We start from the raw sequence: 72,089 nt of genomic DNA, 5'->3' as shown, positions 1-72,089 counted from the left end.
GCTAATGCATAAAATAAATAATCAAAGATAATATACGTAAGGACAAGAATGTATACACTCAAATGTTCATAAAACCTCATACGACATCTCTACTACATCTGCTAAACTACCATGTCCATGAAGTAAACATCTAACTTATTAATATCACGTCATATATCCTCGAAGCTGTACGCGTGGTAAGCCTTATGCACGCCTCAAACACGTCGCCGTCATACCTACTAAAAACCCTAATGATTGACATAAATTTTGAATATGACATCCGAAACGTAACGATAATCGATAGGACAATTGTGACCGACATCTCATCGCAATTAATAATTATCTGCCTTACCAACTTACCCTACACTTACATATCAACATTACGATCCCAGCATTCAATCATATAAGAGTATAACCTTAACATCATCTTATACCAAGGCATTACAATTTCAGCATTAGCTTATATACGAGTGTTACACCTCCTTTTGCTTTATCTAACTTCACACTGGCATAACGCAATTAAACAATACGTTCTATGTAGCGACATCAAGATAAATCTTCATTGTCACCTCCCATCTTATTAAATAATCCACACAGCACAGCACTTTTCATTATTTCAACCACTAAATTTTATGTAAGCTAACCCACACATCAGTGGCATATCGCGATATCATCCCCTTGTTTTATTATTCATCATCATAATAACTATTACCACCACAAGCACTTAATACACTTGAATTATTCATCAACACAATGACCACCATCATCGCAGGTACTTAATATATTTGACACTCACACCATCATCATTGTCATTATTATTATTATCTCACGTTGATTCACACTAGTGTAATTACTCACAACATTACTACATTTGTGTCACTTACCTGCATTACCAAGGTTAGCTTCGCGATAAATATGCTGATTCTATGTTAATGTTGTTACATATGTATACATAGGCTCGTGTCTTCCAGTAATCACGGCACTGCAACATAATATAAGCGATGTCGAAGTCATCCACTAACATAACCGTTCATTCACTCGCATGGTATCGTATCATTTCGAATGCCGAGTCGCCAAACGCATATGACAATTCCTATATACCAAATAACATAATATCACGCCGCTCGAGGTGTAATTACTATTACGTTTTGGCGAACTACTTCAGAACATGTACTACATATACATTACTACCTACATTAAAGAAACTAGTAACTAAAATAAAATACAGATGCATGTTGCATCAAATAAAGTGCACACAGTAAAAAGACATCATTATAATGGAAAGCAGTTACTGACTTGAATGGCCAGGGTTATATGAATCACTGGCTTAGGTTATCCATCCCGGTAACCACTCCATCATCTCAGCTGGACCTACTCGTACATGATTTAGCACTCCATATTCTCCTGTGAATTAGTACTTCTTGAATACATTTCTGACATCATTTTAGACTCATGCAGATTACACCTGAAAAAGGTTAATATTAGTTCTATGACAACACACAGCCACTAGTAAATCAATTACGCATACACTTCTGACTATATGAAGTTATTTACGATGCGGACAATCTCTATTATATATCGTATTGCTCCTTCTGTAATGGCTTGGCCTTTATACAATCATAAGCATATCACCGTTATTTTAGGCCAGGTGCATTCGCTTAACTGCATATACATATCCCCTATTAACTTCCTTTTGCATACAATTTCTAATTTTTACGTATCATTTCCATACTACCGTCACATTGACATTAACAATGAACAAGAATACTTTTAACGTTTTACACAAGTGATAGAATAACAAAATTAGATACTAGATGTGGAACTCTATCTTAGGTGTTTACTTACATCAAGTGACACCTAGATGTCGCTACCGTTCTTATTAACAAATATCGATATTTTATACTCCGTAACATTACCCTATGTGTTCAATCTTTGGTGTCGTCTTGTTTTCATACATTCTACATTTTACATTTGATTTAATTCTAACAATACTTTTTTTACACATATATACACGTTTTCTCCGCTTAGAGATGAAAGTAAAGTCCTTTCTTCACAATCATTTCATTGCGTATTTGACATTTATAAACCAGTCCTCGTCTAAACTGCTCCGGCGCCATGTTTCCGGACCTCGTGCTAGTTGGTTTTTGTTTGCGCTGTAGCATGTCACACATGAATACGGCACACTATAAGCCATAAGCTAATGATCTTCCCAGCATGGACTTATTTTAAACCCAAAACATCCCAAACCATAGCAGTTGCCCACTCAAGACTTATTTCCACTAATTACTGCATGCCCACTCCTCAGGTATGACTTCAAAAGCAAGCTTTACTCTAAAAAGTCTTGGAGTGGTCATTGAACAGGACTTCTCGTGGACGGATCAGAGAATATCTGTGAGTAGACGATTTTTCGCGATGCTGCGCCTATTGAACAATTTCAAATTTACTTTCCCCATTCAGTTTAAGGAAGAAACTAGTTGAAACCCTCGTTCTTCCAATATTCGATTATTGTGACGTAGTTTACAAAGGCATGAAAACCGAGCTTCGGGATAAACTACGATGTGCACAGAATGCCTGTGTAAGATTTATATTTAATCTGAAATTTTCAGATCATTTTACCCAGTCTTATGTCGACCTCGGATGGCTACGCCTTGAAGACATACGCAAGCTGCATACCCTAACTTCACTGCATCAAATCCTTAGGTTACAATCCCCATCTTACTTGCATGAACAATTTCAAAACCTTTCTGAACACCATGATAAAGATACCAGAGCGCTGAGCTCGACATTGCTCGCTATTCCTAAGCAAAAATCATTTACCTACAATAATTCCTTCACTGTTGTGGCCAGCCGTGAATGGAAATTCCTTCTGCAGGAGGTCAGAGGGATATCAAACCGAGGAAGATTTAAAAGTATGTGCTAAAAATATCTCTATGAAACGAGCTTGTAGAGCGACATATTTCTTCTTAATCACCTTCTTCTCCTATCCTGGCCTTTCCTCCTCCTCTTCTTCTTCTTCTCCTTATATCATTCATCAGTAGTGTTAGAGAATACTCAGCTGTGGCTCCCTGCATAGTTAACCTTATCCCGATCCCCATCTTGTAATGTTTTTCGCCAACAATAAAAACACGAAAACTGTAACGTTTGTTTGTGGGTTGGATTCTCCAAATTATTATTATTATTATTATTATTATTATTATTATTATTATTATTATTATTATTATTATTATTATCATCATCATCATTATTAGTGTGTGGTTTTTATGGTACTTAATAATTGAATAGCCGAGCTGAGTAGCTCAAACGGTTAAGGCGCTAGCCTTCTAACCCCAACTTGGCAGGTTTTATTCTAGCTCAGCCCAGTGGTATTTGAAAGTGTTCAAATACGTCCGCCTTGTTTCGTTAGATTTACTGGCACATGAAGGAAAGCTTGCAGGACTAAATTCTGGCACATTGGCATCTTGAAAAATTGTTTAAAGCGGGGATTGAAATTTCTGCACATAGCAAATTCATTGCGGAGCTGAGTAGCTCAAGAGTTTAAAGTTTCTTATTGTGCGTGAACGTTGACTATTCAGCATGAAAGCAGTTTTGAGCTTCAAAAGTATTATTGCAAACTTTTCAAACTTTCGAGTGTAGTTAGTAAGACGTAAAGAGAATATTATTATTGTCCCCCCCCCCCCGTGAAAGGAACTCGAATTTGATGTGTTTCAATTAAACAAACAAGCTTTTAATGTACAGTCCTTTAGTTAGCATTCTTGTTTCTTGCCAATGTAAAGAAGCCACTGGTTCGATTCCTAGTTTGGTCGGTGATTTTTAATTTATTTTAGCTCGATGGTTGTGTGTATTGAATCCTTTAGCTATTATGATAGTCAACAGTCCAAGGGAAAGTGTGCTGAATTTGATTACCAGGTGGCCTGGGGATTTTTTAATTGCTCCCTGCTCTAATGTAAGGTGCCATGTGATGTAAACATTTCAGCAGGAAATTACACATCTCCAGGTTTCAAATCTGCAGCCCACAGTTCGATGCGCGAACAATAAACTTTGTGTTCCCTGTCTTAGCAATTAAGTTACCTCCAAGTCTGGTCAACTTGCTCGTACCGCCAATGTTCTTTTTCTAAGATGTGCATACTAGGCTAATTGCAAAAACAATGAACTTTGTATTTCATGTCACAGCAAATATTTCCAAGTCTAATCAGTATATTCCTACAATCAATTTCATTTTTGCTGAGACGTACATGTGTCACGACCTTACTTGATAAAAAATTTGTTGCATTCTCTTTCCACATTCAGTTAACATAGTTTGTGCCAATCGTTCACACTTAGTCTTCAGTGAAAGAAAAGCTTGTCATCCACTCCGGGTCAGGTTGAGGTCTTTCAACATTTTTTCTTCTTATGAACTTAAGACCTTTAGTTCTGAGTCGAAGTTAGCTCCAGGTTTGAGAACCCAAATCAGCGATTGTTTTCTTTGCTCATAATTAGAAGTTTGAATTTTTGGAGTTAGATATTTGAATAGCACTTCAGCTTTGGGTCCAAGCGTGCTCCATGTTCAAATCCTAGTATTGCTAGTGATTTTTCCTTTGAATCTTGTAACGCTAAACTAGGTGTTTCAGTGAGACACATAAGCTGTTAATGTACAGTCATTTAGTTAGCATGGTTGTTTATTTCCCAAGTAAATGAGTCCCGGTTCAGATCGTAGTCGGGTCGGCAAAATTTTCATTTCTTGTAGCTCAAAAGTTGGGTGTTTCTGTACTTAACGCACAATAATTTAGTTACTATGGTAGACAGCAGTCCAACGGAAAGATTGCTGAGTTAGATTTCCAGTCGGTGTGGGGAATTTTTTAATTTGACGCAGCTCAAATGTTAGGTGTTTAGAATTAAATAGAAACTTTCAGCGTGCAGTCATTTACTTAGCATGATACTCAGCAGTCCCAGTCACATGTAGTGAACATTTTTATGATGTTCTGAACGCTTAAGTTTTAATCTCTTAAGTGATATCAACAGTATTATATTTCTAGAATTCTAGAAAATGGTTTTCCGTGGTTTCCCAGTTTCACACCAGGCAAATGCTGGGGCTGTACCTTAATGAAGGCCACGGCCGCTTCCTTCCCACTCCTAGCTCTTTCCTGTCCCATTGTCGCCATAAGACCTATCTGTGTCGGTGCGACGTAAAACAACTAGCAAAAAAAAAAAGGAATTCTAGAATAATTCTAAAATTCAAATATCTGAGCTCGAATTGTTACAATAAACATTTAGAGTTCCAAACACTAAAAACCAGCAGTACATTACGCAACAACATCTGTGACTCTGCAGCCGCTCAGCTTGAGGACCTTGAAATAGCTTTATAGAGGTATGTCCCTATGAATAGTGCACATGTGTTAAACCTTTCACCATCTCCACAGTCCCATACCATCATCTTGTTCCACATTCAGATCTGAGCCCTAGACCATACCTCATTCCCTTTTGCCCTTTAGTTTGTTGCCCTTTTGGCCTTTTGCAGTCACTCAGCTCCATGACCTGATGTCAACTTTCCGCGTTATGCCCCCATGAATAAAGCACATGTATTAAGCTTTACACCATCTCTCTTGTCTTATTAAAATAATGTGAATGGCCGCCATGCACTACGAAGCTCAGCTCCTAAAGCCCATGCACCATGTCTCATCTTGTCTAGTTACGTTAAGCCTGGGGTTGAATGTCAAACTCGAGTCTGTAACGCCCTTGTAAGGTTAAGCCGGGCAGAAAATCCGTGCTTGATAGCTTAAGCCAGCACTCTTGGACATCAAACTTGAGTCTGTAAAGCTAATGACCTTGTAAGGTTAAGCCTAGGGTTGAGTCCATGGCCTGTGATGTTAGGCCTCGAGTCGAATCCATGCATGTTAGGTTATGTTTGCATTCTTGGCTAAGCCCTACTTTTCAAATACCCCAACCCTCCAAAAGTTAGGTCATGTGAGGTTAATCATTTTAGTTAGGCATGATTATTACATTACGTGTGTTCTTCATCATTTATGGAACATTCGAGAACTTATGTCTCTCTCGCTATAAGAATTATGATCGAATAACTAGAAGAATGATCACTTTAGCACATTAAGATGATTTGTCAATCTATCTTCCCACATTATAGAAGATAGCCTAATAATGGTTTAATATTTGCATTAATTAGATACGTTTCCTTAATTAGACAAGCTTGGTGTTGTTGGGTGAGCACAGAGAGTGATTTATTACCTTAAACTGTGCTGTTCGCTTCATATGTTCAATAATATACTCTCCATAATGCAATATTGGTTGCTACTTCCTCACTGTTCATAAATATGAGCTATCATTCCATTCTGTCACTTAAGAAGGCTAGGCTATTTCCATTGAGCACTAACCGCCTTCTTAAATAGAGCATTGTATGTTATTAAAGCCTATTATTAACACTCCTTCATTTACATCCACGTTCATTACTTTTAACATAACTTACCTTTATATCATAAGTTTAGTTGCTAATGTACATAAGTGACATTTGAGTGACAATTTATACTTCATTGATGAAATTATGCAAGATGAGGTGTAATATTATGTAAAAATTCACAAAAGAATGCACCGTATCCATCCCTGTTAGTGTTTTAGGTTCTAAGTTAAACAAATTGGTCTGTGATTTTTAACACTTAATTGTTAATGCACTACGTTGTTAATGAAATTCAAATAATAGAACTATTACAATGTCAACACATTTCAACTCTTAGAAGTACACTCATCTTCATAAACAACAGAATACCTTGAAAGACTAGAGGTAGGGAGTTCATATTCACAGGACATGTTCGTTAGTATTTTCTGCAGATACGATTAGCATTTCAGTACCCCAGGTTCGGCATGTGCCCCGTTGCCTAGTAGGCGCTGAGTCCTCCAGGGGCACTGATAACTTATTCCATGTGTGATGGCATCAACACGTATAAGGCACAGATGGGGTCCTGGGTTATAGTCATCCATGCTGCATTCACCTGGCTCCACAGTTCATCTTTGGTGGTTGGCATTGGGTCAGAGCTCCATACCCGTCGTTTCACCATATCTCACACATTTTCAATTAGCGCCAAGTCCGATGATCAGGTGGGCCAGGGCAACCGTCTGACATTCTGTGACAACAAGAAAGCACGTGTTCATGCAGCGACATGTGGTCGCGCATTGACCTGCTGAAATAAGGCGTCTGGGGTGTTGTGCAGAAAGGGTGTGGCTAAGTTCGCAGGATGCCATTCACGTAGGTCAAACTGGTAACATTGACCTGGACACACACCAACTCTGATTTGTGGTTGTACCCAATAGCACCCCACACCATAACGCCTTTAGTTGGCGCTGTATGTCTTGTGTGAAAGCAGTCAGTGTGATGCCTCTCCCCCTGTCTGCGGCGACCCAAAATGCGGCCATCATTTTCAAACAAAAAGGACCTGGATTCGTCCGAAAACACTATCTGCTGCCATTCCTGTCCCCAGTGACGTCGTTTCATACACCATTGCAGTCTAGCATGTTTATGCACATTGGTCAAAGTTAGGCGGAGAAGTGGAAGACGCGCTGGTAACCCGTATCGTAATCAACGGGGACGGATTGTCACTCCTGGTAGTGAACGATGTGTTCCACTGTTGCGCCAGAGCCGAGGAAGACGCAAATCTGTTCTGCAATGCCATCCGGATGAGGTGTCGATCTTCTCTGGTTGGTGTGACCGGACCCATCTCGTTGTGATCTACGGCCTTCTATGAACGTTCTGTACACAACCACTGCACTGCCGACACACTTCGCACACAAGCTGCAGTTTACCAGATAGATGTATCACGTTCTCTCATGCCAATAATTCGCCTTCTTTCAAACTCACTAACTTGACAATACTTTTCTTGCATACGTCTGCGAGGCATCAGGCACGTCTGCTCAAGTCACGCTGATCCATTACCTTTGGTTTATAGTGACAACGAGAGCCGCAGGCACAATTTACGAGTCCGTGGTTGTGCGCACGGATATCGATGTGGACCTTGAACCTGAGGATCGGCATGTTCAAATGCTAATCGTTTCTTCAGAACATACTAATGCATATGTCCTGTGAATATGAACTTCCTATTCCTAGTCTTTCAAGGTGCTCTGGATTTTATGGACATGAGTGTATTTCAATCATTCACAAAATTTACCAACACCAATAAGTAGATGAGAAGCGGTAAGAATCTGTAACAACACAAAATAATAGAAGATATTATTTCAAGAATGAAGTCCTTCTGAAAAGGAAATTAATATTAAAAAGGTTCTCTACCTTTTATGATGGAAGTTGATTAAGTCCTGGCTGGCAACGTCTCACGAATGGTCCCTTTAGCACCCTTTAGTGTGTTGTGGGATCTCCCCTTTTAGTGGCACATTCCGGAAGTAATATCCCTTGCAAAGTGCACCATGATGAAAGTAGAGATTCCTCTTGCAAGCGGCATGATGATTCCCCTTGTTCATTGTCTTGCAGGCTTCTTGTAACAGTAGGCTTCCACTCACACACATACACACATACTGACACATACTGAAACTAAAATGGCACATTAATATGTGTTCCAACCATGCCTATTTAAATGTCAGTCGACAGGTAACTTGCGGGTTCAGATGATTTGCACACCACATGTGTTCTGGAATTAATTTTGTAGTGGTTATGTCGCGCAGAAGGCGAAATAATGTGTTCCCTTTGTAAGACATCACGGCTAATAAACGACGTTTGGCATTGAATATCTTGTCGAATTATAGTGGGAAAGCGAAGTGAAGTTGTGCTTTAAAGTAGAGCAGTATGAAAACAGTAGAGTAAAATCTGAGTAAGTTGAGCGTCGGTTTCACACTGATTTTATCAGTCCTCAGTCTAGAAGGTTTGATTAGTAGGAAACCAATCATACATTTCTTCACGTCTTCTTATAGTATCATGGTTCAAAACTGTTCTTGTGAAGAATTCTGAAAACTTGCCGGGCGGTGTTAGCCTTGAAAATTTTAACTGTTCATATCTGTCGCATGTTAACCTCCTGACCAATAATAAAATAGGGACGGGTCGCCACACGACCATGCAGCTATGAGCTTAAAGGCGAATTTCTCCAAGGTTATCAGATCTTGGCCTTCACCAGAGCTGTTATAAATGACCCATTGACCGAATTAAATTAAGCTTTTGCGGCAATCTCTATTTTAACTCCAATTATGCCATTTTCGGGTGCAGTGTGTTGTAGATGAAAGATTTATTTCCACAGTATATACTGCTGTATTAATTATACAGAAGTATTAAAAGTGCATTATTTTGATTTATTGATACTTTGTTGAATTAGTAAAATTGGTTTGCAGAAATCCTGTGTGTGGTGTGAAAATCGCATTTTCAGTATAGATTGTTGTGTAGAACTTTAAGGTGAAATTATCTGTAGACTTGTACAGTGCTTATGCAGTGTCATTCTACATTATTAACAGTTAACTTCTCTGAGATGGCCAGCTATCGTTTAGCTGTTAATGTTAATACTATAATTGGTTTTACAGTAAAATAATGATAATCATTACATTTACTATTTCTTAATTGATATTTCACCCATGTGTCATTGAAATGTGTTTGATCAAACCCAGTCTCCTCATTTTGGAGATAAATTGACCCGTGAGTATTTCTCTATGCCCAGATACCTTTCATGCATGATTCCCGTTTACAGCATATACCCTGCAATTACTAGTATTTTCGTACACTTCTCTGAGTATTAGCTTCCAAATATTCCATGCGATAATTCTGGACGTCGGTTTATCTTCACATAAATTTGTACCTTGTTTCTTAATATGGATAGATCTGTGTTGATGTAGGACAGTCAAAGTTCATAGAACTATTGTGATAAACCTTTTTCTTGATTGTTGTCTCTTTTCCTTTGTCCCTCAGTGAGAGACTTTGCTTGTTGTATCGTTGGAAGATGAGGCAGTTTAAAGAACTCATTATCAACTGGCTGACAAGCTTATTCAGTGCCAGAGTTGACTCTGGCTCTGTTCCCGGTCATTGGGCTGTAAACATCCTTGTGCAAAATGACGATTCAGCAGAATGTGCAAATTACCATCCAAATTGCACCCAATTGTACATGAGAAGATCTTTTAGAGTAGCCTTCATTATTGACTGGGTGAAATCGCCGGCATTATTGCTATACAATGCATCTTCAATAAGGGTGTTGGAACAACTCATGCAATTTTCACTGCCAAAATGCTAATTGAAAAGCACTGAGAGCACCAGCCGGCAGTGTACATTGTCTTCCTTGATACTGGAATTACTTTCAGCCGTGTTACTACGGCTTGTTGCTGTGTACGATGTTGAATGTTGACAGATTTAGAAAGGTATGAAGTAGCAATTACACAGCATGAGAATGTGTATACTTCATTAGTCGGTGGGAATCGCAGTCGTCATTCGTGACGCATAGGATATGTCACCAATGGTTTGGTCATGTCCTTTTGCAGTACCTGACGCAGTTGACAATTTCACTTAATCCTTTGAAATTACTTTACAATATCCACTATACGGAACATTGAATGTAATACACAAAAATTTTAAACTAGAAATGCTGCTGGGATGGGTAAAATTTCTGGGCATATACGAAAGTCAGTTCTTTGATTAGAGTATGTATGAAACAGCTATACCAGATGAATGAATACTTAGTATAGTAGCACTCTGTGTATAGAGAAAATGTGCTAAACTTAGGCTAGTAATTGCACAATAGTCGTCTTGACTTGTGTTGCATGCAAGCTCTTGGAATGCATTCTTTCTGATTATGTTATACACATTTAAGAAATTACCAACTGGCTCGATAGAAGGTAGTTCAGATTTAGGAAACATTATTCCACTGAAGCTCATCTTGTGGATTCCAGCATGATATAGCAGATATATTAGATTCAGGAAGTCAAATGTATCACGATTGACATACCAAGGATTTTCTTAGGGTAGATCTCGGGAAACTACTGACAAAAAATTAGTGCGTTCGGGATAGATAAAGATATGGCCAAATTATTAAACATTAAAAATTCGAGAATTGAACAGATAAGATGTTACCAATTTTAAAGTTGATGACATTAGTACTTTTTATGCACCCCCTTAGCTGTCATGAGCGACTTGATTAGACTGGGCATAGCCTCAAACAGTATTTTACACTGACTCTTTAAATCGTCATCATGACACCAGATCTGACCGAGCTTCTCAATCAAGCCAATTTCTGTCGTTATACTTTTTTGGACTTTTCTTTGCTATTTTCTAAGAATATTCTATGGGGTTCATGTCTGGACTGTTTCTAGGCTTTGTTCTTGCATAAAAATCTTATCTTGCATAAAAATAAATTCACTTTGGCCGAATTACTCTTGCACCTGAGCTACCAAACGGGTTCTTAATACTATACTGTTCACGTCTCATAGTTCCTTCTACAATATATGATCGTCCACAGCCATACCAAGAAAACACACTGCAGACCATCACTAAAGTTGGATGCTTCACTCAATCTGGATGGAATGCTTCTCCTTATCTTCTGACATATTGACTTGTCTCTTCTATGACAGGAAATACCGATTCGTCACTAAAGCAAACCTGAAATAAATAAAACAAATAAGCCTAGCATTAAATGCAATAAGCTGTATGGTTTAAAAGAAGAATTTCATACAATTACTGTGCCTTAGGGTTACATCACTTAGATTGGGTTATAATGGAATAATGAATGGTAGTTTAGGAATTACAGTAATTGTCATGGACTTGCCTGTTTCCATTCATCAGATGACCAATTCTGGAAGGTCGTGGCACACTGGAACCTCTTTACAGCCATAGCAGGAGTAAACTTCGCTTTGCCTTGAGGTCATCTTGCTTTCATTCCAGCATTAAACAGCTCTTGCCCCAGAGTCCTGGCTAATACAAATGACCCATACTCTTCTAATTTCTTACGTAAATCCAAACTAGTAACCTTGCGGTTGTTTACTGACAAATTAATCAGTTTTGCTTCCTCCTTGGGGTTGGTTTCTTCTTCTGCACACAGTTTCCAACACGTTGTTGACATTTTGTCTTGGGCCGATGACCTTCGATGTTAGGCCCCTTAAAACAACAAGCATCATCATCATCACATTTTGTCTTCCCGTTATCTTCACATTTTAAAATTCTACTTACAGATTGCTGTGGTATTTGCAATCTAGAATCTATTTCTTGTTGTGATTGACGTTTCTCAAGAAGTAGCCCTGTGACAATGCCTTTCTTGGCGAAAGGTCTCTTCGTCTCCCCATAACCTCAAAATTTGACAGTTCTCTAGAACCACTCTTAAGAAATATCAACTGAACTCCTGAATAGTATCAATAATACATGTAATTTACAGAATGCACAGTCTTAACAATAGGTCACATTATTTACTTCCAAACAGCAACAATATGCAGGTAATACAGATAAACAACAGAACATGCTAACTAACAAAAATGACACAAAACCATGTGAATAATGAAATTACATTGTGGTTCTCACTGTAGCCACTGTATGAAAAAAATACAATAGTGTGGACCAGGACATCCCAAGTGGAAACTTTGCCTCCAAACAAGTTCAAGGATTAGGCTATAAACGTCGATAGTTTACATAAAGGTAGAAATATAACTTTTACCATTAAAATTTGGCCTCGTCTGGTGTATTTCTACAAAATAGGACTCAGAGCATTAGAGTAGGTGAAGCTTTATTTGATCCTGTAACAATTATGAGATTGGGTCCCACAGGGCAGTATTATGAGACCTTTATTTTCAGATATATTAAACAATATGAATAATGAACTGAAAAAAGTGATGAGGCTCTGTGTAATAAATAAGTTTCAGGATTATGAGTAACTAAAAAAGACCTTGACAATATTGTAAGATGGACATCGGGCTATATTTGTAAACATGGTGAAAAGTCAGTTTCTTTGTTTCACATATAGAAAGAGTCCTCTCCGGTTTTATTATTGTATTGATGGGTGAAATTTCTTCATGGGGATCTCTGTAAGTACCTAGCTATTCATAATAAGGATATAGCTTCATTATGGAAATCATTTAAATATATTGAAAATAAAATTTACAGATCTCTTAACATGATTATGAGGTTATTTAGGGGTTGTAAAGGAGAGGGCATATAAATCTCCAGCAAAGCCACAATGACAGTGTGAGACCATCACCAGGATTACTTGAGTAGAGAACAGGAAATGATCCACAGAAATATCTCCATTTCTTGCAGGTGATTTCTAACAAAAGAGTTGTGTTACAGAGATGTTGCAAAGTTTCAGCTGGGCAGACTTGGAGAAAGGAGACAAGTTGTTTGATTAAGCAGTATATTCTGAGATGTCATTGGAGAGATGGCTTGGAATGACATTAGTTGATGAATACATTTAAGTCATGTTCTTTAACTGTAGGAAAGGTCACAACATGAAGATAAGTTTGAATTCAAGGGGACAAATTTTGGCAAATGTTCACTTATAGGAAAATGAATTAGTGATTGAAATAATATGTTTCATATATTTCCACAATCTTTTTTCTATATAAACAACCAACAGCCCTAATTGCTGTTGTTTGATTGATTCATTGATTGATTCATTCATTGATTGGGACATTAACTGATTTATGCTTTTGGTCTTAATGTGATGTACAGATGGGGGATGATGGATATTTCTATGCTTATGATTTAAGCATTGTCCACTTGTTGGGAAAGTGGTAGGAGTACTGTGGGATTATTTGATATGACAGTGAAGTGTGAGCCACACCCTCCCTCAATCAAAAATAAATACGTAGACAACAACGAGGATAAAAGAGGAAACTACACGTGAATCGCGATCAAGAAAGGGCGTATAAATCTGCCCTGAACTGGAAATGTTATTCACCTAATTAGTACCAGCATAAACTAACACTACTAAGAGTCGAAACCCGAATAAGTGATAAATGAGTGTTTATTGAAAAGCAACGTTAATTAAAGAATTAATTGAAAAGGAAAACATAAGATATAATAGGGTAATACATACGTATATGGGTTAGCACCAATGACAATTAATCATGATATCCATCTCTCATCAATACGTACATGCACAGTTGCAGAATTACGTAAGGGATCTTAGCATTTTTACTCATGAAGATTTCGCATATAACAATTGCGAAAAGAATAACTATTGAGGGTCAACACATGATTACAAATCGGGAGTACCTTATTCATTCCCCCCTACTTCTTATCCGTTATATTTTTTTTTAAACAATACTATGATCTCCTTTCATTAGGATCCCCCACACACCAAGGAGCGCACACACCCAAAAAAGGGTAGACCAGGTAAAGAATAACCCCAGCGGGCAAAGAGAAAAAGATACATAGGATGAATCAATCAGATAAACACGGGCCATCGTGCGGCCAAGGAACAAAATAAATCAACATGGCGACGCCCAGGTCGAAAAAGATCAGGGCGCGCACCAAATAAGGAGAAAAATAGAACCCGGGATAAAAGGGGCAAATAACGAAAAGTTAAACATAAATTAGATAGGCCGACACTTCTTCATCTAAATACTCGACTCATTCATTAAATCATTCATCAGCCATACGAACAAATCGCCTCGAGGGCAGATAACAGTGACAACTGGTGCGAATAGATCAATCAAGCCAACTCGTAGAGTGCAATATTACCTAACATCAATGAGGCCAAACGTCAATAGTGGTTGAATGACAACAGCACATGTCGTGGCTTCAAGGCCACGCGTAGATCTGCCACAAACATCGCTGTGTACGGCCATAATAATTCGACGGTCGACACACAGATCATAATTCCAAACGAGAGCAAAGACGTCTCATTGAGAAGTTCATTATAATGCACAGAGACTCAGATTATGAATGCACCACTATTATATCAACAACACACTCTCACACACGCCTTCCTCTCTCCGAGTATCAAGACGGGTTACGGTCGGCCAAAAAAGGGAGAAATACAAATTCTAAATGGTACATTACCCACAATATCAAGCATCAGAACACGTTAATCGTGCAGCGATCTAGCACAGTTTTAAACTTACGATACATCCATTTGAAAAGCACTAACATAGCTCCTGTGTGTGAGGGTCCCATATTATTATAAGCCACCATCCTCAGAACAGAATATAAACCAAGGAGAAGATAGTTAAAGACCTAGTCGAGAAAAGATCATTAATGTTCTCGACAGAGGGGGCTGTCCTCTATCGATTAAAACCGGAAACACATATAGTAACAGGTCGAAACCAATTCAGTGAAACATTGGTAATAAATTATGGAAACCATGCTGGAGCAGCATGTTTCATCATCACACCCATGCGTCTTTAAAATGTGTCCGATTTTGACGAAGGGTCAAAGGGACACATTTTAAAGTGAGGTGTAAAGTTTATAATAAGAATACATACATGAAGAAATTATATATATATATATATATATAGTGCGCACTATATAACTAAAATTAACTAACCTAATTACTAACCTAATTAATTAGAGTAACAACAAATAACACTGAAAATCACCAACAGCCACAAGGGAGCATAGATTGGTGGATTACACATTGCTTTAAAGTTCAGTACATTAAAAGAAGGAAAGGCGCTGAATTTAATCAGTCTTTTTCCTATCATTAATACGACACTTTCACGAATCGGTTGCAGGCAGGTAGAGGATAAAAGTAGTCATACAATTTTCGTGTCCTATCAATAGGTCTGTTGTTTATTTTATATTATCCTTGTCATTCGGTACTGAAATACCTTTGACTCTTCTTTTCTTTCCCTTTCCTTTTTCATTTTTCCCTGAAAAGAAAAAGACTTTAGAACAACGAGTCTAAGAGTGATAAATTGATCAAATCATGTTACCACCAGATACTAATAGCTACTAGATCAATTATTTTTGGCCCCGTGAATGGTAGGGCTTCAACAGACTCACGTGAGCTCTTGATACCCTTTTATTTATTTCATCCTCCAACAACACGGTAACAGGTCCCAAGAATTTCACAATACGGTTGGGACCAGACCATTTTAGGCAGAGTTTCGCTCCAATTTGGTCTGCTGCCGAGCTTGTCGGGAACCTTTTAATCATAACTAAGTCTCCAACCTTTAGGGTGACTTCTCTCCTTCCCTTGTTGAACCTTTTGGCTACACGATCTCTGGCTTTGATCAGTTGCTCGACTGCTTCCTTCCATTTTTCTTCGACGTTCTTGGTCCTTAACGGTTCGGACAAATATCCAAAATTCCATTTTAATTGTAATGGGTCAGTAACATTCCTGCCCAAGAACAACTCTGCCGGTGTGTGCCGATGCGATTCATGTTGAGCACTGTTGAAAGCTAGAACAAAGAAATGTAAGTTTTCGTCCCAACTGCGCTGGTCAGCGCTGTGGAACGCGGTTAGGCAGGCCTTAAGATTACGATGAAACCTCTCAACATGAGACGGTTTAGGGTAGTGAGGGTTGAGAAATATCTGGTTCACTCCCCACTCAAAACACAATTGACGAAAATTACTACCGCTGAAAGTGGATGCATTGTCAGTTACCAACTTTTTGGGGCGGCCATAAATTGCAAAGATGTGACGAGACAAGATGTGAACGGCGTTATTAGAATTGATTTTGCGCACTGGGAACAACCAGACGAATTTTGAGAAACCATCAATGACAGATAGGATACCAACGTTGCCTTTACGGGACTTGACGAGAGGGCCAAAATAATCTACGAATAACCTTTCTCCGGGGTACGTTGCCACATCAGCGGAATGCAACCCAACTTGAGAGGATTTGGCAGGTTTAGACCGTTGACACACGTCGCAGCTTTTCACGTAGTCAAGCACTTCTTTTTTCATATTTGGCCAGTAGAAGTCGCGAGAAACGCGATGTAATGTCTTGTACTGACCCAAATGCGCCCCTAAATAAGAGTCATGGTAATAATGTAATACCATGCGCCTTTTGCTATCTGGAATGCAAATCTTGTCCTTTCCCTTATTACCACAACGACGAACTAACAATCCACGCTTAATACAAAATGATTTATCATGAAGTGACCCATCGGTGACACCTTTCATCAGTTTTTGACACTCGTCATCAGTATTCTGGTGCTCTGAAATATCAGAAAATGACCAAGGATATTTCTGCATAATATTAACACATCCAGCACCATCAGATCTATGGTATTTCTCCGCGTCATCGGCTTCACTCATGTTTATTCCGTCAAACATGCGTGACAGACAGTCAGCCACGACATTTTCCTTTCCGCGAACATGTACAATGGTGAACTTATACGCAGACAGTCGAAGAATCCACCTGGCTGTTCTTCCAAGTCGTTTGACGTTGGCACTCATCCACGACAGGGCCTGATTATCAGTGTGGACAAAGAAGTGACGGTGTTCGAGGTAAGTTCTAAATTTTTCTACACCCAACACAACGGCCAAACATTCCTTTTCGTAAATGGAGTAACGTAACTCGGCCCCGTGTAGTTGCTTGCTAAAATAAGCGATCGGGACTAGTTTTCCGTCCTCATCGGCTTGGTTTAGCACGGCGGAAATCGCAATTTCACTGGAATCGCATTGGAGCACGAAATCGCGGGAGAAATCGGGGCTGTGGAGAACAGGGGCTCGACAAAGGGCATCTTTCAGCTGACCGAAGGCAAGGATTTGGGCTTCACCCCAGACGAAACGACAATTCATCCTTTTTAGAAGATTCAAAGGGGCCGAAATTTGAGAAAAATTCTCGATGAACCGACTGTAAAAACCCACCATACCCAAGAACCTTCTTACGCCGCGGACGTTCTTGGGCTGAGGAAACTCTTTAATACATTTAACCCTCTCAGGGTTTACAGCTATACCGGAATCCGAGATGACATGCCCCAAGAAATTCAATCGTTTGGAACAGAGAGAGACTTTTTTTGGGGTTGATAGTGAACCCGTGTTTGCGCAGACGACTAAGTACCTCACGTAGGTGAGCCAGGTGTTCGTCAAAGCTTGCAGAGTATATGAGGAGATCATCCAGAAAATTAAATACATAGGAGAACTTTAGATCGCCAAAGATCGAATCCATGACCCGGCTAAGCGCTTGTCCCCCTATCGAGATGCCCATGGGTACTTTATTGAAATGAAAGAGGCCAAAGGGGGTGACAAAGGCTGTACAAGGGCGACTTTTTGGGTCCAAAGGAATCTGGTAATACGCCGAGTTAAAGTCGAAGACAGTGAAAAACCTAGCACCATGAAAATGCTGAAAGGCGCTTTCGATGGTGGGCAATGGGAAGCTGTCAAACACAATGTTCCTAATTACCTTGCGGTAATCCACAATGAAACGAAAACTCCCGTCTTTTTTAGGGATTAGGAAGGCGGGGCTACCATAAGGTGACTTGGATGGACTGATGACCTTCTTTTCTAAAAGTTCATCTACACATTCTCTCATGGCGGACAACTTCGGAGGCGAACATCCGAAAGGAGGGGACCTAACAGGAGTTTTATCTTTGAGCTCAATTGAATAAGAAAAGTTTTTCGCACAACCTAACTCAGGCGTCAAAACATCAGAAAATTCCTCTATTAAACTGTTTAGCATCAAATTCTGTCCGTCGGTTAGGTCACACGACGCACTTGGAGTCACAAAAGTAGAAAGAGGGCACACAATATTACGCAGAAAGGGGGTTTCGAAAGGATAATTTACGTCAGACCGGAAGCGGAAGGCGAAACTTCGAGTAATGAAATCAATGGATAGACCCGTCGCTTGCATAAAGTCAGTCCCTAAAATGATCGGGACAGACAGATCTGCAACAACATAAAATTTCCAATTCCACGAAAGATTATGAATTTTGATGTGGCATACGACGCGGCCCACCGGACACACTTGACGGCCTTCAGCAGACATAAACTTATCTATCTTCCCGCTGTCCGAGAGATACTCTAAATGTACGGAAGACACAAGGCTCAGATTCAAGAAGGAAACGCTGGAACCGGTATCCAGCAGGGCGTATAGCGTGCGGGACCCTATACAAACTTTGGCCCAGGGTGTCGACGAAGGAAGGCCCCAGATCCTTTTGTTAACACCGACATTTTGCGCCAACGAAGGGCCATTTCGCCGGCGCGCGTTCAGTTTCCCTGCCCGGAACTACATCTAGGACATACACGCGCAGTGACACCAACGAGGCCACATTTAAAACACTTCAGTCGCGATTTAGACCAACAATTATTAGAAATATGTCCCGCCTTACCGCAATTCCAGCACTTTCTTGTAGCGGAACCACGTTCAACAGGCGACTCGGAGGGTTGGATGGCGTTAATATAGCGTCGGGCCGGAGACACAACGCTGGTCCTTCGCTCGGGACTACTCGAGGGGCGCGACGCCGAAGGGGGGGCATCAAAGGATACTGACTTGAAGGACGTGTGGCAGGCGACGTCGGGGAAAGAGCATTCAGACGGAGTCGGAGGGGGACGATACTGTTTATTTTGACATACGATTGATTCAAACTCGCGACCCAAGTTAATAACATCATCGACGGTCTGAACCTCGGATCTCTTACTGAATAATTTGTATTGAGGGGACAGGTTTCGGTAAAACTGGTCGAAAATTTCACACTCAGGAACCTTCACACTTAATCGGTTATACAGGGTCAAAATACCAGTTGCATAGTCGTCAACACCTTCCCCAACACCTTGGGTTCTTCTAAAGATCTCTTGTTTCAGACGATAATCCATATCGGACAACCCGAAACGTTTTTTAATGCGATCAACGAAATCCTCCCACGACCGGACATTTGCTTTAACCAACCTAAACCACCTTAATGCCGGCCCTTCGAGCATCCCCGGAATTACAGGAACAAAAAGGTTAAGGGGTATCGAGCTGCATTCAGCGATGTCCTCGACTCTCTCAAGAAATTCAACCACATTAGAATTTTCCCCTTCCCCGGGGAAATTGAGCTTCCATTTCCTAACTATATCGAAAACGGGGTTAATATGAGGACTACGTTCACTACTGGGTCCATAACAGGGGAAAACCAAACCGACACGATTCTCATCGAGGCCACAATTTCTGTCAACAACAGCATTGTTATTTCCTAAGCACACATTACTCTCACTACCTGACAGGGCAGAAGCACTATCCCGATTAATACGTTCACGCCTTTCTCTTTCGACATCGGTGACCTCTCCAGCAAATACATCACTCTCACCACTCATGTCAACAACTTTATCACTTTCCATGTCTCAACCGAGGTTTTATCCGCAATGAAAAACCCACACATACACAATGGTCATCGAAAGAGTTAATTGATAAACGACACACAAGATCAGAATTAATATAACAAGTTTCAAAAGGTTAAATCGAAAAGAAATAATGGTTTTCCTTAACGTATCCGAAACAGAATACCATTCCCAGTTCTATCTCACCCGTGCTTTTTCCAGATGAGATATCTTGATCGAGCACGTCTCTGCTACCATTAACTGAGCCACACCCTCCCTCAATCAAAAATAAATACGTAGACAACAACGAGGATAAAAGAGGAAACTGCACGTGAATCGCGATCAAGAAAGGGCGTATAAATCTGCCCTGAACTGGAAATGTTATTCACCTAATTAGTACCAGCATAAACTAACACTACTAAGAGTCGAAACCCGAATAAGTGATAAATGAGTGTTTATTGAAAAGCAACGTTAATTAAAGAATTAATTGAAAAGGAAAACATAAGATATAATAGGGTAATACATACGTATATGGGTTAGCACCAATGACAATTAATCATGATATCCATATCTCATCAATACGTACATGCACAGTTGCAGAATTACGTAAGGGATCTTAGCATTTTTACTCATGAAGATTTCGCATATAACAATTGCGAAAAGAATAACTATTGAGGGTCAACACATGATTACAAATCGGGAGTACCTTATTCATTCCCCCCTACTTCTTATCCGTTATATTTTTTTTTAAACAATACTATGATCTCCTTTCATTAGGATCCCCCACACACCAAGGAGCGCACACACCCAAAAAAGGGTAGACCAGGTAAAGAATAACCCCAGCGGGCAAAGAGAAAAAGATACATAGGATGAATCAATCAGATAAACACGGGCCATCGTGCGGCCAAGGAACAAAATAAATCAACATGGCGACGCCCAGGTCGAAAAAGATCAGGGCGCGCACCAAATAAGGAGAAAAATAGAACCCGGGATAAAAGGGGCAAATAACGAAAAGTTAAACATAAATTAGATAGGCCGACACTTCTTCATCTAAATACTCGACTCATTCATTAATTGATTCATTCAGCCATACGAACAAATCGCCTCGAGGGCAGATAACAGTGACAACTGGTGCGAATAGATCAATCAAGCCAACTCGTAGAGTGCAATATTACCTAACATCAATGAGGCCAAACGTCAATAGTGGTTGAATGACAACAGCACATGTCGTGGCTTCAGGGCCACGCGTAGATCTGCCACAAACATCGCTGTGTACGGCCATAATAATTCGACGGTCGACACACAGATCATAATTCCAAACGAGAGCAAAGACGTCTCATTGAGAAGTTCATTATAATGCACAGAGACTCAGATTATGAATGCACCACTATTATATCAACAACACACTCTCACACACGCCTTCCTCTCTCCGAGTATCAAGACGGGTTACGGTCGGCCAAAAAAGGGAGAAATACAAATTCTAAATGGTACATTACCCACAATATCAAGCATCAGAACACGTTAATCGTGCAGCGATCTAGCACGGTTTTAAACTTACGATACATCCATTTGAAAAGCACTAACATAGCTCCTGTGTGTGAGGGTCCCATATTATTATAAGCCACCATCCTCAGAACAGAATATAAACCAAGGAGAAGATAGTTAAAGACCTAGTCGAGAAAAGATCATTAATGTTCTCGACAGAGGGGGCTGTCCTCTATCGATTAAAACCGGAAACACATATAGTAACAGGTCGAAACCAATTCAGTGAAACATTGGTAATAAATTATGGAAACCATGCTGGAGCAGGATGTTTCAAGTGTTTTTGGAAAGAAGGTATATAGTGCACCCGCCCCCCTACCTAACTGGCACCGGCACGGAATCTACAGGGTCGCAGACGGGTCAAGAAGTATGAAATAAATAGGGGCTGAACTAAAGTCAACTTAAAGGCGTACAAGGCAGGAGAAGCGCGGCATATATCTAAAATGAGAACACATTCGAATTAAAATATTTAACTCACAAACCGGTTTATTGAACCTTAATGATAATGGGAAATGACGCATGAAATAACCCTAATGAATTGCATTAAAATTTACAAATGTTTGTTATAGTTTGTTTGGTGGACGTCTGTCCGTTATACGTGATAGAAACGAGTACGTTTATCGCGAAGCGATGTATCGTGACATATAGCGAATGGTAATTTTATCATAACACTGAGGCTATATTATCGCTAACACATAAAACTAACATGCGTCCGACAACACATCTGAGCAATTCCTATTCTAATAAAGTCCTAGATTTCCCAATGAAATGACGTAAAATAAAATACACACATATGATACAACACCTGGGTTCGAACCCGACCCTCGCTATCCTGGACATTGCCAAGCTGATGGACAGAACCACCACTGACCTTATGTACAACCACACATGACATAAAGAAAAACACATAAAGGGTACATGGTATGCAAGAAAAATACACAAAAGGCACTTGATCTTTCTTCTGACGCTGTAGGCCTCCAATGCCTACGTTGAGCATCGAACTTACAACCTCTTGCGATGAAGGCAGGGTCCTGTAATCCCTGTCTAATTATACTCGCACAATTAACAACGATTCATTGGCAAACATTACCATTTTCGGCGGGTCGCTTGTTAATCATTACACTGCTCTGCTGTGTAGGTAAATCACATTATTTTTGCCGTTGAAAGAAACCAACTTCCTTTTCACAGCCAAGTCCCTCCTTCCTCCGCTTACGGGACATTAAAAAAAAAAAAGAAACACACTGGGCCAAGGCCAGACGGCGGTTGACCACCCTCAAGGGGTCAACACCCACACAACATTCCCTTTCCAAAGGGAACCGTAACATTTCACTCGGAACTACATCTCCAATATTCTTCGGCCTTAACAGACTCGCGCAAATCACTTTGAATTAAACACATGTCTACCCAGCAGTATCATATCATTTTTACAACGCGACTCCCGTATCATAATGGTAATCTTTGCCCGATTGTTGTTATTATTATTATTATTATTGTTATTATTCTTGTTATTATTATTCTTGTTATTATTATTATTATTATTATTATTGCCGTCCTACATAGCTTACCCGCTACCTTACTTATACATGGTCATCGCGCGGAATCTGTACAGCAATTACAACACAATTAAGCACTCGCGCGGCAATTAACATCTGATTACTGACTGCTAATTAATCGATGGTCGGCACATGGCTACTTTATCGTCACACGGCAATACATGCATTAATTAATATTCACACGAATCGATGTTTGACACACTTATTATGATCACTTGCTGGTAAATTTAATCCCATAATCAATTTAATCTTATCACTCCCTATCTAAGTATTTCAAAGGGTGGAGTTCTTGTTGTGGCTTGTCAGTTCGGCCGTCGGATCTCGTGGCTGCGGGCCTTACGTACTATAGTACTTACCGTTTTACATACCATACACTTATCAAATTAATGAATACTCTAATAACTACTCTCACTGCACTCCCATAAACTAATTATTCCTGGTCTTCTGACGCAAATAAACAAACAGAATTTCCCAAGAAAGAAATAATCGAATGAATCTCTATCCCATGCAAAGCTAGAGTATTATATCCCTAAATTATTTACACGCAATTACTCAGACCTGTTGTCGGTTTCCTAAACTAAGGATTAATAACTACGCGCCCATTCCGGCGCTCTATTTCAACAGGACTACATCTTTAATCTCTTATAGCGTCAGTTTACAACAAATATTCCCATCCCTTCTATGCATGCCAGATATTAGAATTTTGTACTCATCTCTATCACATGATGATGACACCTTCGCCAACTCAGGAGGTCCACCCTGAGCTTACTCCTCCTCCATGGGCACCACGGTGATCACATCATTTTCCATGCCATCTTGGAGTTGAAGTTCCATTGTTCGATGCTGGTGGAGTCCTTGGCAGCTAATCCTGTATACACACAACGTCACTGTTTAATTCACACTTCGGGTAACGGCGTTCACTGTGAACGTCCGATCACGATCTCGTAAGCTATTACGTAGCCCGCGGTTCAGTACCGAATCTCGTCTATCTCTCGGTTTTCCTATTCAGTCTGCTGCTACGTCAGATTATTATACTATCGTAATGATAATAATATTACTTTACACATCACGGTTTTCTAAAAAGTTAACACAGCCGTCACAGAGATCAAACTATACACTGTTTATGCGAACTGTATTATTTCACTAAAAATAGGAGTTAACTTCACTTGAACAAAGAACTAACGAGGGCTTAACCGAGCGTAGCTTCGCCGCCGATAAGAGTAGTATAATAAGCGGGTTCTGCGGCACCTCCTCCTCCTCCCGCCTCCTCCTCCTCCTCCCGCGGGAAATTTGAATTTTGGCGGGAAATTTGAATTTTGGCGGGAGATTTGAATTTGTAAACAAAGCCACGTGCTTTTTGACAGCTGTCATCGACAACAACGCATCGCTAACCTCACTGCTGCCATCTTGACGGGCCTAAACCTCACTAGTGCCAACTTAACCTAACTAGCATGAGGTAAACAAAGCCACGTGTTTTTTGACAGCCACGTGCTTTTTGACAGACAACAACGCATCGCAAACCTCAGTACTGTCATCTTGACGGGCCTAAACCTCAGTAGTGCCAACTTAACCTAACTAGCATGAGGTAAACAAAGCCACGTGCTTTTTGACAGCCACGTGCTTTTTGACAGATTTGTAAACAAAGCCACGTGCTTTTTGACAGACAACAACGCATCGCTAATCTCAGTACTGCCATCTTGACAGGCCTAAACCTTAGTGGTACCAACTTAACGTCACTAGCGCGAGGTAAACAAAGCCACGTGCTTTTTGACAGCCACATGCTTTTTGACAGCTGTCATCCACCATCTTTAAACCACAAAGCACTGTGCTGCCCTCTTTATCGCAGTAGCTGCAAAATTCGTCACTTGTCATCCGCAGTGCTGCCATCTTGACGGGTCTAAACCTTAATGCTACCAATTTAACCTAACTAGCGTGAGGTAAACAAAGCCATGTGTTTTGTGACAGCTGTCATCCGCCATCTTTAATCTATAGAGCACAGTGCTGCCCTCTTTAGCTACTTACCTTTGAAATGTGGTGGCGGATAATTTGAAAAATGCTTTTTGACAGCAGCCATCTTTGTACACCGTGCTGCCCTCTTTAGCTAGATACCTGTGGTGGCAGACAATTTCACGTGACAGCAGCCATCTTTAATCAAGAGAGCACCGTGCTGCCCTCTATGTGGTGGCGGCAATTTGAAAAATTCTACATTCTCTTGTTTGGAAACAAACCCATGCGCTTTTTTTGACAGCTGTCATCCGCCATCTTTAATCCAGAGAGCACCGTGCTGCCCTCTTTAGCTACTTACCTTTGAAATGTGGTGGCGGCAAAATCCACGTGCTCTTGTTTGGAAACAAAGCCATGTGCTTTCTTGACAGCTGACATCCGCCATCTTTAATCTATAGAGCACAGTGCTGCCCTCTTTATCGTAGTAGATGTAAATTCGTCACAGCTGTCATCCGCAGTGCTGCCATCTTAACGGGCCTAAACCTTAGTGCTACCAACTTAACCTCACTAGCGTGAGATAAACAAATCCACGTGCTTTTTTGACAGCTGTCATCCACCATCTTTAATCTATAGAGCACAGTGCTGCCCTCTTTAGCTACTTACCTTTGAAATGTGGTGGCGGATAATTTGAAAAATGCTTTTTGATAGCAGCCATCTTTGAGCACCGTGCTGCCCTCTTTAGCTAGATACCTGTGGTGGCAGGCAATTCCACGTGACAGCAGTCATCTTTAATCATGCGAGCACCGTGCTGCCCTCTACGTGGTGGCAGCAATTTGAAAAATTCTACATGCTCTTGTTTGGAAACAAACTCACGTGCTTTTTTCTGACAGCTGTCATCCGCCATCTTGCATCACAAAACTCTGTGCTGCGCTATTTAGCTAGATACCTTTGAAATGTGGTGGCGGCAATTTGAAAAAATCTATGTGCTCTTGTTTAGTAAACAAAGCCACATGCTTTTTTTGACAGCTGTCATCCACCATCTTTAATCAATAGAGCACTGTGCTGCTATCATGCGGGTAATTTCATCACCTGTCATCCGTCATCTTTAATCCACAGAGCACCGTGCTGCTCTCTGTAGTAGCGGGCAATTTGAAAAGTTCTGTTAGCTGTCATCCGCCATCTTTAATCAAGAGAGCACCGTGCTGCCATCTATGTGGTGGCGGCAAATTCCACATGCTCTTGTTTAGTAAACAAACTCACGCGCTTTTTTGTCAGCTGTCATCCGCCATCTTACATCGCAAACCTCAGTGCTACACTCTTTAGTTGAAATATGGTGGCGGATAATTTAAAAAGAAAAATTCTACAGCAGCCATCTCTCGGCGCTAATTGCACAAGATGGTGGCTATACATGACTCCTTAAAGGTGCTTATGCAAGATGGTCGCTATGCATAGACTCCCTTGGGATGCTTGCGCAAGATGGCGGTTATACATGGCTCCTTTTGAAATATGGTGGCGGATAATTTAAAAAGAAAAATTCTACATCAGCTATCTCTCGACGCTAATTGCACAAGATGGTGGCTATACATGACTCCTTAAAGGTGCTTATGCAAGATAACCGCTATACATAGACTCCCTTGGGATGCTTGCGCAAGATGGCGGTTATACATGGCTCCTTATGAGACGCCCTAGAGATGCTTGCGCAAGATGGCGGTTGCTCTTATGAGGTGGCTTAAGGGTCCTTGCACAAGATGACTGGAGACGCCCTAAGGATGCTTGCGCAAGATGGCGGACACAAGATGGCGGCTATACACAACTCCTTATGAGACGCTTTAAGGGTGCTTGCGCAAGATGGCTGTTGCTCTTAGCTTAGAGGCTAACGTGTCGTGCTAGTTCGATTCATTAAATTTGGGGCTTAAATGCAAAATGTTAAATATCTCGAAAGCAGTGCATCGTAGAGCAAAACGGACAAAATTTTTCTGACCAATGATTTTACAGCTGCTGTTATGCATGCGGTGGAGGGCAATTTGAAATTCTATGTGCTTAATCAACAGAGCACTCTGCTGCCCTCTTTAGCTGAAATGTGGTGGTGGATAATTTGAAAAATTCTTTTGACAGCTATCATCCTTAAACAATGGCGACTATACATAGGCTGTTAAGGCCTTATCATGCTCCTCCTCCTCCTCCTCCTCCTCCTCCTCCTCCTCCTCCTCCTCCTCCTCCTCCTCTACCTCCTCCTCCGCCGCTTATGTCAAGGCATAGCTTTATATCGAACAAGTTTAAACCTGCATCGCGAAGGCAAGCGTGTGCAGCGATAACATTATTGTGCATGTTTAGACTTTCGAAACATAAGAAGAGTAGAATCAAACGCTGTACTCGATACATGTGATCAGAACATTGATTGATGCGTTCAGAAAACAAAATAAGTGATCAAGACTAGAATCGAACACTGTACTCAATACATCATGTGTTTAGAATATGTCATGGGATACCCTTGTTCTAAGAAGATCAGATTGAAACATAACAAGACTAGAATAGAACACTGTAATCGATGTTGTTAACTTCAACATGTGATCAGAACATTGATTGATGTGTTCAGAACACAAAATAAGTGATCATGACTAGAATCGAACACTGTACTCGATACAACATGTGATCAGAACATTGATTGATGTGTTCAGAACACAAAATAAGTGATCAAGACTAGAATCGAACACTGTACTCAATACAACATGTGTTTAGAACATGTTAGGGGGTACCACAACCTCATCGATCGCTATCAGCAAGAACGCTTGTACTTTGTTAAGTGTAGAAAATTAATCTTTATTGGTAAATGGTTTTATGTTCAGAACAAGGAATGGAACCTAGGGGTTACGTCTTACCTAATAAAATCCCTGAGGTGCGATGAGTTACGTTTTTCGAACTAGTGTTTGGAACACTGAACTTTTCAAGATGGCAAGAGTGAGGTTAGCAATGTTCTGTTGTTGGATTTTAAATTCTACGCTATAACATGCATAAGGTGGCAGCCTTGAGGTTTACCGCCGTAAAGATGGTAAGAGTGAGGTTAGCAATGTTCCGTTGTTGGATTTTAAATTCCTCCGCTCTAACATGCATAAGGTGGCAGCCTTGAGGTTTACCGCCGTAAAGATGGCAGCAGTGAGGTTAGCGACGCTCTATTGTCCTCCAAAGTGAGGTTAGGGTTCGTCAAGAAGACAGCTGTCAGAAAAAAGCACGTGGCTATGTTTACCAAACAAGAGCACGTGGCCGTGACGTCACGGTCACGTAGTATGTTGCCTCAGCATGCAAAGTTCAATGTCTACACCTACGTAGTAAACATTCTGCTATGTTCACAAGATTTTTTACACATAACTATTCTTTATTCTTTAAGTTCATGCACATAGGCTATGCTAAGATAGCAGCACAAACACATGCGAACTTTGTACATTCTAATGGAATAAGTTTAGTACTGTGAGCACCATGGATACATGATGTGTGCACGCATTTAAACTTGATTATACGTAATGCTGCTGCTTTGTTTACAAGATTTTTATACATTGCTATTCTTTATGCTTTAAGTTCATGCACACACAAGCGATAGTCGTTCGCTCTGGCAGGAGAAGTTTAGTACGATAGTCGATGTATACATTATCGATAGGTGATGTGTACACGCTTTAGAACTTAGCTCTTCTTTGTGCATTAAGTTCGTGCACATGGGTTAGGGGTACACAAAAGCGATTGCTACATGCTCTAGCGGAAGAAGTCTAGTACGATAGTCGATGCATGTAAAATCGATAGGTTATGCTATGATAGCAGCACACTAACACGATTTTAGCACAATCTAGTGGAAAAAGTTTAGTATGATAGTCGTTTCATGCAAAATCATTAGGTAATGTGTACACGCTTTGAAACAAGGCTATTCTTTGTACTTTAAGTTAATGCGTCTTAGTTATGCTAAGATAGCAGCACAATTTACCTGAAGAAGTTTTGTACGAGAGTCGATACATGCAAATCGATAGTTGATGCGTACACGCTTTGAAACATGACTATTCATTGTACTTTAAGTTCATGGGTATAGGTTATGCTAAGATAGCACCACAATCTAGCGGAAGAAATTTAGTACGAGAGTCAATGCATGCAAAATCGATAGGTAATGTGTACATGCTTTGAAACATGGCTATTCTTTGTACTTTTAAGTTCATGTGTATAAGTTATGCTAAGATAGCAGCACAATCTAGCGGAAGAAGTTTAGTACGATATTTGTTGCATGCAAAATCAATAGGTGATGTGTACACACTTTGAAACATGGCTATTCTTTTTACTTTAAGGTCATGCGTATAGGTTATGCTAAGATAGCAGCACAATCTAGTGGAAGGAGTTTAGTACGAGAGTCAATGCATGCAAAATCGATAGGTAATGTGTACATGCTTTGAAACATGGCTATTCTTTGTACTTTTAAGTTCATGTGTATAAGTTATGCTAAGATGCCAGCACAATCTAGCGAAGAAGTTCAGTACGATATTTGTTGCATGCAAAGTCGATAGGTAATGTGTACACGCTTTGAAACATGGCTATTCCTTGTACTTTAAGTTCATGTGTATAAGTTATGCTAAGATAGCAGCACGACCTAGCGGAAGAAGTTTAGTACGAGAGTCAATGCTTGCAAAATCGATAGGTAATGTGTACACGCTTTGAAACATGGCTATTCTTTGTACCTTAAGGTCATGCGTATAGGTTATGCTAAGATAGCAGCACAATCTAGTGGAAGAAGTTTAGTACGAGAGTCAATGCTTGCAAAATCGATAGGTAATGTGTACACGCTTTGAGACATAGCTATTCTTTGTACTTTAAGTTCATGCGTCTTAGTTATGCTAAGATAGCAGCACAATCTACCTGCAGAAGTTTAGTACGAGAGTCGATACATGCAAATTCGATAGTTGATGTGTACACGCTTTGAAACATGACTATTCATTGTACTTTAAGTTCATTGGTATAGGTTATGCTAAGATAGCAGCACAATCTAGCGGCATAAATTTAGTACGAGATTCGATGAATGCAGAATCAATAAGTAATGTGTACACGCTTTGAAACATAGCTATTCTTTGTACTTTAAGTTCATGTGTATAAGTTATGCTAAGATAGCAGCACAACCTAGCGGAAGAAGTTTAGTACGATATTTGTTGCATGCAAAGTCGATAGTTAATGTGTACACGCTTTGAAACATGGCTATTCTTTGTACCTTAAGGTCATGCGTATAGGTTATGCTAAGATAGCAGCACAATCTAGCGGAAGAAGTTTAGTACGAGAGTCGATGCATGCAAAAACGATAGGTAACGTGTACACGCTTTGAAACATGGCTATTCTTTGTACCTTAAGGTCATGCGTATAGGTTATGCTAAGATAGCAGCACAATCTAGTGGAAGAAGTTTAGTACGAGAGTCAATGCTTGCAAAATCGATAGGTAATGTGTACACGCTTTGAGACATAGCTATTCTTTGTACTTTAAGTTCATGCGTCTTAGTTATGCTAAGATAGCAGCACAATCTACCTGCAGAAGTTTAGTACGAGAGTCGATACATGCAAATTCGATAGTTGATGTGTACACGCTTTGAAACATGACTATTCATTGTACTTTAAGTTCATTGGTATAGGTTATGCTAAGATAGCAGCACAATCTAGCGGCATAAATTTTGTACGAGATTCGATGAATGCAGAATCAATAAGTAATGTGTACACGCTTTGAAACATAGCTATTCTTTGTACTTTAAGTTCATGTGTATAAGTTATGCTAAGATAGCAGCACAACCTAGCGAAGAAGTTCAGTACGATATTTGTTGCATGCAAAGTCGATAGTTAATGTGTACACGCTTTGAAACATGGCTATTCCTTGTACCTTAAGGTCATGCGTATAGGTTATGCTAAGATAGCAGCACAATCTAGCGGAAGAAGTTTAGTACAAGAGTCGATGCATGCAAAAACGATAGGTAATGTGTACACGCTTTGAAACATGGCTATTCTTTGTACCTTAAGGTCATGCGTATAGGTTATGCTAAGATAGCAGCACAATCTAGTGGAAGAAGTTTAGTACGAGAGTCAATGCTTGCAAAATCGATAGGTAATGTGTACACGCTTTGAGACATAGCTATTCTTTGTACTTTAAGTTCATGCGTCTTAGTTATGCTAAGATAGCAGCACAATCTACCTGCAGAAGTTTAGTACGAGAGTCGATACATGCAAATTCGATAGTTGATGTGTACACGCTTTGAAACATGACTATTCATTGTACTTTAAGTTCATTGGTATAGGTTATGCTAAGATAGCAGCACAATCTAGCGGCATAAATTTAGTACGAGATTCGATGAATGCAGAATCAATAAGTAATGTGTACACGCTTTGAAACATAGCTATTCTTTGTACTTTAAGTTCATGTGTATAAGTTATGCTAAGATAGCAGCACTTCCTAGCGGAAGAAGTTTAGTACGATATTTGTTGCATGCAAAGTCGATAGTTAATGTGTACACGCTTTGAAACATGACTATTCCTTGTACCTTAAGGTCATGCGTATAGGTTATGCTAAGGTAGCAGCACAATCTAGCGGAAGAAGTTTAGTACGAGAGTCGATGCATGCAAAGTCGATAGGTAATGTGTACACGCTTTGAAACATGGCTATTCTTTGTACCTTAAGGTCATGCGTATAGGTTATGCTAAGATAGCAGCACAATCTAGCGGAAGAAGTTTAGTACGAGAGTCGATGCATGCAAAAACGATAGGTAATGTGTACACGCTTTGAAACATGGCTATTCATTGTACTTTTAGGTTATGCTAAGATAGCAGCACGATCTAGCGGATGAAGTTTAGTTCGATGGTCGATGCATGTAAAATCGATAGGTGATGTGTACACGCTTTGAAACATGGCAATTCATACTGCTGCTCTGTTCCCAAGACTTTTAAGCATAGCTCATCCTTTTGCTGCTCTTAACGACGTCGAGCTAAGGATTGATTACGTGACCGTGACGTCACGGCCACGTGCTCTTCTTTGGTGAACATAGCCACGTGCTTTTTTCTGACAGCTGTCTTCTTGACGAACCCTAACCTCACTTTGGAGGACAATAGAGCGTCGCTAACCTCACTGCTGCCATCTTTACGGCGGTAAACCTCAAGGCTGCCACCTTATGCATGTTAGAGCGGAGGAATTTAAAATCCAACAACGGAACATTGCTAACCTCACTCTTACCATCTTTACGGCGGTAAACCTCAAGGCTGCCACCTTATGCATGTTATAGCGTAGAATTTAAAATCCAACAACAGAACATTGCTAACCTCACTCTTGCCATCTTGAAAAGTTCAGTGTTCCAAACACTAGTTCGAAAAACGTAACTCATCGCACCTCAGGGATTTTATTAGGTAAGACGTAACCCCTAGGTTCCATTCCTTGTTCTGAACATAAAACCATTTACCAATAAAGATTAATTTTCTACACTTAACAAAGTACAAGCGTTCTTGCTGATAGCGATCGATGAGGTTGTGGTACCCCCTAACATGTTCTAAACACATGTTGTATTGAGTACAGTGTTCGATTCTAGTCTTGATCACTTATTTTGTGTTCTGAACACATCGATCAATGTTCTGATCACATGTTGTATCGAGTACAGTGTTCGATTCTAGTCATGATCACTTATTTTGTGTTCTGAACACATCGATCAATGTTCTGATCACATGTTGTATTGAGTACAGTGTTCGATTCTAGTCTTGATCACTTATTTTGTGTTCTGAACACATCGATCAATGTTCTGATCACATGTTGTATCGAGTACAGTGTTCGATTCTAGTCTGGATCACTTATTTTGTTTTCTGAACGCATCAATCAATGTTCTGATCACATGTATCGAGTACAGCGTTTGATTCTACTCTTCTTATGTTTCGAAAGTCTAAACATGCACAATAATGTTATCGCTGCACACGCTTGCCTTCGCGATGCAGGTTTAAACTTGTTCGATATAAAGCTATGCCTTGACATAAGCGGCGGAGGAGGAGGTAGAGGAGGAGGAGGAGGAGGAGGAGGAGGAGCATGATAAGGCCTTAACAGCCTATGTATAGTCGCCATTGTTTAAGGATGATAGCTGTCAAAAGAATTTTTCAAATTATCCACCACCACATTTCAGCTAAAGAGGGCAGCAGGGTGCTCTGTTGATTAAGCACATAGAATTTCAAATTGCCCTCCACCGCATGCATAACAGCAGCTGTAAAATCATTGGTCAGAAAAATTTTGTCCGTTTTGTTCTACGATGCACTGCTTTCGAGATATTTAACATTTTGCATTTAAGCCCCAAATTTAATGAATCGAACTAGCACGACACGTTAGCCTCTAAGCTAAGAGCAACAGCCATCTTGCGCAAGCACCCTTAAAGCGTCTCATAAGGAGTTGTGTATAGCCGCCATCTTGTGTCCGCCATCTTGCGCAAGCATCCTTAGGGCGTCTCCAGTCATCTTGTGCAAGGACCCTTAAGCCACCTCATAAGAGCAACCGCCATCTTGCGCAAGCATCTCTAGGGCGTCTCATAAGGAGCCATGTATAACCGCCATCTTGCGCAAGCATCCCAAGGGAGTCTATGTATAGCGGTTATCTTGCATAAGCACCTTTAAGGAGTCATGTATAGCCACCATCTTGTGCAATTAGCGTCGAGAGATAGCTGATGTAGAATTTTTCTTTTTAAATTATCCGCCACCATATTTCAAAATGAGCCATGTATAACCGCCATCTTGCGCAAGCATCCCAAGGGAGTCTATGCATAGCGGCCATCTTGCATAAGCACCTTTAAGGAGTCATGTATAGCCACCATCTTGTGCAATTAGCGCCGAGAGATGGCTGCTGTAGAATTTTTCTTTTTAAATTATCCGCCACCATATTTCAACTAAAGAGTGTAGCACTGAGGTTTGCGATGTAAGATGGCGGATGACAGCTGACAAAAAAGCGCGTGAGTTTGTTTACTAAACAAGAGCATGTGGAATTTGCCGCCACCACATAGATGGCAGCACGGTGCTCTCTTGATTAAAGATGGCGGATGACAGCTAACAGAACTTTTCAAATTGCCCGCTACTACAGAGAGCAGCACGGTGCTCTGTGGATTAAAGATGACGGATGACAGGTGATGAAATTACCCGCATGATAGCAGCACAGTGCTCTATTGATTAAAGATGGTGGATGACAGCTGTCAAAAAAAGCATGTGGCTTTGTTTGCTAAACAAGAGCACATAGATTTTTTTCAAATTGCCGCCACCACATTTCAAAGGTATCTAGCTAAAGAGCGCAGCACAGAGGTTTGTGATGCAAGATGGCGGATGACAGCTGTCAGAAAAAAGCACGTGAGTTTGTTTCCAAACAAGAGCATGTAGTATTTTTCAAATTGCTGCCACCACGTAGAGGGCAGCACGGTGCTCGCATGATTAAAGATGACTGCTGTCACGTGGAATTGCCTGCCACCACAGGTATCTAGCTAAAGAGGGCAGCTCGGTGCTCAAAGATGGCTGCTATCAAAAAGCATTTTTCAAATTATCCGCCACCACATTTCAAAGGTAAGTAGCTAAAGAGGGCAGCACTGTGCTCTATAGATTAAAGATGGTGGATGACAGCTGTCAAAAAAGCACGTGGATTTGTTTATCTCACGCTAGTGAGGTTAAGTTGGTAGCACTAAGGTTTAGGCCCGTTAAGATGGCAGCACTGCGGATGACAGCTGTGACGAATTTACATCTACTACGATAAAGAGGGCAGCACTGTGCTCTATAGATTAAAGATGGCGGATGTCAGCTGTCAAGAAAGCACATGGCTTTGTTTCCAAACAAGAGCACGTGGATTTTGCCGCCACCACATTTCAAAGGTAAGTAGCTAAAGAGGGCAGCACGGTGCTCTCTGGATTAAAGATTACGGATGACAGCTGTCAAAAAAAGCGCATGGGTTTGTTTCCAAGCAAGAGAATGTAGAATTTTTCAAATTGCCGCCACCACATAGAGGGCAGCACGGTGCTCTCTTGATTAAAGATGGCTGCTGTCACGTGAAATTGTCTGCCACCACAGGTATCTAGGTAAAGAGGGCAGCACGGTGTACAAAGATGGCTGCTGTCAAAAAGCATTTTTCAAATTATCCGCCACCACATTTCAAAGGTAAGTAGCTAAAGAGGGCAGCACTGTGCTCTATAGATTAAAGATGGCGGATGACAGCTGTCACAAAACACGTGGCTTTGTTTACCTCACGCTAGTTAGGTTAAGTTGGTAGCATTAAGGTTTAGACCCGTCAAGATGGCAGCACTGCGGATGACAGCTGACGAATTTTGCAGCTACTGCGATAAAGAGGGCAGCACAGTGCTTTGTGGTTTAAAGATGGTGGATGACAGCTGTCAAAAGCATGTGGCTGTCAAAAAGCACGTGGCTTTGTTTACCTCGCGCTAGTGAGGTTAAGTTGGTACCACTAAGGTTTAGGCCCGTCAAGATGGCAGTACTGAGATTAGCGATGCGTTGTTGTCTGTCAAAAAGCACGTGGCTTTGTTTACAAATCTGTCAAAAAGCACGTGGCTGTCAAAAAGCACGTGGCTTTGTTTACCTCATGCTAGTTAGGTTAAGTTGGCACTACTGAGGTTTAGGCCCGTCAAGATGACAGTACTGAGGTTTGCGATGCGTTGTTGTCTGTCAAAAAGCACGTGGCTGTCAAAAAACACGTGGCTTTGTTTACCTCATGCTAGTTAGGTTAAGTTGGCACTAGTGAGGTTTAGGCCCGTCAAGATGGCAGCAGTGAGGTTAGCGATGCGTTGTTGTCGATGACAGCTGTCAAAAAGCACGTGGCTTTGTTTACAAATTCAAATCTCCCGCCAAAATTCAAATTTCCCGCCAAAATTCAAATTTCCCGCGGGAGGAGGAGGAGGTGCCGCAGAACCCGCTTATTATACTACTGATAAGCCTCTAACCCCGACTGACGCTTGTCCCTTACTGCAGTAGTTTTTACAAGGGAGCAATACCCCTTCCACTAATTTGCGTAGCGCCTATTCCCGGCGTACTCGAGGTATAATAGTACGGTTAGTCGGTGACCAATATTTAGTTGATGCGATTGAGACATAACCACTCAATTATCCTTCGGTGAATCTCTTTAAATTAATTAAAATATGTTCTGCTTCCCCCTCCATACGTGGTAAACTCCCTTTCTCGAGGAGGTGTCGTGAGAATAAACAGATGGCACAGTACTTTTCCACGCAGAAACCACACAGTATTCTTTCTTCTTCTGAAAGTTATCACGGAAGAGGACATTAAACACTCTAAATAAATGTCCCGGTGACATTTATCCCTTTTAAATCGGGAGATGAGCCCCTAATTCGAGTTTCATTAATTTTCTAGATCGTAGGTAATTAAGTTGGCCAGTCCGAGTCCAAGATGGCTCCTATATTTCGTTTCGAAAAAGTTAGTTTCCCCTCATTCTGTGAGTCTTGAGGAGGGATGTCTTCTCTCGAGTGATGTCATAGGGAATCCCCATTCATAACCCCTCCCGGGTCTAAGTTGGCTTGGCTTCATCTGCGGGGCCCCCGCTACACAAAGGATAATACTGCGCAATAAGACGCAGACAAAGAAATCTCGTAGAATAATTTTAAAAGACACAATTTATCTATCTCAATGGTATGAATATTAATTAGTTTCGGTATGACCTCTATTAATGATAAGAATATTAATCATTTTCAGCATTCTTTCCCTTTAATAGCATTGCGTGCGTAATTACGGAGATCGATATCAACCAAAGGTCCTTGGATCATGCCCCTGTCGGGTTCAATAGGAACATGGAAATGAACAAAGAGGTGACAAGTCAACTCATATGTAGGAAGATGGGAACAGGGCAGTATGAATATAAGAGGATGAAGAAAATTGCTAGTCATTGTGGAATTAGGGATCAACAGAAAGAGAAACAGAAGCAAGGAATGGTATTGGGTAATGATTCGGAGATACTGCTTACTATTATTTATTTTCCTAAAATTGTACATGTTCACATACGTGGAAGTACCTCCACCCATACATGTATGTGTACATATACTCTGCTGAATATTCACAAATATGTAGGTGATTTTAAATTTACAAATTTGCAATGTTCCTCCCTTTCTATGCTACTGTGTTTACTGCTGTCCAACAGTGTGTTCCTTTTCATGTTCTTATATCTCATCAATTGTTTGAAGAGCAGTGCCAAAGGGACTCAGGTTAAAACACAGCAGGTCATTGTGCAAGTTAGGTTCCAAAAAGGGTAAAAAATTAAATAAGTAAATGCAATGTAAATTTTAACCTAATAGAATTTGTATAGTATTGTTTGAAGTAGTTGCACAAGTGGTATGTGTGTTGATTATGTTTGTAAAACAGAAAATATTATGAGTAAGAGTTTGTAAATTCTATACATTTATTAAGGATGAGCTGTGTGCTTAATATAAAAAATAGCAAAAATTATAGAATACTGTTTTTAGGAAATTGTCTTCTTCTCTGTACTTTTAAAATTTAGTGCTTGATAATAATGTATTTTTGTGTACCATTTACCAACAAGGTAGACACCTCTCTTGCACTGAATGGGATTTTCATTTGATTGTTCCTTTCCATTATATATTTTTAAATGGGGGATAAATTAATTATACTCTTCTTGTGCCACTATAAGATTTATTTTCTCTGCTGTTTCTATTTTAGGCCTATATATTTTTATTCCTTACTTTTTTATTCTACTTGTCTTATTTCTTACTGACAGCCTTCCGAAGATACTAAGGAGGAAATATTCATAGAGGAACAAACTGATGAAAAGCTGTTGCCATACATCAAAGAGGAAACAAAGTACGTACACTACAAGTTTTATACAATATGGAATATGTTGTACCTATTCACAGTTGTGTTCAGTAGTGGTTGGTTTATCTCCAAAAGTGGCCATGTTCATCAGTTCAATCCTGTCTTTACAAGGTTATATTTCAACACTAATATCTGAAAATTCTATTGGTTAAAATTATCTAAAATATTCAGGAACTTTAAGGTCATATTTTATGTTCCATCATGTACTCGTAGTTTTATTCAATATATATCTACAAAAAGAATCTCTGGTTAAGCTAGATATTTTTGAAGTGTATTTGTTTACAATACCTTTAAGCAACCATGAAAAAATGTTCTTTCTTTCACTTCCTCTGCATCATTTGTTCATCACATTCTTATCATCTGAAATGCTATCTGAAACTATTGCTTCCAGATAATCTGAGTAATATTTTTATACGTTCATGCCAACAGTGACACACAGAAAAAGCTATACTTGTAGATTAGAAATTAAATATTCTAATTCGAAATTGTTAAGTTTTATGTACATTGTAAATAAATATTTCAAACTACCATAATCAGTTTCATTAATCAATATAATGATGGCTCAGTTCAATAATGTGATAACTCGAAGAATGTCATTTTGAAATTATTTGGTTAGATTACTTTTTTCTGATCATTTCTGTTCTCTTGTGTGTTAAGTCAGATTCCTCCATTTGTGGACGCCAAAGCAGATAATGTGTTGTAGAAATGAAACTTTGAGGTCAGTTATGCTACATCTTCGGTATCATAGTTCTCAAATAAATCTTGTGCATTGTTATAAGCATAAAAAATTGTGCTATTGATTTATGTTCATTCCAGTGATGTGGTCACACTTTCTGATTCATTTTAGTGTTCATTGTCAGTCAGGTGCTTCTAGTGTTTTGAATGAAAACATACTTACACAATTAGTATTAAGTAATAAAATGGACAGGTACAAGTGGAATTTTAAATTTGTTCAGGTTGCCTAAAAAAATTCAGAATTCTTCAAGTAAGTGAATTTATTATCTCATAAAAGTAGATAAATAGGCGGTACGTTATTACATCACGTCCGTAGGTTTACCCTCACGCGCTATTGTTTCCTCACTCTCATTTCAGCAGTCTACAAATATCATGCCGCAACTTAAATGACTTCCTTTAAAATGTCTAAAATATTTGCCATGCCAGTTGGGTATTGAATTACATAAGAAAAGATTTTAAGATTCATAAAATTTCCTAATTGCTTACTTGTGGAAATACACGTATTTCTGAGGTTACCAATTAGTGTTGAGATTACCTTCCATTTGTGGAGAGACACATCGTTCTGAGCTAACTAGTGATGAGGCTTACTTCCGTTTGTGTAGAGACACATGGTCCTGAACTAACCACTTAGTTATGTGGCTTCCTTCCAGCTTTAGAGCGTTGAGTGTCACATGGCCCTGAGCTGACCACTTTGTGGCACACCTCCATGGTCTTCATATTTATAGGCGTGATCGGAGTGAAAATAACAAACTGATTAATATAATCGTCTGCTGTCTATGACGTATGTAAGCAGAAATATGAATTGCAAAATTCTATTCAGGCTAGAATACACTGACGGACTCCCCTCTTGTAGGTAATGAGACAGTATTACGGATTTAAAACTGCTTTCCCAAGGAACGGTATTGATTTGGCCAATTAGCCGTAGAAAACAGTGTCACGTTTATATTCTCAACTTGGATTTCTCCTACTTGTAAACCATCATATTTCTTAAGTAATTAATTTATTCTCTGGGACTTGCTCTCGATACTTAACTCTCATTCTGCTGTGTGCTGCCATCTGTTATGGTGTGGTCGAAACGTGACCTCGCCTCCGACCAATCAGGGAGCTCCTCGCCATCTTTTTGAACTGCTCTCTTCCAGCGGGAGTAATCGGCCATTATGAAATGAGAAGAAGCTTGACCATGATGGAGGAAGGACATGCTACTCACTCGCTCCGGCTTTTGGCCTTAGCGCACATTATGGATCCGACATACTATATTAGTGCGATGGCTTTCAGCCATTCTAAAGGTTTAATTTTTAAATTTTGAAGACCGTCCTCCTTTCTGCAGTAAATACAATATTTTGTGATATCATTACTTGAGTATAAAGCAACTGACGCTTTGATGTCACTACAAGCCTGATTCTGCAACTGTAAGTTTCTTCTTCATTTAAATTGAACTTAGTCGCCGGAGACCGGAATGATGTTTTGGAAAACATGCCCTCTTCTAGAACTTTCGTGCGTTTAAGACCTTTGAAAAAGCCATAATGCTAGTTGTCGGTTCAAAAATTTTAAAGGCAGTAACTGTTCAAGTTTTTCGGGTTTCCTCTCTCTCTCTCTCTCTCTCTCTCTCTCTCTCTCTCTCTCTCTCTATATATATATATATATATATATATATATATATATATACATATCCTAATGATCTGGATATGTGTGGTATGAAGGTGTATTACGTTTCATCTAGTTTGGGAAATTATGAAAAGTTATGATTATTATTAATGTGGAGTTTTGGGAGATAAGGTGCATCTCCTCTATATGTACTTCAAAGGAACTCTACCTCTTGGAAAGTTTTTAGGACCATGTGAGTTTTCTCCAGGGTATCAGAAATTTAGTTTGGGTCTCTTTTAATTTTATTCCTGCTTTTACTTTTATTTTTTTCTTGTAAAATGTAAATGAATGAGTTTTGGAATTTCCGGGTTCCTTATGTTTCGACCATTGTTATGCTTATGCTTTGTGATTGGTCATTGCCAACTCTTGATGGCGAATGTTGGTTACTATAGCTACTCTGTAGTGATGGTAGTGGTTGTTTTTGGGATTCTGTCGCTTTTGTAAATATTTTATTTTGGTGTCTGTGTGACTTTAACACTTTATCCAAACTTTCTTGACTTGGTATTTTCCCGGTTTGTGTTTGTTCGGCTGTCTGAACGTCTGTTTATTCTACTTGTGTTTATGTCACTCGAGACGTAATTACCCTGATCCCCTTGCGAAAGCTCCATGATCACACTATCCGGACGAATATAATAAGTTAAATGAAAGTAAGAGTAAATGAAGAGAAAACTTGTACTTTGAAGGTCACCCTTTGTAAAGCACCCCAAAGGCACTACTCACTTAAAGTAATTATCATGTAGTCATGTACCTTTTACACTTATTTCTGGTTGGCCGACCTCAGTTTTTCAGGAGTTTTCCTCAGTTGTTAATTACCTTATATTATTGTTTGTTTTTCTCTTCTATGGACGGTTTTATTTAATTTTATTTTTATATTTAAAAAAAGGTTGTTCTACTTTGGGTATCAATATTAAATTATTTTACCTTCTTAAATGTATGTTGTGGTTCTTTCTTTCACTTTTTGGTGTTGTGATGTCCAGTACAGGGGTTAAATTAAATTATCCACGGTTTGTTGTGACACTTCTCCACTTGTTAAGGTAAGTTTTTCTTGTTCTCTTGTTGTTGGAAGGAGTGTATAGTGTCTGATTAAGCTTCCACTTATTTCTTACGAACTGGTGCAGTTGTGTAACTGCTAGTGCATACCTTGGGCTGGCCGTTATGGTTGTTGTTGTGGTGTTTGGCAATGTAACGGCACAGTACTCATAGAATTTCACCGGATATTCAAACTGTCCTTCCCATTTAACACAGATATACCCATTTTTTTATTTTGTTGAGTTATACATTTTTCTTCACAATGAATTTATAGGAGTCACTTAAACACGAAATCCAGAAGCTTTCAGCCATTCAAACACTATTTTGTGAAAATAAGTTTTTATAGATATCGGACATAGGCTTTAGGGGAGAAAATTTGAACATACAATAAACTAATTTGAATGTTAGGATGTGTAAAATATCCTTTGCACTCCATTTTTGTAACAGAATATTCATCAGTCTGCATCTGGTGGCAGGGTCCGGTGTTGTGGTTCATTGACTCCAGTTAGTTCGGTCTCGGGCCATGTCTGCATGTAGTCTTCCAACTTTCAGGCCGTTGTGCACTTTATCAGTCTATGCTGTTTGGTTCGTCCCTAGCGCCTCTTTTCACCGACTTTCTGTGTAATACTCTGACTTTCCCAATGTATCGTCCTCTACACGCAACACTTGCCCAAACCAGCACACACGCCTTTCCTCAATTTTCTTCTGGATCGCTGCAATGCCAAAACGTTTTCTAATAACATCATTTGAAATGTGATCTAGTCTAGTTATGCCAGCCTTCCACCTAAGCAACTTCGTATCCATGATGCTTATTTGGCGTTCTACCTCTAGAGCTGGGCAGCATTCGTTGGCGCAGAAAACGACAGGATGGATATCGATAGGACAGATATCAGTTCGGTAGAACTTAGTTTAGAGATGGCCCTTCGTCCAAAGTTCGGAAGGGCGCCTGTTGTCATTCTCCACTTCAGTCAGGCTTTGTATATCCTTAAGTTGACTTCATCAGTAAGTTGGCCATAATCATAGATTGTGGAGCCAATATACTTAAATATCTCTACTCGTGCTATATCTTCAACGTCAACATGCATGGTTCCAACTTCTCGACGATTTAATGCAATGTATTCTGTCTTGTTCTTGTTGAGGCGCGGGGCTTATTGCGCTAGTCGATTGTTCCAGTCTTCTGTTTGACGCTGCAGGTCTAGCTTATTCTCTTCAGCCAAATGATATCATTTGCTTAGAGAAGTGTCCATGGTATTGGACTGCGCAGGTTTGTGGTAATTATGTCCATCACAAGAATAAGCTGCAGTGGTGATAAGCCGGGGCCTTGATGGACTCCTACAGTTATGCGGAAGTCATCAGACGCTCCTGCGGCAGCTTGAACACAACTCATTTGTTCTTTGTAGAGCAATTATACCCTCTCAGCAAGGTGCTCTGGAATGCCATGTACTTGTAGGGCTGACTGATTAGGTCATGAAGTACCCGATGGAAGGCCTTCTAAGGGTCCAGAAATTTGTGATGAAGCCTCTTATTCTTTTCACAGTGTTTCTCAAGTAATAGTCCGGCAGCATGGGTTTCTCCTATTGCGCCAAAATTTTGCACAAATCCAGCTTGGCTTGTTGTATGTTTGGCTAAATCGCTAATCCTTTTGTCGAAGATTTGTTCTAAGTCTCTCGTTGCGAGGCTCAGAAGTATGTTCGGGCCGTGATTAGAAAAATCGCCAGGGCTTCCCTTATTTCTGAATTGATACTCCGTCGCCAGTCTGTTTGTTTATGACCTTTGATGATATGGCTGAAAAGCTTGCTTTAGTCACACTGGTGCATCCCCCCATTGAGAGAAGCAAAACTCTGCTGGAAGATAATCGGGGCAGATGGCTTTCCCTGATTTCATTTCCTTCAGCATAGCCTGGACTTTAGTGACGTCATTTTCCTACGTTGGACCTTCAACAGCGGAGGTGATTAGGATTGGTAGATACGGAAATTCCATGATTGAAATGTTGTCAAAATAGTTCCGCCAGTGTACTCGCGCTTTCCGCCTGTCCAGTAGCAAATCGTCTGTTTCCTCATTGATGCCGTAAAAACGTTGGACTTCTGACGTTTTGCGATGGCTCGATTGGACTAGCCGTTAAAAATTCCGCTCGAATTCGCGCATGTCATGTTTCACATATAGTCCTGCCTACCGGTTTGATTATGTTACGGCAAATACCTCCTTCATTTTACGAGTGGCAGCCTCGTAGGCATTCCAACGAGCAAGAAACTTGTGGTACAGCTGCTTCTTCAACCGTACTGCATATTTAACATCTTCATTCCTTAGCCATATGTCATGTTTAATCCTTCGTTGTCGTCGCCCTGACTTAATTGTTCCAGAATAGAGCGAACGGCGTCTTTCAGTTAAGTCCGGCTCACTTCAACTATGGTGATTTGTGACTCTGTAACTTTTGCAACGACGTTAGTCTCCTTCTTCAGGGGCAACCAGTTGATCCCAATTTGTCTATTTCCTGCGAAATATTGGGCTCTTGGTGACTTTATCCGCAGCTTAGATGACTGGTCTTTGTTGCATCGCAAGGATTTAATAAGGGAAAACTGTTATCTCTAGAACATCTTCGAGATTTCACTCTCTCACAAGGATGTAGTCAATGCGAATTGGATGGGAGCCACTGTAGTACTGAGTAGATGAATATCACTCTTTTTGAACCGTGTGTTTGCGGTGATCAGTTTCTGCATAATCGCGAATTTGTTGGGCATCGTCGTTCTTTTCACTAGTCCATGAACGGCATGGACTGTACGTTCTTCTTTCCTCTGTCCGACACGTCCATTCAGATCAGCGGCAGCGATAAGATAGTCAGCGGTCTTCTTGTCAGGCAGTGCGCAGAACGCATCTTTGGTTTCCATGAGCACGTTAGTTTGTGGAGCGTTGCTGTGATAAATTGGAATTTCCTTCTTTCCCCAGTGCGGACGAGTTACATCAAGCGATTGTCAAACTTTTGTACCTCGGAGACTGAACCGTCAAATTTAGCTGATATGACAATGTCAACACCATGAACTGTCCTTCGGTTTCTGTTGTACACCAGTTAGTAATCACACCTCTTTTCCCATGAGTTTTCTCCATTCCATCTTTTTTCCGCACCTCTCAGATGCCTACAAGCCTTCTCTCAAGTGCAGAGGCTTATTCGCTACTTCATCCAGGCATAATTCAATGATGTGATACAAAATGGGTGTACTAGCGTGGTTAGCCGTCACAGCCCGTGCGACGGTAACCCTAGCATACTTTTCATGCTGACTGGGCCCTGCCAATGCGCGTCCCTTCCAGGGGCGGCACTAACCTTGGCTCCGATACCATGAGAAATATTTCTGTAATGATATAACGGTATTATTTTACGGCTGGCTTGTCTTGAGCATTTTAGAGCTCATGATAGAAGGGAGTAACGCAGCTCTGGACATGGAGAACAGATGCCTTTTGCAGCCACTCCTCTAGAGAAGAAACGCTACCCTCTTTTCTGCATTAACTTCCAGAAATTTAGTGTACCTCTTCCGCCACCTGGTCCCTACTGAACGTCTCCATCTCCGCCAAAGTTGCCATTAAAGACTTTGTACATGTTTGGTACGCGAGAGCTTTTATATTTTGCTCAAGTTCATCGGCAGGCCAGCGGGGAACCCGTATCCGTCACCTGGGACGCGCCACGAGTTACAGCCATATAGCTGGTTCGTATAGAATATTTATCAATGCAAAATGAAACATGATTTTACAGAAAACTAATTGTGAACCTGATAAATTACTTGTCACAAGAATCACGTATTCGCGTAAAGAAGAAGAGTTACAGACGTTTGCACCTTTGCTTGGCGTGATATGCCACAGAACGCATGACATACAATCCAGTGTCGTATTTTCTGCCCCCTGTTGTCTAGCGGTGTCAACATCAATATCTTATTTGATGATCAAGAGGTTTAGTCTGTCATATCTGGAATCAATGTCCCCCTTTGATTTGTCCACTTATTTTTTCCAAAGAGTGCAGTAACAATACATGGTCGAGCCTCCCATTACTTTGCTTGTGAGCCAGTCATGCATTCGACTGGGCCATGTGAATTCATTTCATACAGCATGAATTGGAAAGTACCTGTTCATGTTACGATATATTTTAGCCTGCGTGATCGATTTTCCCATGTGGCAGTTGTAAGCGGATCTCACCTATAACCGTTCTTCCGTAGAATATGTAGAACTACTCTGTGGTGGGGAGACAGGCACAGAATTGGATGCTATCCAACTATGTTATCAATCCACTAAAAATAATCACGTTGCCCGTGATCTTTTGAAATAAATAGAATAACATTCCTTCCTTTACATAGCAGCAATATCCACTACAGTGCAATTCAACGTCTTGTCGTCTCGAATTTTGGCTCAAGCCTTGATTTTCATGCTCCTTCTATCCGTATTGTTAAAGTAATACTTGTAAGAATATTCAAGGGCATGATAGGTTGCGTTTGGATTCAAAATCAGGATATTAGAGAACATTGGAATAAAACGCTACCACCAAAGCCATATTCTGTGTTGCCTTCATAATGTCTATAACAGCAGTGTCAATGCTAGGGAGAGAGCCGTCGTATACTTGTTATATTTCAGCTTTTCCAGGATTTCATCAGTATTAGTGGTTTCCGTGTTAAATACAGCAATTAAGACGTAGAGTGATGTAGTACATGGTAGTAATTATGAACGTCCTTGTATAAACCTACCGTCCTATATATAGGTTGGCTATGTTTGATTGCACATCAAAGATACATATTTCGGAAAAACGACACAGTGACATAATAAAATGCTATAGTGATTTGATAACAATGTACAAATACAATATGTATATTTTTGTGACAAAATAACATTCATAAAAGATTAGCCATGTTTCAACAGATCTTGCTGAATGTCGGCAAGCGTTCTCAACTTTATTAATATCTACAACACAGACATTCTCTCAAACAACCTCAAGAACAAGGTCCTTTACAAAAATTATTACTTGTCTGCGACAAAGCGCAGAGTGGTTCAACAAGATCAAAACTCCAAAGCATATGCCGTTCTTTATGTAGGAGAACAGACTACGGATTTCGGTAGAATAATATGTGCTGGATTAAAGAGCTTGTATGAGTATTTACACTTTTAGGCGGGACCACTTCTCATGCTTTCTTCATATGTGGTCTATTAACTTGTACATTTCTAAACCGTGACAAGTTTCTTGCGCGTGATATCGTGATTAAGAAAGGACGCAACACATTCTCGTTACAAGTGAGATGTTTTGAATTTTAACCTCAGATAATGTTTACTCTCAGGAATGTAATGTTTATGAGTAACGAGCTCTCTGCACTGGATATCAGTGATTGGAATGTCCAGTAGCAAATCCCCTGTATGAGAGTTGTAGTGGAGTTGGCTGTTGAACTATTGGTCACATGGTTTTAATTTGTCACTGTAGATCGAGACCCGAGGTGAGCTATAGAGATCATCAATCTCCGGAAGGCGGATCAGCTAGTTTTAGGTGTAGTGTGTGCAGGGACATCCTGGCTGGGAAGTGGGACCTCTTGCGACATCTGAAGAGACACAAGGAAGATCGACCCTTCAAGTGCGATCACTGCGGAAAGGTGTTATGTAGCCGAAGCAGCTTGTCGGAAAACTTCAGGATCCACCCGCTCCAAGTGTGCGTATTTTCTGATAAATGCTTTACAAAGAGGAAAATGCTGACAGAGGACACGCGATTGCATACAGGTGCGATTATAAACGAATGCTCAGTATCTCATAAAAATTTAAGGAAAAGTCCGTTCGTAATGCGGTCTCACACAGGCGAGAAGCCAAACCGCTGCAATGTCTGTAGCAAATCATTCACACAGAAAGGCAATCTAACCAAACATATGCGGACCCATACAGGTGAGAGGTCATACAGTTGCGGTGTCTGTGGCAAATCCTTCATAAAGGAAGGCAAACTAACGGATCATTTGCGGACCCATACAGGCGAGAAGCCTTATAGTTGCAATGTCTGTAGCAAATCATTCATACAGAAAGGCAGTCTTTCCGGTCATATGCGGACCCATACATGTGAGAGGCCATACAATTGCGGTGTCTGTGGCAAATCCTTCATACTAAAAGGCAAACTAACCGAACATATGTGGACCCATACGGGCGAGAAGCCTTACAGTTGCAATGTCTGTGGCAAATCATTCATTAAGAAAGGCATTCTAATCGGTCATGTGCGGACCCATACAGGCGAGAAGCCATTCAGTTGCAATGTCTGTGGCAAATCATTCATTGTGAAAGTCAATCTAACGGGTCATATGCGGACCCATACAGGCGAGAAGCCTTACAGTTGCAATGTCTGTGGCAAATCATTCATTAAGAAAGGCATTCTAATCGGTCATGTGCGGACCCATACAGGCGAGAAGCCATTCAGTTGCAATGTCTGTGGCAAATCATTCATTGTGAAAGTCAATCTAACGGGTCATATGCGGACCCATACAGGCGAGTAGCCTTACAACTGCAATGTCTGTGGCAAATCATACATTCTGAAAGGCCATCTAACCGGTCATATGCGTACCCATACGGGCCAGAAGCCTTACAGCTGCAATGTCTGTGGCAAATCATTCATTCAGAAAGGCCATGTAACCGGTCATATGCGGACCCATACAGGCGGGAAGCCATACAACTGCCGTGTCTGTGGCAAATCGTTCAGAAAAAAAAAAGGCAGTCTCACCGATCATATGCGGACTCATACAGGGGAGAAGCCATACAGCTGCAATATCTGTGGCAAATCATTCATTCAGAAAGGCCATCTAACCGGTCATATGCGGACCCATGCAGGTGTTAAGCCAAACATTTGCAATGTCTGTGGTAAATCATTCATGAAGAAAGGCAGTCTGACCGATCATATGCGTACCCATACAGGCGAAAAGCCTTAGAGCTGCAATATGTGTGGCAAATCATACATAAAGAAAGGCAGTCTGACCGATCATATGCGGACTCATACAGGCGTGATGCTAAACAGGTGCAATGTTTGTGGCAAATCATTCATCCTGAACAGCACACTCGCTGTTCATATGCGGACACACACAGAAAGGAAGTCATACTGGTGCAAAGTCTGTGGCAAATCATTCAGCCGGAAAGACACTCTATGTCATCATATCTGGACCCATACAGACGAGACTTTCTGTGGCGAATCCTTTAGCAGGGAAGACAACCATGCTATTCACATGCGTTCTGACACGGACGAAAAGCTTTACTCTTGCAATGTCTGTGGCAAGTTATTCGGCAGTAAATCCGTTCATGCTATTCAGGTGCGGACACACATAGATGAGAAGCAATAATGCTGCAATGTCTGTGGCACGTAATTCAGCAGTAAATCCGTCCAAGCAAGTCACAGACGGACACACACAGTTGAGAGGCCATACTCGTGCAATGTCTGTGGGAATTTCTTCAGCCAGAAACTCCATCTATGCAGGTCACATGCGTACCCTCACAGGCGATATACCACACTGCTGCAATGTGTTCGGCAAATCATTCATCCAGAAACGCGAGTTAGGAGATCACATGCGGACACACTTAGGCGAGAAGCCATATTGCTGCAATATCTGTGGCATATTCTTCAGCATCAAAGTCAGCCTAGTAGTTCATATGCTGACTGGCACAGGCAAGAAGCCAATCTCATGCAATGTTTGAATCAGGGTATTCAGCAGGAGATCCCACCTAGCACGTCGTATGCGGACTCACACGGGTGTAAGGCGCACTGCCGCAATATCTGTTGCAAATCCCTCATCCAGAAAACCGACCTACCAGTTCACATGCGGACTCACACAGGCCAGAAGCTATACTGGTGTTATGTCTGTGACAAATATACAGCCAAGAAGGTCCCTTTAACATTTCAGATCAGAACACACACGAGTGCTCTGTTTTGCGATAAAATGTTAAGAGAATCATTTAAGTTAACCACGCACATGTAAACCACACTGGTGAGATGCCGCACTCCACCGTGTTTCTTGGCAAATCGTTCGCACGCAGCACCACGCTGTCGGTTCACACGGGCGATACGGCGCACGAGTGTCACGTCACGTCGTGATTAAACCGCACGTGATTTAATAACAATGTTATTTTGCTTAACGTCCCACTAACTACTACACAAGTGTCCGGAGTTCCACAAGACCTCCAATTCCGGAGATGTAGCAAGGCGCATGCGATCGCACACAGCAGAGAAGTAGTAAGCTCTTCAGCTAGAACAGCACCTTTTCTGCGACCTCATAACATACATCGGGGAGGGGTCCATCCTTTTGTACCATTTTGTCTGAGAGAAAATCTTCAGGTAACATAATGCTAGGACAGTGTACGAAAAGAGCAAAGGTCATTTTTTGAATTATCTCCTCATCAACCACGGATATATACAACCGCTTGTTCTCAACCATGGACGACCCTTTTTATGTTTTCGGACCAAAGTAGAAGTATGCTCATCAACAATCGTTTGGGAGCCGACCAGGAATTAATTCGGATGAACACGGAAGGATCCTATGACAAAGAAATCTGGTAAAAGACTAGAAGCGCATGAAAGAAGTATTCAGACTTATGAATAAACAATTCAAGGGAATTAGCAAGTGCCGAATCAAGTCATAATACGACGCAATTTAAGAAATTGTTGCTGAAACCTGAGCATATCTGTGCTCCCGTTTCCTACATGCCGTGTTTTCTTTTAATTATGAGTAGACCAGTAGCTCAAAACTGTGCATGCTCCCTCGGCACTTGTACGATAATATTGCGTCTGTTAGCCGGTTCTGAATGCAAATTGAAAGTTCTACTTCAGTGCCCATAGCTATTCATGAATGTCACGTAATTCTCGAGGGGCGTCTTTAAGCAGGGACTCGTATGTTGACAGCTGCACTATACTTTTCTCCATTTTAGTTTACCTGGGGGCAGTTAATTGGCCTCTCTCTTTTCTCTAACGGGGCCACAAGGAAGTTACTAAATATCTCTTATATCTCAACGTTGCAAGTGTTGAAGAGACATAGTGAGTAATGAACCCTTTTCGTCATGTCAAACTGGTGTTTGCCTGTTCCAGGTCTTCAGCATGAATTGTTAACTCTTGTATCTCAGGGGGTGTTAATGGCTCTTCGTCACTTCCAGACATGACTACTGGGGTATCAAGGAAGGCCTACATAAATTAAAAGCCTACATAATCTAACTATTTTATTCAATAAAATACAATGAAAAATGATGGCGGGTTTGTTTACAAATATGGCCATAAACAGTGTTCTGCGGTCAGTGATATTAATATAACGCTGCGGCTGGACGATTTCGAGTTGAAATTAATATCCACCACAAAAAAGTCTGAAGGGCTATTCACAGAAAACCAGTTTATGGTTAACTAGAAAACAACATGAGATTCAATCTGCTCAGCTCCATAAACAACTGTGCGTTATGCATCCGATTTCTCGATCGTCTAAATATGAGGAAGTGTTTTCGATACCTTTTTAATTTAGGCCATCCACTGACTGTCCATCAGCATAGGACGAGATACCTGGACCCTCAATGGAATCTGAGAAACGTCGAAATGTACATCACTGAGCTATCATGGTCACCCACTATATTAATGTTTAAGGTTGAGGACCAAAGTGACCTATCGTTGAAGTTAATTGAATGTGCGTGATGACCACAGTGACCCTACAAAACAAGTGGACTTCAAGTGCCAGTGAATAATAGCGTAAAATTATACAACATAAAATAGTGTTCTTTGTATTGACTGAATGATGTTTCGTGAACCGAAATAACAGGTTGAAGTCAGCGATTGGAATAAATTCATGAAAACCTGTGAAAAGAAATTCTGTTAACATTTAGTTATAACCTTCAGTCAAACCCCAAAATAAACTCGACTCATGTGTAACCCTTACATATTTTAGGTCACGGAGTTCAACTGCATCCACTTATAGTCCTGCTAAAATATAAACACACAAAATATTACAACTCCTTTATAAACAACATGGCAAAAATCATGGGTATCCCATGGACTAATGGCAGGGTGCTACTACACCCTATGGAATACTATGTGGTACTGACTCATTGTGTCAAACAAACCTGTCATCTAGGAGCAGTTAGCTAGCTACTTAATTTCCCGATCCTAGCATGGGCGAGCAATCCCAAGAATCCCTTCCATGCACTTCAACCACCATCCTGCTTTCCACTGAAGGACACGCCATCGGCAGTCATAATACCTAGCTGCACTATGAATATATCAAGAAATGGAAATCTTAATATCTAAGGACAACCTTCTGACACCAAAGTAATTATTTAAACGCTCAGTGGCAATACGAACTATGCCTGTGTTATGGAAACATCGAAACTAGAATACATAGTCAAGTGTTCGGGAATGTTACTGAGAATCCACTCTTGTCATTTGCCTATGCAGTAGAATTGAAATTCAAATTACTCCCCATTTATTGTAACATCAATAATGTTGTAACACGGGCCTCTATTTCCTAAGAGGTTCCGCCGCATATAAATGTGAACACCAGTCATCTCGTCAAACAGGTTTATACCTGCCGTTCTCCACTGGCTTACACAAGTGAGCAAACCGATCTCGCCACGGATGGCCTTTTACTACAGCACAAATCTTCGTCCAAATCCTTCTATTATCACAATATATCGGTCAACATTATTGCCATCACGAATAATTTCAAGTCTAATGGGATCTGTAGAATTTGATATGCATTTCACTGGTACTAATGGAGTAATTGGATGAACAAAGAATCCCTCTGGATATACGAACCTGTTCTGTGTTCAAACCATGGACCTTACCATATTTCAAAACACTCTGTCCTGATTTTTCCCTCGAGCATTTTTACAAAGAAACCTCGGCATTATCTACACCATTACCTCTGGAGAATCTACTAGGAGCATGTCTCACAAACTGAGTCGCATGGTTTCATAACTACATGGACAAATAGAACTTATCTACCACCGACAGTTATGGACAGTTACGAAGTTTCTCACTTCACTTGGAAATACAATAGTCCAGACGCATATGACACTGACTTCAACATAGACCTCAAACCTCAATACACCGAACCCCAAGCTATCACCTCCTGACAAATGTATCGCAGACTGACACTTCACAAAAAAGCATACCACATGGATGATAACTATTACTCATTCCATTACTTATTATTATTATTATTATTATTATTATTATTATCATTATTATTTCAAAATGTTTTGCCCCACTAAGGAGCGCGATTGTACTTATTTTGCAGATGGTTGTGCTTTCTTCTCTTGCCAGAGTTTCTTTCCTCGTTGTGTTTATCATCTGTTCTTCCTTCTGTGTAACTGTGTACTCACCTTGGGTTCCAGCAAAATGATGTTTGTTCACCAACGTTCTAAAGCTAGGCGTGTCCCATATAATTTCATCTGGGATGTTGATTTCTTGAAGGTCCTTTTCAATTTCGATTATCCAGTTATTCTGACTTTAAGCGAGGAGGCATTATTAAATTTTTAGTGAGTCTTTCATCATCTATTCTTTGAATATGGCAATCAAACTTCAATCACCTTTTCCAAAGATGGTATCTGATATTTCCTCAATATGTTGATATAATTCCGGAGACCTCCTATTCATCCACACTCCTATGCATACTGGGCCATGGTTTCCCTGAGGACTTCCCTATCTTGTTTTTCGATCATTTTAGATAATGATCTTTCTCGGCTGATTAAGGTTTCTGACGTGTGTAATGTTTGAGGCTTAATTACGGTGTTATAATGCTTTAATATAGCGTTGCTTGATACTGATATTTTGTCGTACTTTTCCATGTGGTTCTATGGCCTACTTGTAATATAGAAATCTCTCTCTGTTTTCCTCATGATTTAATGCAGATTGTTGGATGATTTCCCCAAGTATTTGAAATTATTTACCTGAGTAATTTTGCGAAAATGAGTTACCAGATTTTGTTTGTGTAATTATCGAGTAGATCCTCCCATGTATTGGGTTTTCTTATATGAGTTTTAGATTCGTTTTAGATGCAATTGCACGAAGTTTTCCAGGGACTGAATTCGTTCCTGCCTATTGTTGGATAAAATAATGAGACCTTTTGTGAAGGCCGAACATTTGATATGAATTTTATGATTAACTAGCTTCACGGAAAGTGTCTTGAGGCAACCTCAGATGCTAAATATCTTAGTTATACTGGTGAGATACATTAAAATCGAACTCTCCCCTGTCTTCAACTTATTAGCATTGAGAAATCAATTATTGTTATTAGTATGAGATAATATTTGTAAATATTATTTGTTTTAGTGATGTAGCCACACGCCAAATAAATAAATAAATAAATAAATAAATAAATATTGGAATTACTGACATGTACAAATTAGAAGTTGACCAGAACTTTCCAATTTGCATACTCAACTGATCCTACGTCTGTGGACATAAAATCTCACAAATTAACATACTTAAAATTCCTCTAAATTTCACTGCTATACTGCAAACATGTTCCTCATTACGTCTGAACAAATTTTATGAGAAATGCACTCAATCTAACGTCCCATCCTTAAAAAAATATGAATAAATGAGGCGTATAGTATCAAAACCGGCCAAGTCACAAAATTTACGAAAATGAGTTAAGGTTATCAATTCGAAGTAGAAGTATAGCACTATCAGGTGAAACAATAATATGCTTTAAAATCGTCCATGTCTTCATGTTATAGACCACTGAATTCTCGGTCGTGCAACAGAATCGGCCAAGTCATGCAGCCAGTGAATTCAAAACCGGCCAAGTCAAGGAACGAGCGACAATCTTTATGATGCAGCATTATTGTCTGGAATCTTGTGTTGTTACATTAAGCAACAATGTGATAATACCAGTAGAAAAATCGTTCCTTGTAATGTATATTCTTTGAAGTCATTATATTTTGTTTTTTGTTCGTTTGCAACACTGATTTACGTATTCGCGGGCTTCTTGCCGTCATTGGCGCCAAAGCAATCCTATTTCCGGTGTGCTCGTATTTTGTCATTATTGTGTGCTGTAATGTGGATATTGTTCCGAGTGGAGAACTGAAAGATTTACTTTCATACCTTGTGAAATTGTACAAAACTGCAACAAAAACGGCCAAGTCAAAATTTAAATTAACAAAAAAGATGGGTTAATTATGAGTAGAGCTGGGATTTTTATGTAGTATCAAGTGGCATAATATGTACATAAATATGTAACAAAAAGCACCAAAATATGTAGCAAAATATGTAGAATGGGCAAAATATGTAATATCACATAATTAATATAAACTTACAATTTTGTCAGTTACAACACACTAAACACTCTTTATATTGCATTGTTCAGCACAGTGAACAATTAAGTATTTTTCAATGTTCTTTGGAGTCATATTATATGAATATATCACACACATATTCAATAGAAACTTATTATTTTCAACACTCAAAGCACGTTTATTCCTTAAATTTTGTAGCACAGTGAACTATTAAGTATTTTTCGATGTTCTCTCGGGTCATGGAAAGGCGTTTGTCACTTAAGATGTTAGTATATGCAGAGAAAGAGCTGTCAACATCACATGATGTGACTGGGGCAAATTTTAGGAGAGGAATTTTCGCTGGAGAAATGTTCTCGGGAGGATCAACGTCATCTCCATTTAGAATTCGGCACACACTGTGAAATGTTGAATAACCAGGATTTCTCTTCTACACTTTTTGCAATTTACTCAATACACTTGCACCAGTTTCCCCAAGCACATCACTTAGTTTTTCAATAGCATCCTCTATGATGGCAATAGAATCTTGCAGTGCCAGTCCTGATGTTTGATGGTTTCTGGAAGCCAGCAGAAGTTGCCCCTGATGTAGGTGATTGAGGAGACCACTTTGGAGTTAGTAAAGGCAGTTTGTGATTCACTAATGGACATAGCATTTTCAGGATCAAAAGAATCTACCACAGTCTTTATAGCATCTAGATGCTCACTATAGAATTTAACTGCTTCTATCCATGTCCCCCACCTCGTTAACACTGGTTCTGGCGGCAGTGGTATCTCTGGAAATTTCCGTTTGTAAGATAGCACTCGTTATGGAGCTTTTAGGAAAACCTTTTTTTGTTGCTGAAATTAATCTATTCACTTGTGGAAACTTAGCTCTAATATCTTCGGCAACACGTTGCAGTCCATGCGCCAAGCATGTAAAATGGAGCATATTGGGATAAAACACCTTCAAAGCAGTTGCAGCCTTAAGCATACATGCTGCAGCATCAGAATACATCACTAATACCTTTTCCTCTTTCATCTCAGTCAGCCACAGAGCTCTTAATCCATCATTCACAAATCTCGCAATAGTTGAGTGATTTGTATAGTCTAGCTCTTTACAGTAGATCAAACATGGTTTTGAGGCGCTGTCAGGTTATAGCTTCCCCACCACAAGATTTGCAATAAATCTACCCTTAGCATCTGTTGTTTCATAAACAGCAACCCATATGAAATAATTTCCTACATGCTGTCCTATGTTGTGCATTACCTCGTCGTAGCAGACTTGAAGATAATTCTTGCATAGTGTTGATTGGTTAGGAACATGCTGCTTGCAGTATTTTTCCAGAAAAGATGTGAATTCAGGCACTTCAAGTTTATACCATGGAATATTGGCTGCAATCATTGCACTGCATAAGTATTTATAAAAAGGGTTACTTGAAGGTGAAGGCTGCATCCGTGTTAAAAGGATTTGTTTCTTTTGTAGACCTAACTGTTGTTTTTCTCTACGCAGAGCACTTCGTGCATGTTGCTCGAGCTGGGATGTCATGGAACATGCGATATGTTTGTTGCATGCTTGGCAAATCACTACTTTGCCATCAGTTGCAAAGGACTCATCAACTGCAATCCATGATTTTAACTTTGAAGCCATCGAGGACACTACTGGTGCCATATTGACTCTAGAGGAAACTGATGTTCATGAACTATGTTCTTCAGCTGTTCAAAAGAAACTAAAACCTAATTCAGACATTTCAAAGGAAGACAGCTCTAACAACAGATTTGGAAATTCCTAAGTACATACAGAGAGGTCACAGAAATGCGCTTAGAAAAATATTCCTGGAAACTCCAACATGAAAGTGGCTAGTTGTAAAGCAATTAACTCTAAAAGGGGTGAAAGATTTAAGACTGGCACATGTAAAGTAATAGTTTTCCTGCAGCTAATTGGAACATTTAGAATGACCTATTTCGCAAGGGTCTCTACCTGCACCTATCATCCTCTCAAATACCTGTCACTCATAATTACCTTAATCCCCCAGTTGAGAGAACAGACAACAGTCCCACATTAAGTGTGAAACTTCAATTCAGCAATTTATTATATACGAAAACAGGAAAATGCTAAAATATGTAATTTTATGTAATATCACTAAGAATATGTAGAATACCCACAAATATAAAAAAATATGTAAAATGAAACTCGGTAATAATAACCCTAATATAGTGTTTTGTGAACATATGACTTTTCCCAGCACCTAAATAGCAAGGAACAAAATATGTAATTACATAGAAATCCCAGCTCTAATTATGAGTTAGATTTCTCAAAACAGCGGAACTTAAATATTAAACCATTAAGGATATAACTGTGAAAAAGAATCTTTTCTGACCATCATTGCTTTGTCTCTACAGGTTTTTCGTCCATATTGAAAAATATGCCTTGAGTGACTTGGCCGGTTTTGATACTAGACGCCTCAAATGTCGGTTATAACACAGTGACACTTCTACCATACGCAAGCATCGTAAATTTCTACTTGTGTCTTTTCAGCACAAAAATTAATAGCTGAAACTGTGATAAACATCCACTAAAATATTACAAGGTCAAATCAGACCTACACATAGCAAAATACACCATGCTACGTTGTAGAAGTTACTATAAAAATAATTTCGTGTGGCTATTTCTACCCGAGTGCAGCCCTTGTAAGGCAGACCCTCCGATGAGGGTGGGCGGCATCTGCCACGTGTAGGGAACTGCGTGTTATTGTGTTATGTGTGGTGTGTGAGATGCAGGGATATTGGGGACAGCACAGACACCCAGCCCCGGGCCATTGGAATTAACTAATGAAGGTTTAAATCCCCGACCCGGCCTGGAATCGAACCCGGGGCCCTCTGAACCGAAGGCCAGTACGCTGACCATTCAGCCAACGAGTCGGACTGTAGAATTTACTGGAATACACAGACTATATTTAACTCTTATCAGCTCCCATTTTCTGCTCAACTTCTTCCTCTGTATGTACAGGTTTACTGGTTTATGTTACGCAAGTTTTCATAATAATATTTTGCACTTTGATTATTTTTTTTCTATTATTCACTTAATTTTAAGAATCTGAAAGACAACACAAAATATATAGCCTTGCAATTTACTGGACTCTCTAATAATATGCATTCAGGAAAGTCGCCGAGACTAGAATCTTCGCCGTCCAAAAATCAAGGTCATGTGTTTAGTGGTTGAACACCCTCAGTGCTATCCAACATCCAGATCATCTCCCGTGATGACATTGAGACTCTCACAGTAGAGCTCAATCAATAAGCCACCAGTTACTGTATTTAGATTTGTGGAGCCTTCCAGCATCAACATGTGAATTTTTTGGTTGGTGACATCAAGAGTCATAATACAACATGGGGCTACCCAGGTACCGAAGAAAGAGGAGAAGCTGGCGTAGAATGGACAGATTCGTGCAATCTATTTCTACAGCATGATAACAAACTTCCAGTATCATTGAACAGTGCGAGATGGAGGATGGATATTATCCAGATATTAAATTACAGTATCTGCGTAAGCAAACACATATCTCGGTTTTCAGCGAAATCAGTGGGGCAAACAATCCCTCATCGTCCAGTTATATGCCAGATATATGCTGCAATCAGACCGAAGACAGTTCCTTTTCATACATACATCTTCATTACAGACTTGTATGCCTTTCATCGTTCAGTCTGCGACTCTCTGTGAATTTACAAAACGCCACCACAAAATTCTGTTTGCAACTAGTTCTGTGGCCTCGTCTTAGTTCAATACATCTTACCTTTAAATCATTAGAATCTGAGTGTCATTTCGAAGATGATGTCATTTAAGAAGGCTCATTGGGGGAAATGTATTATTTCACTGCACGAGAACATTTTGAATATGGAACATTTTCCTTAATGTGATGATTATGTAAATATCGTGAAATTTTTCTCGTATCTCAATTCGCTGACGGTGAACACTATATACAAAAACTATTGAAATATTGAGAAAATATCGTGATCTCTTTGACAACGATCATTTGAGATCCGCTACCGTCCAAGCTGGGGAAGATTTCTTAAAAGCGATATCTAATAACAGGAGCGATGGGGACACTGATCTAAGGAAGGATAGCCAGAAAGGCTGGAGGTTTCTTAAACGTCTGAGTTGTAACCAACCAGTTACAGAGGGTCATGCGAATGTTACAGCTAAACAGATTGCCCATCAGCTCGTGGAAAATGGTAAACCTCACCAACAGACTTCAATATGTTACGGTCAGAAGAATTAGAGTCTAGTCATCTTATGTGGCTTTTCTGTGTGGCAGCCATTGGCAGTTGTAAGAGCGCTAAGAGAGTGGGGACACACGACATCAAGTAACAGCAGATTATCCACGAACCTACTACGCTGCCGTAGCATGGGGAGAGGTGTTACTCCCACGTGCTGCGTCCCAGGTGGCGTTTAGGGGGTTCTTACCTGGCTTTCCAGTCGACGTGAGCGAAATAATATAGCTCTCGCGGACCAAACACACAGATCTCTGTGCGTGGAAGACGAGACCAAGGGATGCTGAATTTTGAACCAAATTACTTGTGCTTATTTCCACTATCCTTGTGATTAGTACCACAAACTGAGGAATACCATGGGTCTGTTAGAGGATCACTGTGTATTTACAGTACCCATCACTATGACGGAGGATAACCCTTTGCCTAGATTCGGTTAGAGGATCCCAGGGAGATAAAAGAAGCTAACGTCGCTCGGGTGTTTCAGCATCTGGTTGTGGAAACATGGGTGTGCGTTCCGAGGAACAGCACGGGTCTGGGATTTTCCTGACATTCTTACCCACTATGTGGGGAAGACCACGGGATAGAACGGGTCCCTGAGACTTCTGAAACTATGTGACGAACAGCATGGGTCTGGGATGTACCTGTGATAAGTACGCAATGTCAGGAACACCACAGTATAGTACGGCTCCCTGTGATTAGTTCTAACTCTGTGAGGAACACCATGAGATAGGACGGGTCCCTGTGATTAGTTCCCACTCTGTGAGGAACACCACGGGATAGTACGGGTCCCTGACACTTGTACAACTATGTGACGAACACCATGGGCTCGCGTTCTCAGGATCACCACTGGTCTGTGTTTTACTTGTCATTAGTACGCACTATATGAGGAACACCAGTACAGGTCCCTGTGATTAGTACCAATACGTGATGAACACCATGGGATAGTACGGTCCCTCTGATTAGCAACACAATGTGAGGAATACCATGGGATGGTACGGGTCCCCGTAATTAGTTCGCACTCTGTGATGAACATTACGGGATAATACGGATCCCTGTGAATAGTACAAATGTGTGAGGAGCACCACGGTATAATACGGCTCCCTATTATTAGTACCGCTATATGAGGAACACCAGGGTATAGTACGGGTCCCTGTGATTAGTACCACTATGAGAGGAACACCACGGGATAGTACGGGTCCCTGAGATTTGAACAACTATGTGAGGAAGACCATGTGCTTCGTTCCGAGGAGCACCACGGTATAGTACGGGTTCCTGTGATTAGTTGCGCTATGTGATGAACATCATGGGTCCGCGTTGCATGGAACACCACTGGTCTAGGATTCACCTGAAATTAGTACCCACTATGTGAGGAACACCACCGGATAATACGGGTCCGTGTGATTAGTACCACTATGTGATGAATTCCAGGGGTTTGCGTTTTGAGGAAAACCACAGGTCTGCCGTTTACCTGTCATTAGTACCACAATATGAGGAACACCATGGGTCCGCGTTGCATATAACACCACTAGTCTAGGATTTACCTGAAATTAGTACCCACTATGTGAGGGACACCATGTGCTTCGTTCCGAGGAGCACGACGGTATAGTACGGGTCCCTGTGATTAGTTACATTTTGTGAGGAACATCATGGGTCCGCGTTGCATGTAACACCACTAGTCTAGGATTTACCTGTGATTAGTACCCACTTTGTGAGGAACACCCCTGTATAGTTCGTGTCACTGAGATTTGTACAACTATGTGATGAATACCATGGGTTTGCGTTCCTAGGAAAACCACGGGTCTCGTGTTCACCTGTCATTAGTACCACAATGTGAGGAACACCATGGAGAATCACGGGTCTGGGATTTACCTGGCATTAGTACCCACTATGTGACGAACACTACGCGATAGTACGAGTCCCTGAGATTTGTACAACTATGTGACGATCACCGTGGGTTCGCGTTCCCGGGAACACCATGGGTCTGGGGGTCACCTGTCATTAGTACCCACTATATGAGGAACACCACGGGATTGTACGGGACCCTGTGATTAGTACCACTATGTGATGAACACAATGGGTTTGTGTTTCGAGGAACACCACGGGTCTGGGGTTTACCTGTCATTCGTACAACTATGTGAACAACACGACGGATAGTACTGTTCCCTGAGATTTGTACAACTGTGTGAGGTACATTTTGGGTTTGCCTCCGAGGAACACTACGGGTCTGGGTTTTACTTCTCATTAATGCCCATTATGTGAGGAACACCAAGTGTGTGGGTTTTACCTCTCATTAATACCACAGTGTGAGGAACACCGCGGGATAATACGGGTGCCGGTGATTAGTACCAACTATGTGGGTAACACCACGGTATAGTACGGGTCACAGTGATTACTATTCAATATGTCAAGGAATACCACGGGGTAGAACGGGTCCCTGTGAATAGTACCCACTATGTGGGGAACACTATGGGTTTGAGTTGCCTATGGGTTGCGCCCTTTTGTGTGGAACACCGAATGTTTACGTTATTTTCTAGAAATACCGTTCTCACAACATAAGGTAAATGTCAAGAGTGTTAGCACTACCAGGGATAAAACAAGCAAAAGGACGACTTACGAATTATCCCAACAGAAGGCCGTCGCTGATTGAGGAAGCTCTGGACACAAGAGGCCTAGCGAATGAACTAAAATAAGCTTAATTAACTAATTGGCTGAAATAATATCTCAAATTAAATTGATCAAACAAAATTTAATTAGGTAAATAATTTTAAGAATTTTCGACCTCAAAACTAATTTTTAAACAAAAATCAATTACCACTGCACAATGAACGTGAACACCTTTCAGAATAATTAATCAGGGATATCAATTGAAAATAAATTATGTTAACACTAACTCAAATTGCCAGGTGGCAGAAAATATTTTTGAACAATAAACAAACGTAGATCAATAGAAGATTAAAATCTTAAGACAACTATTACTGAAAGAAAGCTGAAATTTCCCTAATGAATTTCTCGGTTACTCCAGGGCTGCATTAAAATTAAATTAAATCCACCAAAAAGCATAACTTCAGTTAACACCATGAAATCATTCGAAACATGGACATAAATCCATAAATAGGATAAATAACCCTAATATTCTCCAAGGTACGGTAGCTTAAACCAAATGAGTTAATCAAACTCATCAGAAAAACCTTCCATATGCACGAAGATCCACACCAAAAATCAGCTGAAAATCAAGTTACCAACAATAATTCGATACTCAAATGTCAAATTCAACACAGCATGGCCACGGTATGTTTTCATTCTGTTACACAGAACACAACTTAGCTACCTCGCTGCTTAAATTCCAAGTCGACCGCTAGATAGCACACCATCACCAATTAGAGAAAGTCCATGGAATCCTGAAGTTTGAATACACGGTGGGCCAGACAAGAAAATGGACACATAATCAATATGCATCGTATCATCGCGAAGATTAATTTTAAATCCATTACACCGTGGTTCTTCTTTACTACGAAAGGTACCTTTATTAGGGGCCATTCACCTAGATTTTCGACCTCTTTAGACACAAAGCATAATCGATTCAAGGATGTGCTTTGGAAGCAGCTCCTTGGTCAGTATATACCATTGTTATAAGTTAGCTTCTGGATAGGTGCGCCATTTCGGAGCGGATCCGCTGATTGTTTTAAGTTCATAATAATTGTTCATCGTCGTGTTTATATTTGTATTCGTAGGATTGATTATTGGAATTCTTCTTAATGTTTAATATTCGAGTTGGATCCACTGATTATCTTGCTTTCGTATTAGTCCATTCATTATTCACAATCAAGATATGAATTCCGGTCAGAGGTTGAATATTTGGACTTTTAAATTGTTTTTACATTTCGTATCATTAGGGGCCAAGGAGCTAGATGCTAGGCCTCTTTAAACAATAATCATCATCACATCACGAAGATATGGAGTATACTTGGCTAATTGTTACTCACGTTGCAGTTCCGTCATGAGGAAGGTAATCACTATACAGCTCAGGAGGTTTCTGGGTGTGGCTGTTGTATGTTGAGTGCAGATTGAAGTATGTACACATGGCCGAGTAGTAAACAGTCCTCCCTCTATTATACATAACGGAAAGACGAGGTAAGCTGAGCCACAGCTTGTAGGAACACGTCATTCCACTCGACGGCCACAAGCGTTGCCAGATTCCCACTTTCACGGCAGTTTCATTTTGCTACATCTTCAGAGCTACACCGACAAAGTGTTTTATGTTTCCTTTCAGATAAATTTCTTGCCGCTTCGGATTGCTCTTCCATTTACTGGATGCCACACCTTCAGTACTCTACTGAACTTCATACGGACCGGATTCCTGGGAATGCTCCGCTCAGTTTCTGGTGGGACATTGGCAACTACTAACGCAATTCGACCACGGCATACAGCGAACACCGGCCGTGAAAAACTAAACCGAGAGTCTCAGAGAGTTCAGGAAGCTCTCGAGCCTAAGGAGCAGGCAGTGGTGAAGTGACTGCCCGCTTCATCAAGGACATCTTAAAACATCTTCCTTCCAACATATTTACACAAAACTCTAAATTCTCTTGGTTTCCTGCCTGTAGCTCCACATCTCTCTTGCTAGTGTCCTGGCCAGGCATAGTTCACCATCTTTCGGGTCCCAACGTGTACGCTCTGGGTGCGCCTCAACTCGCAATGAGAACGAGACGCCCCGGGAGTGCGGAGCCGCACAGCAGCGCGGCCCATCTTCCCTCGGTCCGCACGAGGCGGGACCTTCACTTTCATTGCGCCTTTAGGTTTAGTGTCAACCCAATGACTCGCGCGCATGTTAGACTCCTTGGTCCGTGTTTCAAGACGGGTCGTGAAATTACACGAAGCTTTTGCGCCGCTGACGGGAGTCTACAAGATTTTTATGTCCGAGGCATCCCCAAACCAACAGCTGAGCGGGGCCGGAGCCGGACCGGAGGTCCGTCGTCCATGCCACGCGCCCTCGCTTGTCAGGGGCCGGACGCCTGCCCCGAAGGGCGGCGAATCAACTCCGCGCACACATACCGTCGAGCCGTCGGCCGGAACACCTGGGGTCTGTCCGACGAACACGCCTTGCGACGCGGACGAACAGGCTACACACCCAGGCCTTAGACCGACACCCAACGGTTCGCGACGTCCAACGAGGGGAGAAGTGCGGCCCACCGACCTCCCCACCACTACCCGGCCGAGTAGAAACCCGTTACCACCCAGACGCCGGATTGCTCCGTGCAGGGGGACAGACCCATCTGGCCAAAGCAGGGGAAGAGGCGCGGATAAGGCTTGAATCTCCCCGGTTGAGGTATTTTCGGGTTTCTCACGTTTACCCCCGAACGGTTTCGCGTACTCTTGAACTCTCTCTTCAATGTTCTTTTCAGCTTTCCCTCACGGTACTTGTTCGCTATCGGTCTCGTGGTCATATTTAGCCTTAGATGGAGTTTACCACCCACTTACGGCTGCATTCTCAAGCAACCCCACTCTAAGGAGAGATCCTCCCGAAAGCCGCAGCGGTCTCTACGGGCCTGGCATCCTCTGCGGAGCGTGGCCCCATTCAAGAAGGACTTGAACTCGCCGCAGGTTCCCGGTTCAGTGGACCCTCCCAAACACCACATTTCTCGGCAGGGTGAACCTGCGAGATTCGGTGCTGGGCTCTTCCCTGTTCGCTCGCCGCTACTAAGGGAATTCTTGTTAGTTTCTTTTCCTCCGCTTAATAATATGCTTAAATTCAGCGGGTAGTCTCGCCTGCTCTGAGGTCGTGTTTGGTTTGTGCGTGTCGCACAAAATGTTCGGTCGCTGCACACACAGCACACACTTGGTCGCGGAGCAAGGGTGGCGAACCGGCGCCAGTAGACACAAAGACGCTGCGCGGACCAACCCTCCCGTCTCACACACTCTCAGTGGTGGTGTCGACCGGTCCAGCTCCACCGGGGTGAGGAGACGCGGCGGTGGCCGTGGCCGCACGAACCGCGACGCTCCCACCCTTCGAACACAATGTCGCGTTCAGTTTTAGCAACCGACCCTCAGCCAGGCGTGGTCCGGGAACGGAATCCATCGAAATGGTGCCTTAAATGAAGACATCAAATTTTGACACAAAGTAGAGGCCCATTTCAACCAGGACCGCTGTTTTTATCATAAGGGTATTGCTGACTTAATTTGACGATAAAGATCAGGGGGCTTGATAGCCTATTATCATTGTCGCTGAGCTGGCTGCGGTTGGAGTTCTGGCCACGGAATTCGGGAGTTATACGAAGTACGTACAGAAAGTAAGTTCCGTTTGGTAATAAAACTAAATTGTGTACAGATACAGAAAAAATATGTATTGCACAAAATTCTACAACTCTTAAACTACTTTTCGCCATAACTGCCGAAATTTTGCAGGCATTTGTCATAGCGGGGCACACGTTTTTGTATACCTTCTTCATAGAAGTTTGGCGCCTGTGTCTTCAACCAGTTGGAAACATTTTCTTTCAGCACTAATTGTAAACCTGCGGTTTTCCCGGATCTTGTCATCAATTGCGTGAACCAGTTCTTCTGTAACCAAAGATGGACGCCCACTTTGTTCTTCATCGTGCACGTCACTACGTCCTTCATTGAACTGTCGGACCCACCTTCTCACCATTGAATCACTCATCGCATTTTGTCCGTAAACGTCGCAAATTTGCCGATAAATTTCAATTGGTTTCACTTTCCTAGCATTCAGAAAACGAATCACAGATCTGATTTCACAAGCGGCGGGATGTTCAATCAACACCGACATTGTAAACAAGCACAACAAAGCGTACGTGGCTGACACCGATCTCAAAATGGCACACGCTTCTTCTCCTTGATACAGAGCGTCCACCGTGCATGTGCGGACCTGCGATCGCAGCGCTGCAGCGGAGATAAATTGAAACGGAACTTACTTTCTGGACGTGCCTCGTAAAATGAAGACATCCTCTGGTTCGGATTCCACATTACACTAGAAACCCTTGGTCGTGATCAAGGTATATATGTTCATGAAAGACAGGAAGTTTCCTTGCAGAAGAGACTAATTCATCTTGGTGTTGCTTTATTCCCAGTTGTCCAGAGACTTCTTTGGTTACATGGTAAATTGACTATACTATATGATATTGGTCTGGATGGAAAAGATATACGAAACGTTGCCAACCTTTATTAACATCAGTTCGCATCTCTTAAGGTTGATAACACCAACGCCTGTGCTATTGAAATAAAGCAAGGGATGAGGCAAGGCTCTGTTATAACTCCACTCCTCTTCAATAACTTCTATGAAAAGGTGCTTTACTGATATCAGTATTGTTAAAGGAATCGTGAAAAATAATCTGCCATATGCGGATGATACCCTTCGGTTTGCAATAAGTGCTGAAGGCCCACAGATATTGGCGAACTGTGTGGTCAAACAGAGTTGTGCGTTTAAACACGAAAAATACTAACTTAATGATCGTAAAAAAACATGTCATTCAACCTATAAAGTTGAGAGTATTGTTGGGAGATCAGAAGAATGCACATGCCCGGTGAGGCACGGAGCGAAGGGGTTTTCACCAGCAGAGCCCGTGACGCAATGGTTACCATAGTAACTCCGCTACTACCCAGGCGACTTTACATTATCTTCTACTAGTAGCTCTTCGCTCTTGTTAGTTGTAATCCAGCAAACTGCAAAGTGTGAGTCAATGTTTTCGTGTAGCAGATAAGAGCAGATAAGAGCCGATCTGTCTGGGAAGAACAGGAAGTTCGTGCTTGCAGACCACATTCCTCATTCGTGCATTCTTCTCATCTCCACACAGTAGCTGGCACATCACTAAAGCAAGTCCAGTACTTTAGGTCTCTCACCTGCATACTTGATCACAGCTTGAGCAGTCCTGTTGAAACTGGGTCCCAAAGACTGCCTTCAAGAGAATTATTTAAATCCTCTGTAACAGGGACTTCATTTTCTCCGTCCATGTTTACTTCGGTGTTGTGTATCTCCTGCCTTACTTAACGTTGTTGAGGCCTGAACACCATCCTTTGAGATGTGGGGCTACAGTACTCCGAGCTGGAGTTCACGTACAATATCATTCGAAATTATGAGGTAGTGCAGTGGTTTATACGTTTAGAGAATTATAAGTTAAAACCAAATCCATCAAAAACCCAGATCCATGCTTTTCACGAGAGGAATGAAGAAGCATCTTGAAACTTGCAGGTCAAGTAGATGGGAGAGCTACTGGAACACAGTGGTACACGTATGTACCTGTGGCCACACTTTGCAGGTATCACTGCGCTAACTCCGAGGCAAAACTCCTCTCTCACGATGCTTTGACATGATCAGGCTGGGCTGCTCATCCAGCTCGCCTGAAACTTGCGAAACTTGAGTATAAGTTGCTTCGTAACTACGGAGAGCCCTGGACGACGTGGAAGTCCTCAAAGAGAGTGCGAATTGCGACAACGTAAAGAATAACATCCACCTGATACTAGTGTTCATATCTGGCACTATGCAGCACCACTGTAATATGTATAATCTCTCTTGTAATTTTACTGTATTATGCGACTGAGACAAATAAATAAATAACCTCCTTCAGTTTATCTCAAAGATATACTTTAAGGAAAGAGGTGTAGGAGAAGAAGGAGGAAATCTTGGCTACGGACTCTACGAGAATGGTATGGACTCGGTACCCCAACTTGCTGAGGACAAGGGTCAGATCGCCCCGATGACAGCCGACATATGATAAGGATATTGTAGAACAAGAACAAGAAGATGAATCATTGCTAGATTTATATTGTGAATATATCTGCACAACGTAGAATGCAATAAGCCTGAATTATTCCGCCTCGTGTGGCTTAAATACTGTTTTAATAATAGACATGGCCTAACTGTCACTGCTGAATGTTTCATACGGCACAGCGACACACGGCGCACTTCCATCTCGGAATCCAAGAGAAACAGTGCTTCGCGATGGCGTGGTGGAACATGAACCACGTTTCATAGCTAAGTCTAATTCACGGACTAAATTGTTCGACGTTCTAATACAGATAAAATATGAGGATCATGAAGTATTTTATGTGCAAATGTACAACGTACAGTATGATAAATATATGATGCACAATATTGTAGTACCAGTATATAGTACCGGTAATATACAGCGTTTCCTTCCTCGTTACGCGCTTACAATGGTACTAAAAGCAATCAATTTTTCCGTTAAATGCACATTAAAACAGTAACTAATGTGAATATTTATAAAATGATTAACGAAATTTAAAAACAGTTCAAAATAGTTATTCTATGTATACGTAATCCAGTTGCAAAAGTAGTCTAAGTAAGTGGACCAACTTGAAAAATTATAAAATGAGTAATAAAATCTCAGAAGAGTCCAAGATCGGTATTATGTGTATAGTAACAGACTTGGTCTATTCCAGTTTAAAATTTTACTTCAAATTTAAGTTTTAAAAAATAATTTTAGAAACATTTGCGACTTTCTCTTATAATGTGACCCTACTTTGAGAACAATAATGTAATGTTTCCGTGTGAAAGACCTTACATTGTGGAGTGCATTGTTAATTTAATCAGTTGACTCGCGATTCGGAATATAAAGAGTATCGGCTCCCTAATTACAATTTTTAAATCAGCGCTACTGATCCTTTCAATCAATTGTCAAGGAGACGGATCTTCTAGTTTCTACATCAGGGGAAGAGCTGTTTGTTCTACAAATTCACTTTTTTTGTAGACTATTCTCGAAATTTACAAGTTCCTGGCCTATCCAGGCACAACCTACATTTAACAAAATGAAACAGTACTCACTGCCCTAACTGCTCAACAGTCTAATTGCCTAAAAATGAAGTGAATGATGTTAACTGTAACAGGGGTAACAAGTGCCCATTCTACCTGGCTTTTAATAAAAGCAAAAGGTAAAGTTACTGGCCGAAAATCAAAATGTGAGGAGGCGAACACATTCACTACTTGATACTTACATGAAATTCTTAAGACCCTATTTGGGCTTATGGCCCGACGTTAGAGATGTGACTACATGGAGAAAATATTTAATTAGAGAAATGCTAGGTGGATTTTAACGGTTACAAAATCATGGTCACCTCAATGTCAACTTGAGAGGGAATACATGAGAGTTACTCACTCTCTATTCTCTGATTATGGTTCAGTTCTTTTGACTTGTTTGAATTTTACAATTAAAGTTTGAAATATATATGTGACAAAATAAAAGTTACATTACTAGACGTTTGAAACTTTCCTCTCAAGCTAGCTCTCAAAACTATCACATAGTTAAGACGAAACTGCCATTATCTCGAGCTTGTGGACCTCCAGAAGATGGACGAGGGAGCCTCCGTTACGTACACGCTCTAGACTGGAGCGGTCACAAAGGACATCATGGCTCATCAGCCCTCGGCTTTTATAGCGGAGAGGAAAATCCAGAAAATTCTGGGCCAAGGCCCTGACACACCCCGAAATCTTATTGGTTAATTTAATAAATATCAGAAAATTTTTGATTGGTCGATAAATAAATATACAACATTTTTCAGCGGCCAACGCTTTAAGCGTATGGGAAGAGATAGAAGTGTTGATAACCTTTGAACATATAAAACAAACACTAAATATTCCAGTTTAGGAAACCTTAACGCACAAAATTTATCCTGAATTTTAATAGTTCATCTACACCCCAGAGGGCACAACATAAGTCGATAGTAGTGACATATGTCGAGAAACGTTCACACTATTTCCAAAATGGGTTTCAGATTTCATGATCTTCATGGACTTCTACAAGTCACTAGTTTTAAATGCACGAGTCGGGCATACCTCTGGTACAGTAACCATGGCATGGATCTGTTATGTTCTACCACAGCAGTGGGTGCGAGATGTGTCGTACATGTGGATTTGACTCTTGTTTGCGATCTGATGCTCTTCCCGAGGCCAAGCCTACATGATGGAATGTATCGGTAATCCCTATTGCGTGTTGGTAGTGTTGCGTAAATATGAAGAGGAAAATTATGCGACAAACACAAACACCCAGTCCCCGATCGTGAACCAAGACCAATTACAATATTATAAGACCTGAATGCATACATTAGCGGCTCGGGATCAGTTCCGCCAGTGGGGCCCGATATAGAGTTTTCGGCCAGGGAAATGGGATTGCGGCAGGTATTTCTGAAACACGGGTATCTACACCGTACCACAAAAACTCCAAAGGAGAGTACGTATAGCGAAATATATCGGCTAAATATATACACTATATAATTAATAATGAAGACATAGAAGTGAACTCACCAAATGGCACATTACTTATACAGTGGTTGAGCACTGGCAAACATTTCAATGACTCTGTTGTTGAAGTTGGGCATTTCACCGGTGTTCTCCTAATCAATTGAACAAACAGTGAGTGAATTCAGTCTGCTTTGAAACTTCGCTCTGATTTCGCTGCTGAAACTGGCGTAGTTAGTGCAATTTGTAGAGTTTTGTGTTCCTCAGAGAACGATTCCTCGGAGGAATGCTTCATGAAAATTGTGAACGAATCACAGGCAGAAGGAAATATCCTTAAATTATAATTGCCATAAATCACTGAAAGTTCATTTCTCAATTTATCTTGGTGGATAAATGGACTGAAACTTAATGAAAAAGTATTGACTAAATTCGTTGGGAAAATTTCTCTGAACGTAGCAAACTTTTGGGAACAAAGTTTCGAAACTACTTAATGTATGAGACTGTGGTAATCGGTCTATCACTTGATTGATCACTATATCCCACACTTCGTGGGCATCTACAATCAGATTTAAACCAGAACTTTGTTTAGAGATTTTTGTTGCTGGAGTAGAACATTCATCATCATCTATCCGATACCTTTCATTATTTTCTCTCTTATTTCTGAAACAGCTGATTCATAATGTTGTAGTGCATTGGGTATGGTAACTGCTTTGGCACTCTGCATCGCAATCGTGTTATACAAAATAAATATATTTTATAGTCTCAAAGAAGAATTCCAGAAAAAAATATTCTGAATTGTTAAAGTAATATTTTAAACCAAAACACTCCCTTATTGTTACATCATCCCAACCATATTCGTTCTCAATCTTCTCAAAACATTACATAAATGTGACTTCTTTTAAGACCATACGGCATGTAGTTGAATTGAAATAGTCCAAAAGGGTTGATTACGGCTGAGATTTCTTTATCTTCATCTGCTAAGCATGTCTGCGATGGTTACCACACACACACACACACACACACACACACAAACACACACACACACCAGTTTAAACTGCCAATGCCCACACAGTGTACGAAATTGATCTATGTATTTCATTTTAGATTATGTTAGCTACATTACGAAAAACAAAGCAAAACTAAAAATCTAGAGGAAAAGTGTTCTACAAAAAAAAAAAAAAAAAAAAAAAGAAATACAGGGATGCCACCTGTAGATTACATTGGTCAGTATAGTTGCAGTTTGCAGCCTGCTGGTAGCCTACTTTCAATTGCGAAGACAGCTGCTGCTCCTAACGCATATTGGACTGTCGCGGCTGCTGGGCCGGTTTAGATCCTTGGTAAGGTTCAAAGGCTACGAGGTAAGCAAATCGCGTAGGAATTGATCACAGTTTAAGTCTGAACCTTAGAGGTTACCCCTTGCTTGGTGCTGTGACTGCTGGAATAGGAAACCATAGCTTCATCCACTGCAAGATCACTTGAACCGATTCCCTCAAATTGCTGCCCAAAGTTTTGATTAAGAAATTTGAAGTATCTTTGTACCTTGCTAAGTTCGTATGTTTTCCAGATGCGTTTTGCCAGTCAAAAATAGTACAGTGATATAAAACCTTATGCCATCTGAATTTATGTCTAACATATGGTTCCTGTGCACAACGTATAATTTTGACATTTTCACAATGAGATTCTTCTTCTGCAATGAACAGTAACTCAAAACATTGAACTGGAGACAGTTGCGGTCCGTCATATTCTGAAGGTTCCTCATGCCCGTTCCTCACCCAATCGGAAAATAAAATTCTCCTCCGTAGCTGCCCACAACTTGTTGTATTTTTCCTTAGAAGGTGCTCGTTTATTTGCCCCAGAAAAACCAGGCGCCTGCTTCATTTCATTAGAAGGTACCGGCGTACCATCATCTGCTGATATATTTATTTCCATTGCCAATCTCAACATTCTACCGGGAAGGGGATTGAGATCGACAGAATTAGTTGCCTCATCGCCAATA

This window comes from Anabrus simplex, chromosome X, assembly GCF_040414725.1.
Source record: "Anabrus simplex isolate iqAnaSimp1 chromosome X, ASM4041472v1, whole genome shotgun sequence".
Taxonomy (NCBI): domain Eukaryota; kingdom Metazoa; phylum Arthropoda; class Insecta; order Orthoptera; family Tettigoniidae; genus Anabrus; species Anabrus simplex.
This window is presented reverse-complemented; position numbering follows the sequence as displayed.